Raw genomic sequence first — 72089 nt, forward strand, 5'->3', positions numbered from 1 at the left:
CTATTCACATATCCTTGGGTAGTCACAGTTCCCCCACCGAACCACACACAGATTCACTCTGCCATACAAATAATCAGTTAACTAACCAATAATTAATCTAGACTTTCACATAGCTAGTAACGAACTGGTGCAGCAGTTTACACAACAACTGACAAAATAATCCAGATATTTACACAGGTTAGTCACTATCCAATATATTTAGTGAGACACTATAAATTAGTCAAGTAAACAGTCATTCACACTGCTACTAAATCCTCCCTCAATATAGGTATATATTCACTGATTGTGAAATGCAGATTGATATATATATATATATATATATATATATATATATATATATATATATATATATATATATATATTCACTGAAAAAACCATAGGTTATAGACCATATATAGTTAGGAATTCGCATTTACAAAACCTTATTTTACTCACACAAAACCATTGAAATTCCATATATAGTTAGTTGCACTAACTATATATCGCGCACCCGCAATCCACTGCTGATGATGTCACATATTACATCATTCATGACATGGTCAGTGACATCACTGATGACATCACTGATGACATCTCAAATGACATCACTGATGACATCTCAAATGACATCACTGATGACATCACTGATGACATCTCATTTGACATTACTGATCACATCACTGATGATATCATTCATGTGATAATACGATGAACCTCTTCAGACTCTAATATAACCTTTAATACAATCAGTGTAAACAGACACTCACAGACTGTCACTCATCCATGGAGTTACTCACACACCTAGTCAGTCATGCAAAGAATCAATCACACCTCCATTTCCTCAACTATACAGTTATACAAACTTTACTTATTCAAACATATACTAACACATATTTACTCTCTTATACAATCCCTGATACAAGTTCACAATGATCCATACAGCCACTCACACATTCACTGGCTCTTATGCACAGTTATTTATATATGTCAACTCTCACATGTACTGTGTTTTACATATGTACTTACTTTGACATGTAGCACTGAGATATCCATTCACTCACCAATACACTCATGCACACAGTCAACCGCCCATACAGCTGTTTCCACATGCACTTTTGAAACCATACATCTAGTGAATCAACTGCTCACACATCTATGCACAGAGTCATACACCTCCCAGCCACCCACACACACACTCAGTCTCCCATACAAATACTTGGGCAACCAATCAATAACCCATATAGTTACTCATATAGCTACTTATCAACACATGCAACAGTTTACAGAACAACAGACATAATGATGCACAAATTAAGACAGTTTAGTCACTAACCCATGCACTCAGTGAGACACATTTAATCACTCACTCATACAGTCAGTCATGCACCTACTAAATCCTTCATCCAGACACTTATACATCCACTCATTCTTCAATATGTAAGACATATTTTAACTTTACAGAAACATACAGTCACTGGATGTTGTCATCAGTGATGTCATCAGTGATGTCATTTGAGATGTCATCAGTGATGTCATCAGTGATGTCACTGACCAAGTCATGAATGATGTAATATGTGACATCATCAGCAGTGGATTGCGGGTGCGCGATATATAGTTAGTGCAAATACCTATATATGGAATTTCAATGGTTTTGTGTGAGTAAAATAAGGTTTTGTAAATGCGAATTCCTAACTATATATGGTCTATAACCTATGGTTTTTTCAGTGAATTTTCAAGGTTTTGTAAATGCTAATTCCTAACTATATATGGTCTATAACCTATGGTTTTTTCAGTTTATATATATATATATATATATATATATCTATACATACATATATAAACATATATCATCTGTATATCTATATAAATACAAACATAAATGCATGCATACATATACTTATATGCATACAGATGCATGTTATTTACATGAAAGTTGAAAAAACACTAATAAAAGCAAAGCTAAAAAGCCACCTCATTACAAACAGAATGGCTTTAACTTAAACGAGGGCGAGATCTATTGCATTTTCAATGCTTGTTTACTTTGGTTCCATCAAGAAGGCATTCAGATGTGTCACACATTTGCCATAAATTCTGAATGTTAGCACTCTAGTTGCACATTAGATGACTGTAGTAAAGCTACTGCTCACCAGGGACGTCTGCTGCTGGTATTCAAAGTGCATGTTTCAGTCTGCATGTCACAATTTTTTTAATGAAATAGAAGAGGATTTGAGAAGTCACTCAAAATGATCCCTAATTTTTCTTTCTGAAGCACTAATCATACTTTCTATGGCAAAATTAACCCCCTCATGTTGTTCCTTTTTAAATTGAGTGTTTTCAGACTTACCACTTCATTCCAATCAAGATGGCTTCTGGTGTGCCATACTTTTGTCATAAGTAAGACTGTTAGCGCTCTAGTTGTTCTTTAGAACACTCTGGGACATTCTGTCATTGGGCTATACTTGGGGTACATCTGGGTGATATTTGGGCTACATTTAGGCTCTTTTGTCTCTGGTGGCCATCTTGGGAGACTGTATGTCAGAATTTTTTAATGAAATTGAAGAGGGTTTGAGAAGTCACTCAAAATGTGCCCTAATTTTTCTTTCTGCAGCACTAATCATAATTCATATGGCAAAATATACCCCCTCATTTTGTTCCTTTTTAAATTAAATGTTTTAAGAGTTACCACTTTATTCCAATCAAGATGGCTTCAGGTGTGCCATACCTTTGTAATAAGTAGGACTGTTAGCGCTCTAGTTGTTCTTTAGAACACTCTGGGACATTCTGTCATTGGGCTATACTTGGGCTACATCTGGGTGATATTTGGGCTACATTTGGGCTCTTTTGTCTCTGGTGGCCATTTTGGGAGACTGCATGTCAGAATTTTTTAATGAAATAGAAGAGGATTTGAAAAGTCACTCAAAATGTGCCCTAATTTTTCTTTCTGCAGCACTAATAATACCTTCTATTGCATAATATACCCCCTCATTTTGTTCCTTTTTAAATTAAATGTTTTAAGAGTTACCACTTTATTCCCATCACGATGGCTCCAGGTGTGCTATACCTTTGTAATAAGTAGGACTGTTAGCGCTCTAGTTGTTCTTTAGAACACTCTGGGGCATTCTGTCATTGGGCTATACTTGGGCTACATCTGGGTGATATTTGGGCTACATTTGGGCTCTTTTGTCTCTGGTGGCCATTTTGGGAGACTGCATGTCAGAATGTTTTAATGAAATAGAAAAGGATTTGAGAAGTCACTCAAAATGTGCCCTAATTTTTCATTCTGCAGCACTAATCATACTTTCTATGGCAAAATATACCCCCTCATGTTGTTTCTTTTTAAATTAAATGTTTTAAGAGTTACCACTTTATTCCAATCAAGATGGTTTCAGGTGTGCCATACCTTTGTAATAAGTAGGACTGTTAGCGCTCTAGTTGTTCTTTAGAACACTCTAGGAGGCTGCAGTAGAACACAAAGGAATCAACTGACAGTCTCTCTCCTTGTTGGATGTACATGTTTTACTGAGAATGTCAGACTTCATTTTCACATGACTGAGAAAGATAATGTGAATTTACAGAAAATATGCTTTCAGTTTAGCTTATAGATCCCCTTCCAAACCACTGTGGGAAAATCATGAGATATTAGTTTTCTTTCAAACAATATTCATGATATCACAGCAGAAGGTTTTTTCACATGGTAAAATCACCTTAGAACCCACCACAATTCCTAAAACGAGTATGGTACCATCAACAAATGATTTATAATGTAACTAAAGTCCTAAAACCCTCTATTAACTACAATGCTTTTTAATGAGGTGCTATCATGTATATTGGTCCCAAGATGGCTGCCAACACTTCTTGGATGAAGTGCTGACAGCCAATCAGATCAGATGTGTGGTTTGGCTCCGCCCAGATATATATCTTTTTTTGAACCTAAATTACTCAAAATCCACTGGAGCACATATATTGAGACCTAGCAAAGGCACATCGGGCTAACAGTCCCTACAATTTTGCCAAGTTTCGTGCAAATCCATTCAGCCGTTCGAGCTAAAAGTGAGGCCAACCGCCCTATGGAAATTAACATGGGAAAAACGCGTTTTGGGACCCCCCTTTTTTCTCGGGCCCCCCCTTGATGAAACCCCCCCAAATTGTCAGGGGCTGCTCAGAAACAAAATGTTCCATTTTCCTGAAAATTTCAGCCAATTCCGTCCACAAACGCCAAAGTTATTAGACATAGAATTTTCAAAAATCCCATAGAGAAAAAATCCTAACTATATATACCTACTGGCGACCGCCAGTAGGTAATATATATATATTTATATATATTTATATATATATATATTTAAATAACAAACCAAACTACATTCACTGGATGATGTCATCAGTGATGTCATTTGAGATGTCATCAGTGATGTCACTGACCATGTCATGAATGATGTAATATGTGCTAGCATCACCAGTGGATTGCGGGCACGAGAGTAATTTAGTACAACTAACCATAACAGAGGAATTTCAATGGTTTTGTATGAGTGAAATGTCCAGCTAACTAGAACACCCCTGAAACCTATGGTTCTTTTCTATGAATTTATAATATATATATATACTGTCAAAGTGCAATAAAAATAAAGCTAATGACTGAAGCAGTCTGTTTGAATCCATAATAACATTCAACATGTCAACTATTTCAGACATTGGCTCTATTGCTCAGTGAGTGATGCCATTTTTCTTTTTTTTATTTCAATTTTTTTAAATTAAAATATAGATATACATATCAGAAGATACAAACAGTACAGAGTATGCAGGGGGGGAGGGGTACGTTTGGGATTGGGCATAGACTTGCCACCAGGTTGTGCGCTGTGCATGTTGAGATATCTTCTCGGCTTGACATTCCGTGTGCAGCAGTGCCCCCCCTCGGGAAGAGTAAGAGGAAGACCCACCTGAAAATAAGTGCACTTCAGCGCCAGGAGTGGTGTGTCGATCGTTCAGTTTTCCATGTTTCCTTTAATTTTCTTTCCGTCTCACCTTTTTATTTGAATTAATTTTAGAGCATGTTACAGTTCCCAGACAATGATAACAGGCTGCTTGTTACCGTTTATTTAATTTTCAGTCAGTGCTTATTTGAGCTAGTGGTTTCCGGTGCTCAGCACAGGCACTTAATCATCAACACCTGCGCTTTTCATGAACACCAGTTAAGGACACATTAATTTATGGTAGGCACAGGGCGATTGAGTGATTTGCCCAGAATCACAGGATGTTAAGCCCACGCGAGAGGCGAACCTGGTTTCCCAGCTCCGAAATAAGCTGCTCTGGACATTACACCACATCCTCTATCCACTTTCATGGTTAGTAGTTGGTTCTGTTTTAGGCAGCGCTAACAGGAGAAATGGGCTGGTGCAAGCTGACTCCTGATGAGAGCCCCAGCACACATTTTTTTAAAACAAATTAACCACTGTCTTCAGTCTGCACCGTCCTACAAGACTTCAAGACCAGGCCACCATCTTAGAATGGCATTGTCCATTGTCTCATTGCTTTACCATCCTCAGATGGCCAACCCATTTGTGCTAAAGGTGGCGGCCGGGCTGCAACTTCACAACAGCGAAGCATCGAGTATAAAAGAATCGCAAAGTGGTCACCTACTACTATATTACATTGTATTTCTTATTGCAAGCATATGTGCGCCATATTTAGGTGGCAGCATGTTTTTTTTTTTTTACATTTATTAGTTCAATGTATCCTGCATACCTTGTTGTGTTTGTGTGTGTTTATTGTGATCATGTAAAATGCAAGAATAAGTCGGTGGATGGATGGATGAATGGCTGCATGATTGCTAAGAAGAGTGTCAAAGTGCGTGCACAATGACTTATTGAATGCCTTAACCCATCACTGACCGAGGAGGCACTTTCATTTAAAAAGCCAGGGCTACTGGCATTGCCAAAGCTTCTTGTATAAGCTAGTTTTTGTGCAGCATGCCTGCTTTGTCAGCACTTGGCAGAGTGAAATATCCATCAAGGGATATGAAATATTTAGAACTGGTCTTTGAAGTCACTAAGGATGAAATGGGAAAGGAAGCCTAAAGCAGCTGACAAACGTCATTTGTCATTAAGCGTTACCAGCTGGAGATAAAGTGACAGTTTAGAGGTGCGGCTTGCCACAGGTCGCCCGTGATGTACCCGCCGTCTACCATTACAACAACACTGAGTGATTTAACGGTTTGTCTGGCTGACCCCTGGGTCACATGTGTTGAGCTGTCATGTTAGGAAGACACTGAGAGAGCGGCCTCTTTAGCAGGGACTGCTCCAGTGTACATTTCAGTTCGTATTGTCATATTTTTACTCTCAAACGTCCCGTTACTTTCCTGTGGGGTCTGTTTATAATGCTTGGTTTTTATATGCCCCTGAGACTTCTCAGGGAAACTGGTGTGTGGGTCTGTGATCAAACATCCGGTGCATGCCGTGATTTCTGTCTGACATCAGCTTCCGGAAGTACTATCTCTGGCCTACTTAAGGTTCCTACAAAGAGCCTTGGCGGTTCTAAGGCATCATCTTGCTTGTGAAACGGTTTCTTTCTGCAGTGATGTCACAGTCTGACGCCTAGGTCCTGGAGTTTGGTCATTTTATAAGGTCAGATTCACGTAGTGATGTCACACTCTGCCCTCAGGTTTCAAATGAAATCATAGTCTCAACTCCGGCCCTGGAGTCATGTGACAGTCAGAACACAGGTCCTTAGGGCTGTGTCACATTCTGACATCTGGACTGATGCTAGCAAAAAGTTTTTTTTTAATCTTCAAATGTATCGTTAAACTTCTCATTATACCAAAGATACTGGGGGGGGCAATTGTGACGAGAATACGAATGGCCTACACAGACCCCTTAATAAAGGCTTCGGTTGTTACTAGCCAAGAAAGGCTATTTACGGAAGTTCTGTTTTTATAAAGCTTGGATTGATATTTTGACAAATTGCCTGGTGTTGGTATTATTCACTGGCCTCTTTCTGAAGGCTCATAGTATGTGTCAGTTAGACAGAAACATTACAGGAGGCCTTTGAATTGTGCAGCCTAGGATTCCCCTTTAATGGAGGCCTGGGATGTGTACAGATAGACTGGCCCTTTTAAAAAAGGCATGGCATGTTTATAACCTTGACTGGCCCTTTAATGAAGGTCTTGATGTGCATAGCTTCGCCTGACCCTTTAATGGAGGCCTGAGATTTGTCCAGGGTAGAGTGGTCCTTTAATAGAGTCCTTGGATGTGGATAGCCCGGACTGTCCCTTAAATTGTGCTCTGGGATGTGCAAAGCCTAGAATGGTTCTTTAATAGCCTAGATAGCTTCGACTGGCCCTCTTAGCCCGGGAGGTGTACCGACTAGCCTTTAAAAGCAGTCCGTCATATGAACAGACTAGGCTGGCGCTTTCATGAAGCCGGGGTGTGTACAGGCTCTGCTTTAATGAAGGCTGGGAAGGGAGCTCCCAAGAATGTTCTATTTCCGGCTCGCGCTGACTCTCTGGAAACGCTCGTGGGGAGGCTCAGGCAGGAGCCGCGGCGTCCCTCCCTGGACACGCAGTCATCTGGGGAATGCACAGCAAACACCGTGCCCCCAAAAATACACACACTGGGAGGGGCACAGTGCTGAACGCGCCCCAGGCTGTGGCTTCCCGGAGGCACTGTTTGTTGTGGGTCTGTGTGCTCGTTTTGTTTGTGTTGCCTGCCTTGTTTCTTCTTTCTGCCCTCTTTATTTTTTTTGCAGTTTTATATACCCGAAGGTATTGGATCACTTTACATGGGCACCAGTTAGGTTGCACAAGGACACATTCATTTTTGGTAGGCGCTGAGAAATGAGGTAATTTGCTCAGAATCACAGGATGGTGACCCAACGCCCAGACTCCAACCTGGTTCCGCAGCTCCAAAGCCGGCAGCTCTGGCTGTTACGCCACACCCTAGCCACCTGCATATGTGCGTTTTAGTCCAGTGCTTCATTTGCAAAAAGATGAGTGCAGCGTGTGCCTAAAGCGATGCTCAGAAGCCCGTGGCTGGCACTATTAGCGTGCTGAATGCCAAATCTGCTTGGCCTTAAATCCACCTTTATTCCATTGCCAGGCACTCCCTGCCCGGTTATCTTCCTGCTTTCTCTCTGTAACGAGTTTTCTGTCTTTTTTCCTCCTCCTTTCCCCTTTGTGTGTTTTTCTCTCTTTCTCTTAAAAAATAATAAATAAGGACACATAATTTCCTGTGACCCCATCTGCAACCACCTGCTCAAAGTAAGCACTGCTTACACACGCATGTGGTATTTATAGTTGTCACTATCAGTCCTGATGCCTGAGTGAGGTTAGCGCCAGACGTGATTCCGCGCCTCGATCTTTCAGTCAATATGCAGTGCATGAAATTAAGGGGATCTGGGCTGGACCCAGGGAAATTAATGGCATTTGTCCTGGTGTATTTTGCAGGCGCTGGGGACACATCAACCTCATTTGGAAGAGCAATTTGCAGGCAGTAAGGAGGATATCTATTTTTACTTTCAGCTGGGCCCAAAACAAAGGCCTCACTTATAAGGCCATCAGCTGACCAGTGTTGGACTTTATTGTCCACTGGGCCATTTTTTACTGTTTATTTCTCTGATATTAAAACAAACATTCCCTGCAGCATGCTCGGATCCATGCAGTCTTCCCTACCTCACAAAACACTTAAACCGTGTGTCTTTACAGTCACAAAAATGCCCCAATTTGCTATACTTTTTCAGCTGTTTTATTCACTAATGGGGACCACTTTTGTTTTGGTGCCCAGGCCTACTTCTGTCTGGAAACTACCTGAAGAGTAACACCTAGGCAGTGCCAGGGCAGGAAATAGGCACACACAGCTTGTTATCACTGCACAAGTACATAAGAGAAATAATGATCTGGACTGGAGGCAGGTTTTTGACTTTGTTCAACCCTTGTAGGTAAGAGATATGATACTCTATAAGAATGTCTGTATAAGTAATTATGCAAATAGTGATTTAAGTAGTACTTATTAATTCATTTTATAATTGAATTCTTTTATGGTGCTACTCATCCCAAGTAGGGCATCGGTGCCGATGAATTATACAAGTGTGTACGTCAATGTACAGGAAATGTTACATGAGACATTGGAATTACAAGGTGTAGGAGTCGTATGAGTCTGATACGAATTATATGTTAAGAGTGCATGAGCGGGAGAAACACAAAAGTCAGGATTTAGAACATAATACAGCATTACTAGCCAAATGAAACTCTTTGAGCAACCTTACAATAATGTTAGATTAGGAAGCAAATAAGGTTCTAAACCCCATGTCTTGCAGCTTGCAAGCAGTTCATTTGTGTCGGTTCATAGCTCAATGTGATACCTTAGAAGGATTGCAGCAGCAGCAGTTCCTCGGGGAGAGGAGTTGGCCTAACGGTTAGGGCAGTCGACCTTGTATCTGGGGAACTGAGTTTGTGTCTTGGCAATGACGCTGAACATCCTGTGATGCTGGGCAAATCACGTAATCTCCCCGTGCCTAACAAAAATTAATGTGTCCTCATGTAATGCAACTGGTGTTGCCCGATTCAGGTCAAGTTCACGTTATATAAAAACTGGAAAAAAAAGGTGGAGGACATTTCCCCACAGGAAAAAAAAAGGATCCTAATGTTATCATTTGATTTTTCACTATTGGCTCTGTAAAGGTGCGGGCGGCCGGGCTGTGCTGCCCACAGAGCAGGGGAATGAGTGGTGGGCACTCTCTTAAGTGCGCATGACTGTTTGACTGTCCGTCTTGGGCCGGCCAAACCGTCATGCCCACTTAGCATGTTCTCCACCTGCTGTATTGCATAGCCTGGGTGGAGAACATGCACAGCCTCCCACTCCCTGTCTGAGCACCAATCCATTACGTTCAGACCAATCACAACACTGCTGTCATGCTGATGACAGCAGCGTTAAGATTGGCTAGGAGAACCTGGGAGCTTCCAGCTTCATCGACTGAAGAGGACGGAGGAGAGGCAGCCACCGGGAAGGTGAGTGAAATTTTCTTTCTTTTTTAAACCCCCACCCCACCACTACTGCCTGGTAGCAGGCACTACTGGTTTGCAGCTAATTAACTAAAAGCAGTTCTTTAAATGGGCCACTACTCACAGGTACTAAGAACCGGCACTTCTAAATTTTCGGCCCTTGAGTACCGGAACTTTTCCTTGTACAAAGCCGATAAAGATAAAGGAGGGAGGTAGTGATAGACAGTGATGCTGTAGACGGTGGGAATCAAGGCTTAGTAATGTGGGCAGACTCTCTTTATCGGACTCCAAACAAATGCTGCTGTATTCTGCTATGCCAGCAGGAGGGGAGATTAGAACTCGATCATAGTGCTTCACGAAAACTGACCAACTCGTTAGCTGTGTCGCGCTTCTTTCTTGTATATGCTCATTTTCACTCAATTTGGAAAAGCAAAACCTTTGGCAGGCACAATTGCTAGTTGATATTATTTATTGAATAGTGCTCAAACTCTGATGGACCGCGCGGTACAGAAGGGGGTGGTGATGGACGGAGCATCTGAATCAATCAAACACTCACACCCAGTCAACAGATCTGGGTTTAATCTATCACCGTTCTTTAGCCCACTCTGCCACCCCAGTTCAGACATGGTTATATGCAAATCAGCCTTGACCCTGTGCCTCATGGGAACAGTCCAGCCTGAACTGCCAAGCCATGTCTTCCCTGGACCGGAAACAAGCTTCCTAGGACCGGTTTCTGGCATTATAGCCGTCTTCAGCCAGGCTTGTTTGAATCCAGTGGCAAAGTGAGCAAGGGACTCACGTCTGAGCATACCCTGCCAACTTATGGCGAACAAAGCGGTACAAAAGGGGGTGGTGATGGACGGAGCATCTGAACCAATCAAACACTCACACCAAGTCAACAGATCTGGGTTTAAATCATCACCGTTCTTTAGCCCACTCTGCCACCCCAGTTCAGACATGGCCATATGCAAATCAGTCTGACCCTGTGCCTCAGGGGAACAGTCCAGCCCGAACTGCCAAGCCATGCCTTTCCTGGACCGGAAACAAGATTCCTAGGACAGGTTTCTGGCATTACAGCCGTCTTCAGCCAGGCTTGCTTGAATCCAGTGGCAAAGTGAGCAATGGACTCACGTCTGAGCATACCCTGCCAACTTATGGCGAACTAAGCGGTACAAAAGGGGGTGGTGATGGACGGAGCATCTGAACCAATCAAACACTCACACCCAGTCAACAGATCTGGGTTTAATCTATCACCGTTCTTTAGCCCAATCTGCCACCCCAGTTCAGACATGGCCATATGCAAATCAGTCTGACCCTGTGCCTCAGGGGAACAGTCCAGCCTGAACTGCCAAGCCATGCCTTCCCTGGACCGGAAACAAGCTTCCTAGGACCGGTTTCTGGCATTACAGCCGTCTTCAGCCAGGCTTGCTTGAATCCAGTGGCAAAGTGAGCAAGGGACTCACGTCTGAGCATACCCTGCCAACTTATGGTGAACAAAGCGGTACAAAAGGGGGTGGTGATGGATGGAGCATCTGAACCAATCAAACACTCACACCCAGTCAACAGATCTGGGTTTAATCTATCACCGTTCTTTAGCCCACTCTGCCACCCCAGTTCAGACATGGCCATATGCAAATCAGTCTGACCCTGTGCCTCAGGGGAACAGTCCAGCCTGAACTGCCAAGCCATGCCTTCCCTGGACCGGAAACAAGCTTCCTAGGACCGGTTTCTGGCATTACAGCCGTCTTCAGCCAGGCTTGCTTGAATCCAGTGGCAAAGTGAGCAAGGGACTCTCGTCTGAGCATACCCTGCCAACTTATGGCGAACTAAGCGGTACAAAAGGGGGTGGTGATGGACGGAGCATCTGAACCAATCAAACACTCACACCCAGTCAACAGATCTGGGTTTAATCCATCACCGTTCTTTAGCCCACTCTGCCACCCCAGTTCAGACATGGCCATATGCAAATCAGTCTGACCCGGTGCCTCAGGAGAACATTCCAGCCCGAACTGCCAAGCCATGCCTTCCCTGGACTGGAAACAAGCTTCCTAGGACCGGTTTCTGGCATTACAGCCGTCTTCAGCCAGGCTTGCTTGAATCCAGTGGCAAAGTGAGCAAGGGACTCACGTCTGAGCATAACCTGCCAACTTATGGCCAACAAAGCGGTACAAAAGGGGGTGGTGATGGACGGAGCATCTGAACCAATCAAACACTCACACCCAGTCAACAGATCTGGGTTTAATCCATCACCGTTCTTTAGCCCACTCTGCCACCCCAGTTCAGACATGGCCATATGCAAATCAGTCTGACCCTGTGCTTCAGGGTAACAGTCCAGCCCGAACTGCCAAGCCATGCCTTCCCTGGACCAGAAACAAGCTTCCTAGGACAGGTTTCTGGCATTACAGCCGTCTTCAGCCAGGCTTGCTTGAATCCAGTGGCAAAGTGAGCAAGGGACTCACGTCTGAGCATACCCTGCCAACTTATGGCGAACAAAGCGGTACAAAAGGGGGTGGTGATGGAGTAAAGACATGGCTTGGCAGTTCGGACTGGACTGTTCCCATGAGGCACAGGGTCAAGGCTGATTTGCATATGGCCATGTCTGAACTGGGGTAGTGTGGAGTGTCAGGTTCCTGCAGCACTGCGCCTACCCAATCTTTAGGGAACTACATCTACCATGATCCTTGTAGGGAGGAAGTATAAGGGAGGTGTTTCCAGGAAGAGAGTTGCTCGTAATTTTGTGTCCTTTCTTTGTGTTTTCGAGTTCCTGGGAGAAGACGGCGTCTATCGAGCTGCTTCAGCGTTTTGTGAAGTGAGAGCGCTGATCACGATTTCCCGGCATTGAGGTATTGCAACATTGTATCAGCTGGGAGCCCTGTCCGGGCGCTTGCCGGCTTTGTAACATTGTATCAGCTGGGAGCCCTGTCCGGGCGCTTGCCGGCATTGTAACATTGTATCAGCTGGGAGCCCTGTTCACGGGCGCTTGCCAGCATTGTGAGAATTGCTACTTTGTTTCCTTGGCTAAGGAAAGCACTGTCTTGTGTGTGCCATTTCCAAACCCGGCTCTACTGGGTTTTCTGTTCCCGGAGCTTGGCGGCGGCTGCTGCAAGTTACCGTGGAAGGATCATTTCTTGTCCTGCAATGTCCGGAGTAGAGTGGTATTCCACTACCTACTGCCGGCTAGTTGTTTTTGTTTGATCTGAATCAGATTCTAATAGCGGAGCGTGGTGGTGGTCGCAACCACACACTGCCGTTATATGGTTTAAAAGACTCTTGTTACTACATAAGTGTACACCAACGTATCGCATCTTTTGGGCTTAAAGATATCATATGCGAATTCAAGGGACAGTACTGTGCTTAATGGAGTGACAACGTGGGGGATTATACCACAAACTCTTTTAGAATAAATCCGGATGATAGACTTGTGCATTATCTCAAAGACTAATTTAGAGGAACAAGTCATTTTACCCGGGGGGGTCTATTACAAAGGTTCTTTCTCCGCATAACACGGTGTGTATTACAAAGGGTACACTGCTGCTAGATCTTACACCTGTGTGTTATATGTTATGATAACCATTGTGTTTCCTTTCAGGAAGTTGAACTGATATCTCATTTAAACTTGTTGGAGGAAAGTGCACAGCCCTGCAAGGTATTCAGAGTTTGAGAGAGTATTACTGAGAGTAGCCTTGATATTTGATTGGTGTTATAAACGTATGCTCTGTCGTTTCAGATCCCTTGTCCCTGCTGACCCCTTCCCGTCCCCGGTCTCTTTTCATTATTTATCCCTCGCCTGATGGTTCGAACCCCCTGTGTACACATTCAGGGTGTTGGTAACATCAGGAGGTGGACCCCTTTGTTCATCAATCGGATTCTGCGGAGCAGGCCCTGACAGAATTACGAGCCCACGATATATGCTCCGCCTGATACGATTGGTGAACAAACATGGCTACCCTAGAGGAAGTGTTGCAAGCGCTTGTTATAGTCCAACAAGAGTTAGTGGCCTCTAGAGCTGAGGCTACCGCCTTGAGAGAAAGGGTGGATAGGTTAGTAGGTAACCCTTTTGATGCTGCTACGCTCAATCCCCGTATCCAAGTAACGGTACCCCCCCCTATACCGTTGGCAAGTCCTGAGAGGTATTCGGGGGATTCATCCAAGACGCAGATATTTCTTACACAAATCATGATGCACTTTTCTTGCAAACCCGCGTCCTTTCCCAACCACCATTCTAGAGTAGCGTTCGCCATCTCCTACATGATAGGGGATGCAGCAAGCTGGGCTGTCCCACTGGTAAGGAGAGATGATGCTATTCTTTCAGATTGGGGGGCCTTTAGGACCGAGTTTGAGAGGGTGTTCGATAGACGGGCCACCACATTCAGGGCTGACAGGGAATTGATGGAGTTAAGACAGGGACGTAATGAATTGATTACATACTTAACGTCATTTAACAGATTGGTGGCAGAGTCTTCCTGGCCTGAAGAGAAACAGATGTCCATTTATTATCAAGGGCTACGGGATGGGATGAAAGATGTCATAGCGCAAATAGATCCCCAACCGACTACCTGTGCCGGTATGATCAATCTTTCCTTACGACTCGATGGTAGAATGTCAGAAAGATCAGGGGATAGGAGAAAATGGGACAGAGGTTCCCCTAGGCCAGAGTATTTCAGCAAGAAGGGGCCATCATCAATAGGGGAGAGCCATGAACCCATGGAGATAGGAGCAGTGAGAGCTCCCTTAACTAGAGAAGAAAAGGAAACCCGTAGAACTCAGGGGCTGTGCATGTATTGCGGAAGAAAGGGACATTATGTGAGAGAATGTCCCTCCAAGCCAAAGACTACAGGGAGTTGGGTTAAGAAAAGGTTAGCCATATCTAGCACCGAGTCATATGACAAAGATAATGAAGGAAGGGGTGATCAGACTCCCTTAAAGCTACCTTCTTTGGTTTGTGAGGTTCTTCAGGATTCGGTATCCCACATCGTGTTGTCCATGTGTCTGGTGAGTCAGTTAGGGGGTCATCAAGTTCTGGTGATGATTGACTCTGGGGCCACGGGCAACTTCATAGACAGCGGACTAGTAACATCTTTGAACTTGAGACGCATACCCCGGATGCACCCAGAAGAAGTGTGGGCGGTGGATGGGAAACCCTTAAAGTCTGGGAAGATCACTGAACAAACAGAAGAAGTGTTGTTGGTGATAGACTTACCCGAAGGGGAACACCAGGACAGGTTAACCCTCAACATAATCGAGGCTCCACAATATGAGGTGATTCTGGGCATGCCCTGGCTATCCTACCATAACCCAGATATTGATTGGAAAGAGAAGAAATTGAGGTTTCTTTCACCTGTATGTCAGGAACATATGTCAGCACATCCGGTTACTCAGGCTAGAGAGCTGTCTATTCCTTTTCAGGTGGCTACTGCGGCCGAAAAGGAGGTTTCATTACCTAGTGCATATCAGTCGTTTGCGGATGTATTTAGCGAACAGTTGGCTAATGAACTACCACCCCATCGTTCATACGACTGTTGCATTGATATGGTGGAAGGAGCCCTGATGCCCTCCTGTCGTGTGTATGCTTTATCTGTGCCCGAAACTACTCACCTCAAAGAGTATCTAACTCATTATCAAGCTATAGGTTTCATCCGCCCTTCCAAGTCCCCTGCAGCCTCTCCTTTATTTTTCATAGCGAAAGCTAACGGTGAATTGAGGGCTTGTGTTGATTACAGAATGCTGAACAAAAACACTGTCCGTAACCGGTACCCTCTTCCCCTTATTCCGGTGCTGTTAGATCAAGTAAGGAAGGCCTGCATTTACACAAAGTTAGATCTTCGGGGGGCGTATCACCTTGTGAGAATGAGGGAGGGCGATGAATGGAAGACGGCCTTTAAAACATGCTATGGGTTGTTCGAATATACTGTTATGCCATTTGGATTGTGTAACGCCCCGGCCGCTTTCCAATACTTCCTGAATGATGTTTTGAGGGATCTGGTAGACATCAGTGTGGTTGTTTACATTGATGATATCTTGATATATTCTTGTAATGTAGGGATTCATCACGACCATGTGTCACAGGTCCTACAGAGATTGAGAGAGAACAATCTGTTCTGCAAGCTTAGTAAATGTGAGTTTGGAGTAACCACTGTGGAGTTCCTGGGGGTCATGCTATGTCCAGAGGGGTTGCAAATGGCAGAGAGAAAGGTGCAAGCAGTACAATCCTGGCCCACACCGAAAACAGTGAAAGAAGTCCAATGTTTCCTGGGTTTTGCGAACTATTACAGGAGGTTTATTGATGGCTTTTCGCGCATTGCTGCACCTCTTTCTCGATTACTAAGAAAAGGGGTGGTGTACGGTTGGTCGCAAGAAGCAGAGCATGCTTTCACTCATCTCAAGAGGGCGTTTGTCACCGCGCCCATTTTGGCTCATCCACAACCTGAATTGCCGTATATTGTGGAGGCTGATGCCTCGGATGAGGCAGTTGGGGCTATTTTGTCTCAGAGACATGTGCAAACAGGTCAACTCCATCCAGTAGCGTACCTCTCCAAAAAACTGAGCCAAGCCGAGAAAAACTACACCATAGCAGAAAAAGAACTACTTGCTATTAAAAAGGCCTTCCAGGAGTGGCGACAGTATTTATGGGGGGCCATACATCCAGTGACTGTGTTCTCGGACCACCGTAATCTGCAATACATGCGAACAGCTAGACATCTGTCGCAGAGACAGATGCGGTGGATGCTGTTTTTTGCGGAGTACAATTTTTTGATAACCTTCCGCCCAGGTGCCGAAAACAGGAAGGCGGATACTCTGTCACGCTTGGGTGATACATTGGAGGTAAAGGCCGATCCTCCAATGGATGCCATCATTGAACCTAGTAAAGTGATCTGTGTTCTTAATGCTGATGTCTTCCTAGAGACAATCAAGGGACAAAAGACCGAGGCTGCCTGGAGGTCATGGAGTAGCAAAGACACCAGACGATCCCTCGTCCGTGGTCTGCCCTTCGTAGAAAACAAACTATTTTTGCCTACCATGGAAAGCAGGAAAAAGGCTTTTGAGTGGTGTCACTCTTCACCAATGTCAGGTCATCAAGGCATAAAGAAATCAGTGCTCTTGGTTCAAAGACAGTTCTGGTGGGATACCTTGTCCAGAGACGTAACACTTTGGGTGGGTCAGTGTGAGGAGTGTGCACGGGCCAAGACATTGCAGAGTCAGAGCAAGGGAAAACTTATGCCATTGCCCACCCCAAAGAAACCATGGCAGAGTATCAGTATGGACTTTATCACAGGGTTGCCTTCTGATCATGGACATACAGCTGTGCTAGTGGTGGTAGACAGCCACACGAAAATGGGACATTTTATACCATGTAGGAACCTCCCCACGGCTGGTCAAACAGCACAGCTGCTATTGTCTAATGTCTTCCGTTTCCATGGGATTCCTGAAGTCATCATTTCAGACAGGGGACCTCAGTTCATTGCGAGCTTTTGGAAGTCGTGGTGTTTGGCGTTGAAGATCAAAGCCTCTTTGTCAACCAGTTTCCATCCCCAGACAGATGGTCAGACTGAAAGGCTCAATCAGACATTGAAGAAATATCTACGATGCTATGCTACTGAGGCTCATGATTCCTGGGTGTCCCTGTTGTGGCTAGCTGAATTTGCCTATAATAATGCTTGGCATAGTTCGTTGGGGGTGTCCCCTTTCTATGCTAATTATGGATTCGATGCCCGGGCCTTGCCTATCACCATTCCTGAAGAAGTGGGTAATCAACCTTCGGTGTTGGGTTCGGTCCAACGTTTGCATGCGGTCCAAAAGAAAGTGTCCAAACATTTGGTTCGAGCCAAACAAGAGTACAAGAAATGGGCTGATAAGCATCGAGGTGTGGGTCCTGTTTACCAGGTGGGGGACAGGGTGTGGTTGTCCACCAAAAACATCAGGTTCAAACTCCGTTCGGTGTTCCATCCTAAATATATTGGTCCGTACGTTGTTGTGAAACAGGTGAACCCTGTGGCGTATAAACTGAAACTTCCAGCCTCGCTTCGAATCCACCCGGTTTTTCACTGTAGTTTGTTGAAACCGGCCTTGTCTGCTCGACGGAGGGCTCCTCCTCCAGTGCTGTGCAACGATGGACTGGAGTATGTGGTACGCTGCATAAAAGACTCTAAACGTCGCAGAGGCACATTGTGGTACTTGGTGGCCTGGAAGGGTTACTCGGCTGAGGACGACTCCTGGGAGCCATCTACGAATGTGCATGCTCCTGTTGCTGTTAGGTCATTTCACCGAAGACATCCTGCCAAGCCGGGGCCTAGGAGGCGCTAGGAGGGAGGGCATACTGTCAGGTTCCTGCAGCACCGCGCCTACCCAATCTTTAGGGAACTACATCTACCATGATCCTTGTAGGAAAGAAGTATAAGGGAGGTGTTTCCAGGAAGAGAGTTGCTCGTAATTTTGTGTCCTTTCTTTGTGTTTTCGAGTTCCTGGGAGAAGACGGCGTCTATCGAGCTGCTTCAGCGTTTTGTGAAGTGAGAGCGCTGATCACGATTTCCCGGCATTGAGGTATTGCAACATTGTATCAGCTGGGAGCCCTGTCCGGGCGCTTGCCGGCTTTGTAACATTGTATCAGCTGGGAGCCCTGTCCGGGCGCTTGCCGGCATTGTAACATTGTATCAGCTGGGAGCCCTGTTCACGGGCGCTTGCCAGCATTGTGAGAATTGCTACTTTGTTTCCTTGGCTAAGGAAAGCACTGTCTTGTGTGTGCCATTTCCAAACCCGGCTCTACTGGGTTTTCTGTTCCCGGAGCTTGGCGGCGGCTGCTGCAAGTTACCGTGGAAGGATCATTTCTTGTCCTGCAATGTCCGGAGTAGAGTGGTATTCCACTACCTACTGCCGGCTAGTTGTTTTTGTTTGATCTGAATCAGATTCTAATAGCGGAGCGTGGTGGTGGTCGCAACCACACACTGCCGTTATATGGTTTAAAAGACTCTTGTTACTACATAAGTGTACACCAACGTATCGCATCTTTTGGGCTTAAAGATATCATATGCGAATTCAAGGGACAGTACTGTGCTTAATGGAGTGACAACGTGGGGGATTATACCACAAACTCTTTTAGAATAAATCCGGATGATAGACTTGTGCATTATCTCAAAGACTAATTTAGAGGAACAAGTCATTTTACCCGGGGGGGGTCTATTACAAAGGTTCTTTCTCCGCATAACACGGTGTGTATTACAAAGGGTACACTGCTGCTAGATCTTACACCTGTGTGTTATATGTTATGATAACCATTGTGTTTCCTTTCAGGAAGTTGAACTGATATCTCATTTAAACTTGTTGGAGGAAAGTGCACAGCCCTGCAAGGTATTCAGAGTTTGAGAGAGTATTACTGAGAGTAGCCTTGATATTTGATTGGTGTTATAAACGTATGCTCTGTCGTTTCAGATCCCTTGTCCCTGCTGACCCCTTCCCGTCCCCGGTCTCTTTTCATTATTTATCCCTCGCCTGATGGTTCGAACCCCCTGTGTACACATTCAGGGTGTTGGTAACATCAGGAGGTGGACCCCTTTGTTCATCAATCGGATTCTGCGGAACAGGCCCTGACATGGAGTGCAAAAAACGATGGATTTAGGCCCAGATCTCAGTACTGGGGTTAATGTATGACATTGTTCTGCATTCTATCCATCAACTGTTGTTTTTGCATTTGTCACCCTGAGTGGGATGGGTATGCTCAGACGTGAGTCCCATGCTCTCCACACCACTGGAGTCAAGCTATCCTGGCTGAAGACGGCTGATAGCCAGAAACCGGTCCTAGGATGCTTGATTCCGGTCCAGTAAAGACATGGCTTGGCAGTTCGGACTGGACTGTTCCCATGAGGCACAGGGTCAAGGCTGATTTGCATATGGCCATGTCGGAACTGGGGTGGTGTGGAGTTCAAAAAAACGATGGATTTAGTCCCAGATCTCTGTACTGGGGTGAATGTATGACATTGTTCTGCATTCTGTCCATCAACTGTTGTTTTTGCATTAAACTCTGATGGAGGCACGTCATCGATAAGAATGATGTGCGAGCGGCCCCAGCCTAGGATGCAGCTCTCTGTTACCCCTTCTGCTACCTACACTGTGAGGATTTCCTGCTCCCCCAGTACGCTGATATAGAATCAACCACGAAGAGCTTATGAAGAGAAATTCCCAAAATGCAAGTCCCCGGAGAGTCGTGGCACATTTGTCTTTTGTCATGCCCGTTGGATGTGAAGGGTGCAGGGGGTATTACAACCAGAAGCAACATTTTTCTTTTTCTGTAAGAAATGCTCTGAGCTGAAATTAAGAGTGAAGTTTGCTTTGTGGGAAAAGAGGTTGTGTTCAGAAGTACAGCAATAATTCTCTGTGAGAGAACCAGCAAATAGGTTTGCTTCATTTGTGTGTCAAGAGTGTTGCCTAAAGCACATGTTTTGTTATTTGTTGGGTAATTAATCGTAAGGTCTAATGTTCTAGTTGAAGAGAAACTAACCACTTGACCTCAATAATGATCAAACCCTACTACAGAGCACTTTGTGAATTGTTTTTACCTCAATAATGATCAAACCCTACTACAGAGCACTTTGTGAATAGTTTTTATCCGACCACGGAATATCCTAAGTTCTCTAAGACCATGAGTTGACAGTCTGTGCCTAAAAGCTCTTGAAATCACAAGGCCACCTGATCTAGGAAAGAACCTAGCATTTTAAACCAAAGCAAAGTCCTTTCGATTTTCTCAACTAGTATTTTATTTGCCTAAATTCTGTACTTCATTTCTGTGACCTTTTTCAGTACAAGAATCTTCATTGATATTTTGGCCAAGCTGGTGCATCTCTTTGGTCCCCAAAATTCCCCTTTGACTTGCACAGAGATGGTGAAAACAGAGTGCTGTAGTCCAACAGTATTATTTTTGGCACCCACTCTTTTTCATTCTGAGAAGGCCGAGACACTGCAGTCTAAGGGGCGACCCTGTAATAGGACAATTACTCCGATTTAATCTGCTTTCCTCACTTTTTGATGGGTTTTGTGAGTAGAATTAGCTGCTGTGAAGATTGTTGGTCTATTTAGTGAAGCGTAATCAAATTGTTCCCAGGCTAGATTAGAAGCAAATTTGCATTGAGTGGCTCAGCTGAATGTATGTTTTGCATCTCAGTAGAATTCTGCACATCTGCGCATCAATTGAATCTCACTCAAATTAAATGTGTGCCTCTGGCCGGGTCCCTTAGTATTTCCAGTAGCCCCGCCCCATAGCCCACCCCAAACCCCGCCCCCTAGTCCACATCTCAATTTGGTGAGTACCTGCACTTATTTTTTTCAATTTAAAGCACTGACTAAACGAAACAAAGGGATTTCAGTGTTGAAAGCAGTAACCCACTTACATATCTACTTAAAATGCAAAGATTTAATCTGTATGCTACACTAAGTGTTTTGCAGCAGCAACCTTAACCCTCTATGCCACTTGAAACTGAACCTAGACAAAACACAGATCTTTCCAGCAAGTGCATTAACCACCAGAGTTATCTCACTGTTATTATTATCTACAGAAAATTGCTGTGCACAGAAGGATATCTGCAGGAGGCGTCATAACCCTGTGAGATATTTAAAAATGCAGCCTCTTTGTGGCAAATTCAATAAACCAGAACACATTTACTGTCACAATTGACCTTGTTGACAGTTTCTTTGCTGCAGAGTTAAAAAGAAAATGTATCATTTGGCTATCTCTGCTCCTCGTGAATCCGCTCAGTCCCTCTGCCACACCTTGACCCCCAATGTATGGGTTCCTGGAGTAAGTTCTTCCATTTCCAGACCTGTCTCTGTTAATCTCTTAACCTCATCGCTGCGGCGCATATTTTTGCGCTACGCGGCTTTTTAAAAAAAAGCTGCGTTAGATGACGAACTCAGCTCGTCATCCGCACACGCCCCCCGTGGTTGATGACGAGCTGAGCTCGTCATCAGCATTGAAGGGGCTAAACACACTTGTTACTGTTGTGTGATATGTATTCATGCTTAAGTTAGTTAGCTTGCTGCCTGTTTTTGTGTATTACAGTCTTGACGCGCGTGACTGGATGTTGGTCTGTGTGTCACTGACTTTGTGTTTCACCGCCTTTATATGTACGCTTGTCACTGCCATGCTGCATATGTTTGTAGGCAGGGCACACTTCCTAAAGTTGGAGGGACTAAACAAGTTAGGGAGCATGCCAGTGCCATCATGGTGAGTGATATTGCATGTGACATCACAGGAAGCGGCATCATGGCACATGACCTCACAGGAAGTGACATCACAAGAAGTGATACAAGATCTGAAGACCTGCAACATATGCGTAGCAGATCTATCATGAGTGCATTAAGAGATTTGACAAATGAAGGCTCATCAGTACTTAAGTCTGTGACTTGAGTTCCCCGCCTGAAGGAATAACAGCTCGAATTTGGAGAACGTTTGGTGACTAACTAACTACAGTAGACAAGTCACTTAGTGCTACACGCTAATCATACTAAACGTGGCACCAAGAACAAAGCTCAGTTTGTGCAATGCATTAAAAATGGTACAAACTATAATTGTGCATATCAAACTCTAAAATGTAATAACCTACCTGGCATACCACCATTGTATACACTGACCATTTTAGCACACTTTGACCATTCTCAAAAAAATGCAAGTTGAACACTGCATTTGGTATTCCAGTCCACTCCGCCAGGTATACGATTCCATCCATTTAAGCCATATATAGGGTGCACATGACAATTGCCGGGCATGTAGTTTCCGCCTGCCACCCATGCTCCACCCTCATGCGCCAAGAATTAAAGACAAAGCATTACCCTTTAATGTAAAACAGGAGAAATAAAAATATTTCACAACTCATAAAGTAGCAGAGAAAGTTAATATGTAATCTGCAAAGCAAATCCTGTAAAATACAGACGTGAGATTTTTATTTTATGTAGCTAGGTAAGTGCTTTTAACACTGAAATCCTTTTGTTACTTGCAGATCATGAATTGCAGTCTAAATATAGCGCCATGAGCTATGAGGCGGCCTCAAGGACCTGCATAACAACTGCCAAGCATGGGTTTAGCCAGGGCCAGTGGATTTGTGTGATTCCCCGCTGCAGCTTTTTCCACATAATTATGGATTTGCCACACTTTCCAAGTAATCCATTATCTGCAGATTTATCAAGAAAACTGTTTCTAGTTGAGCCAGATCAAAGGTTACTACAAGCATGGTGACATGTGTCCTTGCGCAGTGGAAGGCACTTTGCAATGGTTGACAGGTCATCTTTCAGTTGTTTATTGCTGTATTTGGGTATTAAGCTGCTACTAATAAGGTGAAATATTTTGACAATGCTAGCAGTGTAAAACTGACAAAATAATCAAGGAATGCTATCACAAAATGTGGTGCATTACTCTGCATAATTTACTTTTCTGGCTGCATAATTTAGTCAACCCTTCTGTATGATTAAGACCTCCGCTGCGGCGTAATTCCAGTGATCTTGGTTTGGGCCTTATGGACAGAGCGCCCACCCCCGCGTGGAGATTGTGCAGCACTTAGGACACGGGGCCTCCGTGGACTGGGCCCCTCGCGATCCGGCTAAGTGCCAGCCAAGGGCGTTCAGGCCGGTTCTTTGGCTTCCGGTTGCCGCGCCTCACAATAGGTGGGGCGGGCCTCATAGGCGCGTCACAGCACATCCCTTCCACGTGTTGTTTCCGAGGTGGTCAAGAGGAGTAAAAAAGCCCTTTGGCCTTGCCTCTTTTCCTGACCTGGCCATTGCAACGGTGACACGCGGTTCGGCTGCAATTCTCCTCCCACCCAAGCCCTATCTTTAGGTGTGGGGTCCAGAATCCTAAAGTCACCTCTAGTTAGTGGGGATCCTCCAAAATAAGTACCCCCTAGTACAGCACTAAGTGGTAAGGTTCTGCAGTCCTGAGCCAACCAGAGGATGTACACCAGCATGTGGGCTAGGGCGCACAGAGAGATCACTCAGGGTGGGCACGGGTTTGCTGCTCCTACCCACCTAGTTGCAACCCCTGGGGAGCTTGGTGATCAGTGGCAGTGCCTTTCTCCACGGTTTCAAGACTGTTATGTATTCCAAGTGTATTTTCACAATGAAGTTTTATGAACTTTTCACAGGTGTGATATGCCAATTCTGAATAAACTGATCCACAAAACGAAACTTTTTCTGTAGTTCTGTTGGTGCCTCGTTTGGGTGGTCTGGGCTAGACTGGGGGTATCCGGGTCCTATAGTTTTTTCTCAATCTATTGTTATTATAAGGCTGCTAAAAAAGAATTGTTTGGGTAGTAATAAAGTCTTATATGCAGGGACTACCCGAAGCACTGCGTTACATTTGAAATCCTGACTTTGTTTCTCCTGGCCATGCACTCTTCACACGTAATTCATACTGGTAAGGGCGGTATGCAACTCCTACAGCTTGTAACAGTCATTGCCTTATGTAACGCATCCTGTACATTAATTTACACACTTGTATGATTTATTTGCAATGCATAATGTGTGTATGATTTATTGGCAATGCATAATGTGTGTGTGTGTGTGATGTAAAGCGTTCCGATACCCTCAACGCTTAGCACTATAAAATAATAACATTACAAAAATAGTGGTATTAAAATTTGTATTTGTGTGAATACTCCTACAGACCGATACATCTGACATTCTCACAGTGCATGCATATCAGTTGTATACAGAGGCTGAATACAAAAGGAAAAACATGCCTCCAGATGTAGTTTCTCTTAAGTACTTGTAAAGTTTACAAGTACTTAAGAGAAATGTAAAGGGATATGTTGTGTGCCTTTCTTTCTCCTCCATTGCATAGGCATCTAGGTGTTAGGCCCCAGACAGGTTCCTACTGGAACAAAAGGAGTGCTGATAGCCCCTTAAACTGGGTCTTTGTTATGGGCCCAGATTAGGGTGATCAGAATTTTCAAAAATAGAAGGACTACAATTTTACTTCAACCCAGTGCATAGAATGACAGGGCTCCTTTACACAGTCAGTAAGAACATAACTAAAATGCAATTTTTAAAGCCAGTAGCATGCCTGTTAATTAAAATGCTTTCTTATGACCAAGGCAAAAGTCCCAAAAAAAGAAGTGGGGGAACGCTGACGTCATGACAGGAAGTGATGTCACGGAAGGTGGCTTTCACCATCCGACTCATTGCCTCCCCTCGCTCACCTCTTAGATGCGATTGCATCAGAGAAGACAGCGCGTGAAATACAGCTGAGGCACTTCATGCATACTGCAGGCTGACCAACACGTCCCCGCAGGGGACCCTCCTAAGAGGGCGGCCCCTTTAGTGCTACAAGATGGCTCACTGGACAGCCTAGTGTCCGGGATCCCCTTCAGGGTCCGGTTCATCATGTCTGGGCCGTGGTGGCATCAAAAAGTAGTCTTGTCTGCTTATTTATGTGACATGTATGTTGCTGCTGGAGGGCTGGGAGTGTGGCCGATATTAGGACTATGTATTTTACAGATCAAAGGAGATGTCACTACGGCCGTGAACAAGAACGCACATTAGACTCTGGCAGTAGTTTGTTATCGAGCACCCGGTAAAATAAGTGGGTGGACGCCATCCACCTGCGTGGTACCCCGACTCGAGCCCTGCTTATAACAGCTGCTACCAATCCCTGCTTTGGAAAAAAAAAAGATACCCCCCACCGTTTTCAGCCGACCCTCTCTAAATACCGGGACATGAGCTTAATATCTTGAAATCTACCAGGGACAGCTGGAGAAAACCCGGGACTGTCCGGGCAAATGCGGGACGCCTGGTCACCTTAGCCGGGTGTCACGGCCTGCCTGCCTCTCATCTCTCGCTGACGTCTGTGCTCATTTCTCTCATTGATGCGATCTGCGTGTGTGTTTGTGTCTCGCAGTCGTGGTATGTCCGTGTGTGTTTGCCTCCGCCTGGAGCGGGCGCCTCTCTTGCCCCCATCGATGTTTACTTCTCGGTCTTCACCTGCTCCTCTCGTTTCTCTGTTTGCTGCAATTGTTCTTTGTGTTTCTTTCTTACAGCCGTTAAGGTCGCTCATCTCTTCCACCTTCGCGCCCCGTTTCCCGCCATCGCCATCAGGCTCGGCAGGCTCTCACTGGCGTCTGCTGATTTCTCGACTCTGTGCGTCTTAGCTTCAGGCGAAGTCTCCAAGTTTGTTTCACTGTATCCCGTCTGGCAACTTCGTTCCTTTTTCTGTTGCCCTGTGTTTGCCCCAGTTTCTGAAGGTTTGCGGCAAGCTCCATTTATTGCTGTAGGAGTCTCTTTTCCAATTTGTTTTATCTCCAACTCTCCCTCCTTTCCCGTCTCTCTCTCGTGCTCTCTCTCAGTCTCTGGGTGTTGGTGTTAATCAGCTAATGTGCTACTTACTCTCCCTTCTCATCTATGCCTATCACTGTCTTTATTCTTATTTCTGTTAGCAGGTATCACTCTCACATCCACTAACTCTGTTCTGTTTCACTTCTCTCTCTAGTGCTCTTTTTAGGTCTTGCAGTGAAAAGATCTATTGTCAGCTTACAGCGGCTTAGAACCCACCACCTATTGATCACTGTTTATTGTCACTATCATTTGCTTGCTTTTTAGGTGGAACCTACCAGACGGCTTCTGTCTGGCTGCAAAAGACATATTTTGGGTTTTTATCAAGTACATATAGCAGCTTGCAGCCCGCCCAGTGCTTACCATTGGTTGGCTTTACTGTCGCTCTCATTTGCTTGCAGTGGCAGCTGCCGGGAGGGAAATGTGGTGGGACAGCAAGGGGGGAAATAAATTGAAATGAAAAAAATACTTTCTCCCGATCACAGGCTCGCAGACTCCCCTGCGCCAATCCAGACGCATAATGGTAACTTTTTTTACCTAGCATGAGAGAATCACTGAGATTGGGCAGAGCGGGCTGCTTTCACGCTCCCAGAGGGATTGGGAGTTGGTGCCTGCTGTTCTCCAGCAATAGCCTGGAGGCATCGAAGTGCTATTGCTGGAGACATAGTGCACATGACGACTTGGCCGTCCTAAGACAGCCCGCCAAATCGTAATGCGTACTTGCAGTGCTCACCACAGACCGTGCCCTCCATTTTTGCCTTGGCCCACCTCGAAGACTCTGCTCGGGTTATGAAAAACATAATGATAAAACTGCTTTAATATTTTATTTTACATGTTTTTATGCTGCCGAGGCATTGGGGCGACGTTCCTCCGGCTTAACGTAGGAGCCCCCGCTGTTTGCCTGCTTCTTGTTCAATGGATTTTTGTGCCCCAGCATGTCATTCTCGTGCTTGTCCCTCCCATTTACCATCTCTCAGGACATGGGTTTTCCATGGGTTTTCCTTGTGTGCTTTTCTCCCCTGTCAACCGCCACTTTGCTCTTTCGGGCCCATGTGCTTCTCTACCCTAACCCATGTTGCTCTCTCTCGTCTGTATGCTCCCCCTTGCTCCACATTGCTCTGGTTCACCTGTGTGTTTGCTGTACTTTTTTTTTTTATTTACCGAATAATCTTGGAATGGTAAGTATAAAGAAAAAAAATGATGCCTGTGGGATTTTGCATATAAAAAAGAGATGGATGAAATGCTTGATTTAATCAGTCATTGGTTATTTCTCGGGGCTCTATCTCAGTCCAACATTATTTTGCACACCATGCCACCTTACTTCGCCCTAATTAGAATGGGTATGCCGAGACGTGGGTCCTGTGCACACTGTGCCACTGAAACCAAGCTACACCCGACTGATGAGCCCTAATCAAGGTGAAACCGGTCCTGTGTTACTTGTCTTTCAGTTCAGGGAGTACCTGGCCTGACATTTTGGGCTTCGACTTTTACCATTGGAGCAGGGCCCAGACTGATTTGCATATGGCTGGATCCAAACTGAGCTGGCATGGTGTGCAATATAGCGATCGACCGGGATGCGGCCTTGAGTAATTACTAGTGTCTGAGATTAATTCAAGCATTCCATCCATTACTTGTTGGTACGCTTCAATGTGTAATTTTGTAGGCAAGCGCATATGTGTTGTACGCAGGAATGCAACTACAAAATGATGCAGTGGCCACATCAGCATGGCTAAAAAACATTGGCAAAGCCAATAGGTCTCACAGGCGAAACCTATCGGGTTTACCAGTGCTTGTTATCAGTTGTGTTTAAACAGAGAGAGACCCATTGTCCGCAACCAAGGGAGTAAAGTACTATCAGTACAAAAAACTAATCATCCCTTGATTCACTCAATCAACAAGAACCCCCTATCAATAATGGAATTCTTAATTCATATAAAACACATAAATACATTTAAAAAGATCTCACTCAAAGTCCCTGAAACACTTCAACAATGATACTACTATAACATGCAGTGCAAACAAGTGAATTTATTTCTTAAGTACATGTGAATATTATTAAAACACAAATATTATAAAAACACCTATAATAAAATACAATGTATCATTTCAGCATAATTAAAAACAATACAATTAATCAAATCAGGACATAACCTAACATCTTATGACACTTTTACCACAGAGAACGCTAAAAAATAGGGAGGACGAATAATGATAGACAGTATTCTTTGTCTTTTAACTCAGCAATTCCCTGGGAAAAATCTTAGCAAGGTTAGCCTGGATACATATACTCTATTTTGTATCTAGAGGTCCAACTTGTCCTTCGGATAATGTATAGCGTTTCGATGGGTATCTGGTTATTCCATCTTTATCAAGACAGTCATTATGTTCACTTTTCTTTCTGGTATATTTGATTGTTATACCCTGTATAGACAAGTATATAAAGAAATATGTATTTAAAAACCTTAAAATAATTCTACTATACATGAAATTTACAATGACCTTCTACTAACACAACTCATAATTCTATAATTAGTTTTATACATGCTAACATGTTACAGCTCAATTTAATCTCCTTATACGATATGCCCATGTTATTTACATCAAATTTGCGATTGCCAACTAGCTCATCGCAAATTAGCTAATACAAAACCAATTGCACCTATGGACCTTTAACCTCTTCCGTGCTCGTGATGGAACCACTCCGTCACCAGCCACGGACGTGCTGTGCAGGTGACGGAGTGGTTCCGTCACGAGCATGACGGAATTACCGTCGTGGCCAAGGGGTTAAGCCCATAGCAACAAATGTAGTAGTATTACCTAATAGCAATTCGCTATTTACTGAATAGCTATTAGGTAATAAGAAATTGCTAAATCTTTGGCGATTCCTACATACATAGAATTTTGCGATTAACAAATAGCGATTCAGTAAAAATTACTATTTGAGAATCACAAAATGTTCTTTTGATACATCTGGCCCTACATGCCCTGTTAGTTGGCTCATAGACTTGTAAAACGCATGACTGGAGCCAGAAGTATTTACAGTGACAATTAATGCACCCTCTCAAGAGTAAAAAATGAAGGTAATTTAAGTGTAATTATGCTTTTCTAATTCACAGTGTACAACACATTGCAATTAACCACGATAAACCAGGTCAGGAATTGATACAGATCAGATAAGGCAATGAATTAAAGCAGAGCTCCTGGCATACATATAAAGAACAAAACAGTTGCAGTTGACCTGATGGTGGCCAGCACCTGCAAGCATGTGGTTGAAAGCCGCTGACCTAACATAAATAGACCTACTAAGAGATATCAGTCTGCAAATAAATAAAAATCTAAATTTTAACATGCACCAATAAAAAGAAAAAATTAATATAATCTTTCATCTTAGATTATCCCAGCATAACCTGGACGACTACCACGAATAATAGTGGTTTAAGTATTGTTGAAAACATCATAAAGGAAAAGAAATTGTCATGAAAATTGTGAAGCATCATTCACAAATCTGTATCCTTGAAGTTTAGATGGTCCTGCACTTTTAGAAACGGTAGTAGTAGTGGAGTGGGTAAGTAGCAGGGCACAGAGGAAAGTGACACCTGCACTTAGGTTACATTAAACAAAAATAATGTCCCTGTTTTTAGGTCCCCTAGAGCCATAGATGGTCAGACATATCTCATGGAGTCATGTTTTTATTCTGAGGTTGTTGTACTCACTTCGAGAATGTAATAAATAAAAGGATTGTGTGACATACACAAAGCTGATGTGATAACTTGAGTGGTCAGGAGATGTGGGACAGAAACTGTGGTGGGTGGTGACCCTCAACACTAGGAGGGCATTGAGGGGACCGTGAGCCAAACCCAGTGGGGCCAAAAAGATTGTATTTACAAAAAAAATGTACTTATCCACGGTCTCCTCCGTGTTTCACTCTCCTCTGTGTTTTCTTCTTTCTTCTAGGATGGCGGAGCATGATGGAACCTCAGGCAACCCCTTCTTCAAATCCTGACGCTGCTTTCATACTGCAGATGAGCAGTATGAGAGCAGAACAAGGATTGGTTGAAGCGGGCTGCATCGACGCTCCAGCAGGCACAGGAGGGCTGTGCCTGTTCTCCACCCAGCTGTCTGAGACAGCTAGCTGGAGAGGTTTGCACTGAGCATGTCAGGCTGGCCGTCGCAAGACAGCCCGTCAAAGTGACATGCACAGGGTAAACTGGAGTGAGCAACACTCCCCTGCTGCCAGTCAGCAACAATACCGTGCACCCATTTACTGCTCGGGCTCGGAGCAGTGAAAAATAAAAGGGTAATTTATTTTATTACCATTTTATTTTTCACTTTTGCTTCACTGGCAGCAGGGGAGCGGTGCTCCTCTGCCCAAATTGAGGAGGGGGGGGGGGGGCTCTGGACAGAAAGGCACTGGGAGAACAGAGTGCAGTGCAATGCATATCGGCATTCTGGCTTGTCACTGCTGGACACTAACTTCTGTAGGTCACAGGGGTGGATATCTAAAAGTAATAGCAGATATTTCATTAATGTACCATGATGGTTCTGACTCTAACCTTAACAGTGGCCAAGACAAATATATATCTATTTAAACAACTCTCTTTGTTCTGGCATGAAGTTGATATTCCTGAAACTGAAGCATAACAATTTTGTGTAACTTGATGTATGTTCATCAAACCTCTTCTTCTATTGACATGGTAATTATTGCTTGAAATGTAAAAATGCATTAATATTGATTAACCTGGTTTCTAACAAGTCGTTTGTGCAACTGGAAAATAATTAGCAGTCATTATTATTCTGTGATTTCAGATATTCATGATATGTGTTCACTGAAAAAACGAATTTTAAAAGTGACGCTATTGATAGGCGAAAATGACAATTTAAACATACTGTTTCAAACTAACAAAACCACTGAAATTCACCACTTACAGGTAGCTCAAGCAGTGGATAATTTGTATAGAATGAGTGCCAGTTGCCAAAGCTCTGCTCAAAAGCTGCGGCCGGCACAATCAAACGTCAGTGTGCCAATAACCAAAGCTGCATAGACTTCAAACCACTTACCTATGTTTGTCCCCAGCACTGACGAGTCAGAACGAAAATATGTATTGTCTGTTCCCTCTCTAATCCTAGTGCCTTTCTGTCTCTCCCACATTTCCTGACAACTCAAGCAATCAGGTATCAGATTTGTGAAGGTCACACAATCTTTTTATTTTGTACATTCTGATGTGTTAATTTTTGCTATGCCATTAAAAACAAGGGACATGAAGGACCTTATTACGTGCTTGGTGGTCCTCCTGCAGCACCATTGCGCTGCCAGGAGGACCGCCAAGCCTGTGGTGCACCCGCCCGCCTGATTCTGACTTGAATCCAGGTGAGGCAGGCGGGGGTTGCTGCAGCAGTCTCACAGCAGCACCTGTGTTAGGCTCACATGAGAGCCTTAACAGACCTGCATGGTGTGGCATACAGCATGTAGTGCATGCCACACGTGCAGGAATGGAATTGCAATACCGGAGGGGACACATTTGAATTTGAATTTAAAGGAATTTGTAGAGCGCACATACACTATGCAGTTCCTTGGCGCTAGGGGTTGTTTTACTGGGCAAGAAAGGCACTACGGGATAGGAGCTGAACGCTTGCTGAAACAAAAAAGTTTTAAGGGCCTTGCGAAACTCCATATAGGAGGATGAAAGTCTAACAGGGGACAGAAGTGCGTTCCAAAAAGTAGGAGCAAGGACCGAAAATTTCGGACCTCCCGATCTTTGTTTCTTAAAACGAGGGATTACCAAAAGAGATTTGTGCCCCCCCTGCATGCACCTCCACATCCAGAAGCACCCTTACTTGGATGTCCACCACCCTTTTCATGGTGGGCTCATCGCCGTGAAATGGGCAGTGGAATTGCAACTCAGAATATGCTCAGCAGTGCTGGCTTCGGCACCTCCAGCATAATCCTACTGCTGTCAGACCACTGCCCCAGCGGGATCATTGAGCCCGGTGGCAGTCTCATGGCGGTCCCACTGCCATAATCCTAATTTGGTGGTCACACTGCCAGGGTCGTGGCAGTTGGGCCACCACCACTAGTACGGCCTTCCAGAGGGCATCAGTACTTGGAATTAGGCCCTTAGGATCACAAAGCACAGAATGAAATCATGACTCCATGAGATATGCCGAACCGTCTATGGCTCGAGTGTTCATTTATATTTTCTCAGAGGGACATTATTTTTGTTTAATGTAACCTAAGAGCAGGTGTCACTTTGCTCTGTGCCCTGTTACGTGCCCACTCCTCTACATCTACTGTTTCTGAAAGTACAGGACCACCTAGACTTTAAGGATACACATTTGTGAATGATTCTTCACCATTTTCATAACAATTTTATTTCTTCATGACGTTTTCAACAATACTTACACCACTATTACTCTTGGTAGCCATGCAGGTTATGCTGAAATAATCTAAGAAGAAAGAATATTTGAATTTTGTCTTTTTATTGGCGCATGTTAAAACTTGGAATTTTTATCTATTGGCAGTCTGATCTCTCATAGTAGGTCAGAGCCTTTCGGCCACATGCTTGCAGGTGCTGGCCACACATCAGGTCAACTGCAACTGTTTTGTTCTTCATATGTATGCCAGGAGCTCTGCTTTAATTCATTGCATGATCTGATCTGTATCAACTCCTGACCTAGTTTACGGTGGTTAATTGAAATGTGTTGTGCACTGTGAATTAAAAAAGCATAATTACTCTTAAATGACCTTAATTTTTTCTCTTGAGATGGTGCATTAATTGTCACTGTAAATACTTATGGCTCCTGTCATCTTTTACAAATCCATGAGCCAGCTAAGTTTATGCAGTGTGTTATCTGGGCGTGTGCTAATTCTACAGCGTATGACCACTGGCAGCACCATCTGATAACACTGAACTTGGTGAGCTACTCACTCCTGACATGAGATTGTCTGATCTCTATGGACTGGGTGAAACACACTCACTCACACTAATACAACAGTTTTAGTGTTGTGGTTGTGCCTCACAGGCTCAAGGATCATGCTATGTGAACATGATGTCTGCAAGCCAAGCACTTGCACCAAGTGTTTTGCACATGTAGCGTCTATGAGGCACCACAGCCAGCAAATATAAACATTTTAAATGCCCTAGAGCATTATGGGTCACTGCTTCCCAGAACAGTGAATAATAAATGACCGGAGAGTGCCCTTCATTTATTATTCGTTTTTTTACAGGTTTTTTTTTTGTGAGTGCCTCGAGCCACCCAGAGTATTTTTTTAATGTTGGGGCCTGTGAGAGGAGCCCCGTCCATGCCAGCTCCAAAGCCAGCACTCAATGTGGATTTTGGCAATTTTTTAAGCGGGTGCCACACTCCCCCTATTTTCAAGCGGGCCCTGGGGGGAGTCTCCAGTCCCCCAATGGCTCTTCTGATGGAAGCCGGCCACTTGCATTGTAGGTGGGTGTGTCGGTGCCCAATCGGGGCACCCACAATAACGCCCCTGATTGGAGGCCAAGGGGTAGCCCCAATGCCTACCTCTGCTCCTGTCAGCAACCATTACATTGCTCCCCCTGGGCAGGAGCAGTATTTTTCCCTGATCAGCAATAGCATAGTTGTGTTCCTTGCCTAGGAGATTGTGGGTAGTGTATGCTCACACTCTCCTGATCAGGGAACTAGTGTCCCGAGAGATGGGGTCCCCAAGATATCTTGATCGAGCTCTAGAGGATGATATCCACAGGGCCACTTTGAAGCTTGTGGAGGGGGCCGTGAGTCCTCCTCCCCTTATTATAATGAAACTGCCCATGCCTTCATTGAGGCTTTGGAGAGAGGCAGCGTGTCCTTTTGGACCCAGAAATGAACTGAGATTTTACAAAACAGAACTGTGGTGTCCGCAAGACTGAGTGATTCTACCATCATGTGAAATATCTTCAAGTGCAAAAACTTTATAGTACCTGAGCACGCCATGTATGAGGAGTCTGTAGAATTACTGGAAGATGGTTGGAGAGTTTGACTCTTACATCCAGTGTTAACCTCACCTGGATTTTCCAGGGGGGCGAGATGCATGTTCTGATACTAAGTCCCAACTTCTCTCACCCACCTCGATGCTCAACTAAGTTGAAAGCAAAGAAAGGTGTAATGGTGGAAGAGGGGAAAACAAGGGAAGAGAAAATTCCTGTCCAAGGCAAGGCCTGCGAGGATACAAAAACTTCTGATACTTCCTATGTGTGACTATATAAATATAAAAGAATATATGTATCGGCGTTGGAAAGGAACAAAATGTAATTCAGTGGTAACGTGATTTAGATAAATATATATATACCTAGGCAATTAAAAGAGAGCAATCAGGTGTTATGTACTTAGAGCAGTATAGATGTATGTGATAGAAAACTGTGGCAAGTACTAACTTATGTTTTGAAAACACATCTAATCAATAAAGTGCCCCAAAATCAGATATCAAAAATATATGGACCAACCAAATAAAACATCTTTATCAGAAGGCAATCGGGTGTTGGCACAGAAAGGTGCGGGCTAAAAATAAAGACAAGTTCCTTAACTTCGGGGACTAGCTAAGTCCTTTAATTATTTGCCTTTTGGCAGACAGATGTATGGGGAATGTAGATCTGCAGTACTTCTGGAACAAGAAAATCATATGTATTATCCCCATTCAAAAAATAAATAAATAGTTAGCGTTAACACCTGATTGTAAATTCTTTAAATATATGGTTCTTTCTTTTTTCATAGGTTCATGCAGTGGTGAGAAGCATGCCCGTTGGGACAGAAATGTCTCGGTGCGACATTGTAACAGGGAGCTAGAGCCAGCGTTGTAGCAGGGAGCGGGAACCGGCATTCTGCAAACCCGGCGAGGAAACTCCGGATGTGCAAGACTGTGACCCGGAAGCAGGTGAGTGAAGGGGGGAGACGTCAGCTAGAATGCCTGTGTCGGCAACTCGATCCGGAGCAGAGCAGTCTCGACACCCGAACACACTCTACTTTTTTTTCCAGATTTATTTTTGTTGTTTATCAGCAACAACAATGAAGACATTATGAAGCATATAGGGCATAGTCAAACACGTTCTGTGTACATATCTTATATTATGTCATAATAACATTAGAAAAAAACATCCAATCAGGTACAAAAGACCAACAATAAAGAAAAAAATCTCAGAGCTGTAAGGGTGGAGAGAACTGTATAAACTTAAGGTTGTGGGGTCTTCAGAGCACAATAGAGGAGCAATGAATAGTCAGTGATCTGGACATTAGGACCTGTGATTATATCGGCCCTAGCATTGTGTCTGTAGGCAACCACAAAGGGGAGAATGGGGTCTACCATGAAATAAAGGAATGTGATAAGCATGCTGTTGTGGATCTAACTCCTCGTGAGACCAGGATGACTCTGGGTTATCTCTTTTAGGGTGGGTGGGTGTCATTCTTGGCTTAAATATTTGCAATGTAGGTATCCCGTTTCCCCTCCCCCACACTGCCTGCTCTCTGAGCATGCAGTGAGTATAGTGTGTTGGCCTCTGCATGTGCCCACTGCAATAGCGTGAGCAGCCACTTCTGTGTATCAGGGACAGAGGGCCCCTTCCACGTCATTGCAATTTGCTGCTTAAAGTGTACAAATGCAAGGTTTATAATTAGGTTGTGGGGTTTTAGGTTTGAATGTATAATAACTGATAAAACCTCACTGAAAGAGAAATAGCCCTCACCAGTGAAAACATATAAACACTGAAAAAACACCTGCACAACCACAAACTAAATGCCATTCAAAGAAAGGGAAAAGTGAGTGAAAGAGTCATTTTATTTCTTCCTGAAGGGGCCAATACTATGTAACTTTGTTATACAAACTAGCATTAAGAAAGACTGGGCTAACATTATTCTGCTTGAATTTTGTTGTTTAGGGATGCCACCAAAATATGGTTTCTTCTTCCTTTTGTTTTTTTCAGTTTTGTGGTCTTTGGTCTAAAGATGTAGGGTTTAGAAGCATGTTTAGGTCTCGTTTAATTATTTTATAAACTGTAGAGAATCAGAAAATATCAAAATCATATTTGATATTTTGGCTGCATTTGATTCTTTCACTGATAGGTAAAATGGCTGGTTCGTTAAGAATCTTTACTAATATGTGTCATCACATTTACCCACAGAGAATGGGTAAAATCCCTTAATACATCAGCCCACAGTTTCTAGTGGGTCAGTATTGATAGGTGAATTGCCAACGCCTCAGGCTTTAAACATTTAATGCAAGGTATAGTGACAAGTATATGTATAAAGAGCGCAATCACCAAGCATCTGGGATAGTGGTGAAACAATGACACCAGACTTTGGGAAAACATGGAATGCAGTGTCACTTTGAATGCTCTGCAAAAAAGGTTCTTTCCAAGTTCAACAAAGATTGGAGTTATATTGTTTGTATTTGCAGTGATTCAGCTACGTATATAAAAACGTTGTGTGATGACCTGTGACAATTGATACCCGAGCTGAAGTGATTCCCTGTAGGAGATCCTTGCCACTTGTTAGATGGTATGCTGAAAACATCTTTACAATCTTCAGAGTTAATGAGGGATGCTATTGACTTTTTAGTCCATTCTTGTGCACTGTTTTCTTATGCACAGGAACTAAAACGCAAATATTTATCATTCCGTGCCTTGTGTGGCATCAAAGAAAGAGTCATCCCAACTGTGTCCCAGAGTTGATCGTTCTCAGTGCAAGGGGCTATGAATAGTATATTATCCATGTGCGAACCGTTTACAGAATTTTTGTTGAGTGATGATGCCAAAGGCAAGACATGTGAGGATCTTTGGTCGCATATTGATAGTGAAGTGAAAAAAGTACACTATACTGCATTATTAGATTTTTACAGGAATACATAACTGCTGTAGTGCACATAATAAAAAAACTAGAGTCTGAAAAAAACCTTGTCTGCCAAGTGTTGGTGTAGATGTGAAACATCTCCTTGAGAGTAGGCGGGGTGATACCTTTAGTAACTTTGGCACTGCAACATGTTCCATGTTAGAGTGCTTGCCACTTGGTAAGCAAAGAAATGTTGAAGAGCAATTCAGGAACGTTTATTTGACAATGTATGAGAAATTGCTTGCAATGATGCATAGAAATGTCCCTTCACCACCAATGGCATTTGAAGTCAATGAAACCTCACTGTGGTACTCTGTACAAGTTCTAGATCCCTGATTTGCATATGGTCATGCCTGAACTGGGGTGGTGTGGAGTGCAAAAAAACGACGGATTTAGGCCCAGATGTCTGTACTGGGGTGAATGTATGACATTGTTCTGTATTCTGTCCATCAATTGTTGGTTTTGCATCTGTCACCCCGAGTGGGATGGGTATGCTCAGACATGAGTCCCATGCTCTCCACACCACTGGAGTCAAGCTATCTTGGCTGAAGACGGCTGATAGCCAGAAATCGGTCCTAGGATGCTTGATTCTGGTCCAGAAAAAACATGGCTTGGCAGTTCGGGCTGGACTGTTCCCATGAGGCACAGGGTCAAGGCTGATTTGCATATGGCCATGTCTGAACTGGGGTGGTGTGGAGTGCAAAAACACGATGGAATTAGGCCCGGATATCTGTACTGGGGTGAATGTATGACATTGTTCTGCATTCTGTCCATCAATTGTTGTTTTTGCATTTGTCACCCCGAGTGGGATGGGTATGCTCAGACGTCGGTCCCATGCTCTCCACACCACTGAAGTTAAGCTATCCTGGCTGAAGACGGCTGATAGCCAGAAACCGGTCCTAGGATGCTTGATTCCGGTCCAGGAGAGACATGGCTTGGCAGTTCGGGCTGGACTTTTCCCATGAGGCACAGGGTCAAGGCTGATTTGCATATGGCCATGTCTGAACTGGGGTGGTGTGGAGTGCAAAACAACGATGGATTTAGGCCCAGATCTCTGTACTGGGGTGAATGTATGACATTGTTCTGCATTCTGTCCATCAATTGTTGGTTTTGCACAAGTTCTAGATCCCTTCAGTAAAGGGGAATTTCCTCCATAGTTTCAAAAGTGCTACTTCATTTTTGACCGCTTCAATAACTCTGAGGGCATAAGCGCCCAGCTCAATGCAAATGTTGCAAAACCTGGCCTGAGAATCGCAATCTTCAAGTGCACCAGTATTTGCATGGAAAGCTATGTCAGTGGCCAGAGTTTACAAATTGTATACTGGCTCTTTTGGCGTTGCCCGTCTCAAGTGCCAATGTTGAGAGGGCCTTTTCACAGACGTTTACATGGGAAGGAAAGAGCGAGGGCACATGACCAAAGACTCACTGAAGAAGTATTGTATGGTGTACTACAATAAGTTTAATATGCAAAAATCTATTTGGACCTCATATACACAATGCGTACACTGTCTATATACCATGATATGTTCTATCAGTGCAGACAGCAAGCAATAATACAAGCAAAACGTTCCATAAAGACAGGAAAAACACTTTTACTTTTGTTTTTAGTGGCGCGAAAATGAATAACCACTGATAACTGTTTTTTTAAGGTATTGAAATCACTTGGAAAAAAACCACCAGAATTTACCAAAATTAAAAAATGAAAACAGGCAAGGCTATTTATAATCCTATGTAAATGTTTGTCCCCCTTGGCTTTGGGGCAAAGGCCCATGAGACAGGACTTGTGGGTTAGCAGCAAGGTGTGTCCTACCAGTACCGCTGTGGTTGCTGTTACCTCCACCCATGTCTGTTGTAACGGTGGACACTCGTATACCATCTGGTAAAAACCGGCCTCTTGGAGGGAAAGATCTGTGTGGTGTGTGCAATGAAATTATGTAAAACAGAATCTGGGATTCCTAGATGCCTCCTTCACGTGCTGAAGCACTTGTGCCCAAGCCTTATCCATCAGTGGTTGTGTGAGGGCACTGTTCCACCTAGTCAGCACCCGCCCGCGTACTCTAGTGTGCCAGACGTAAGTGCTAAATATACAGCGAAGATAGCTCGTCGCATACCACAATGCATTAGGAGAGCATGTAGTATGGGCGATGGAGACAGTTCCACCTCCCCAGCCTCCCAAATGGGCCAAACTATTTACTGCATGGCACGGTACACCAAGAAGGAAGTGATCTGCACCCATGATATGTGTGTCTTTTGTTTCAAAATCTTTTTATTGAAAATATTTGGAGCATCACAGTAAGAAATACATGGCAGGGACGATCATACAAGAAACAGGTCAAATGATATAGAAATTTCATAAGACAACACAGCTTGTGAATAAGGATTCGACCCAATACACATTTATGCTTCTACACCCCTGCCTATTTCCACTACTTGCAATAGCAAATCCTCTGAATAGTGACCCAGTTAAAGTGGTTCTCGGTGGGAATGTGAGTGCTTACTGTCCGTACTAAATTCTCCCTTAAGAAAAACATGAACTAGTGAAAGAAAGAAGGAAGAGAACAAAGAAAGAAAAACAATATAAACATGATATCATGATGTGGAGTGGTATGTCGTGTGTGGTGGGCAGTGGGTCGAGTCCAAAAGCATTGCAACAATGGAAAATGTCCTCCTCTGGGGACTCCCTACTTCGTCAGATATGGAAGAGGTGAAGAGCACTCAGTCGGGGGCTACATGCAAATAAGGGAAGACCCTCCGAGAGGTATGTCACTAACGGGAGCCAAATGTAGTCGAAGCTTTTCCTAGTGTCCTCCATGATGTCCATCAGGTATTCGAGTGCCAGCACTCGCCATAGTTTCGCATGCCACTGTGAGATGGAAGGGGCCTCTGTCATTTTCCAAGCTGCTGCAACCGCCATCTTAGCTGCGCCTAGGCATAGCCACATAATGGCTTGGTCACTGTTTGTTTGTCGCTTCAATAGAGGATATCCTCTGCCCAGTAGAGTGTGTTCAATGGTTTCCAGTATGGGACACCCTAAAATCAGTTTTATTTGCAATAGAATTTCCTTCTAAAATGGTTTAATGGAAGGACAGTCCCACCAGATGTGTCTTAAATCTCCCACCAAGCCACAGCCCCTCCAGCATCTATCAGAAGTGTTAGGGAAAATTTTATGCAGTTTCTGCGGGTACATGTACCAATTATACATTGTTTTGAAATGAGCTTCTCGAAGGTACATTGAGCGATTATGTTTTGTTATATCTTTATAAAGGCGGGTCCACTGTCTCTCCTCTACTGGTGTAGGCAAGATGGCTTCCCAGAAAGCTCTGTGCTTCGGTCTCTCCAGAGGGCCCAATGACTGAATAAGGGCATACAAAAAAGATATATTGCCCTTAGTGGAGGGTCCTGACTGTGCAAATTTCTCTATGGGGAGCAAGTCCCCGGTAGCGGCCAGCCACTCCTGTGGTTGCTGCACTCAGTGCTTGAGTTGTGCTTAACCCGTTCCGTGCTGCTGACGGAACCTCTCCGTCACGAGCCTCGGGTGGGCTGTGCTGGTGACGGAGCGGTTCCGTCACGGCCCGCTCGCCGCGCCTGCGCGGCGCGTTCTATTGAGCGGGCGGGGCCGTGACGGAACCGCTCCGTCACAAGCACAGCCCACCCGAGGCTCGTGACGGAGCGGTTCTATCACGAGTACGGGAGCGCCGCGCGGTCCCCCCTCCCCCCTAGCGCTGCGGCGGAATAGCCGCCGCAGCTAAGGGATTAAAGGAAATCCTCATGTGCTTCTAATTGGAATTCTTCGGCGCATTCCTCAAACGTCATTAGGATCCACATCTTATGTAGGTGGGAGATCATTAGGCAGCCTCCCTGTTTCTACTGTGTAAAATGCCCCTCCTGCATGGCCGGCGGGAAGTTGGGATTAAAATGGATGGGGAGAAAGGCGAGGGAAAAGTGGATAGAGAAAGCGTTTTAGTATGCAGATCCCAAACTCTCAGGGTAGTGGCCGTAGGGGTACTGATGTAGGCGTTTGGTGATCTGTGCTGTTTTTTTAACCACAAAAGATCCCAAATAGTCCTTTCCGTTATCTGGTGGTCTATATGTAACCAGTGTTTTTCTGAATCCCCGGGCGACCATTCCGTGATGACCCAGAGCTGTGCCGCTCGATAATAACTTCTAAAATCTGGGAGCGCCAGACCTCCTCCTGATCTGGGTCTAGCCAGAATCCTGTGCGAGAGACAGGGCCCTTTGATCCTGCCAAATACATTTGGTGACTGCTTTTTTGAGATCAGCAAAGAGCTCCCTGTCCACAGAAATAGGGAGACCTTGAAATAACTAGAGTAGTCTAGGGAGAATATTAATTTTCACCGCGTTTATTCGACCAATCCAGGAAGTGTAGGCCGCTCTCCACCCTTTGAGGTCATCCTTAATTTGCCGTAGTAGTGGCCTGTAATTGGCTTTGTATAGGCCTGAGAGTTTGGGAGAAAGCTTGAACCCTATGTAAGTGAGATGTTTGTTAGTGCAACAAAAAGGCATGGTCTCCTTTAGCCGCTCCCAGACACCAGTAGGGAGAGTCGGGCTTAAGAGGAACAATTTGGGGATATTCACACCAAAATCCTGCCACTCGTTTGAAGCTCTCCAGCTCCATTAGAAGTGCTGGAAGCGTGGTCTGTGGGTCAGTTATGGGTAGGAGAATGTCAACGGCAAAGAGAGTGATCTTGTGAGTATCAGGGCCGGAATGCACCCCTGTGATGTCTCGGTTGGCACTTATCCTTTCTGCCAGGGGCTCAATACTGAGCGCGAACAACAATGGGGACAGAGGGCACCCCTGTCTCGTCCCCCTTGTGAGCGTGAAAGCGTCAGACACCGCTCCATTAACCAGAACTCTTGAAGTGGGAGAGTGGTAGTTGGCCTGTATCATAGCTATAAACCCCTCACAAAAGCCGAATCGTTGCAAGGTTCTGGCTAGGAAGTCCCAATCGACACAATCAAAGGCCTTCTCCGCATCCAGCGAAAGGAGTGCCGCAGGGATGTTTTTCCTCTGTACCTTTTCAATAATATGTGCCATTCTGAGGAGGTTGTCATGGGTCTGACGTACCTTGACAAACCCCGATTGATCAGGATCTACCAATGCCGGGAAAGGTTTTCTAGGCGCGTAGCTAACATTTTTTGTAGACTTTAGCATCCTGGTTGAGAAGAGCAATTGGCCTGTAAGAGGCACACATTGTGTGATCCTTACCTGGTTTAGGGATGACAAACCAGGGCCTCCCCTATGGTGTCCGTGACCTGGCGCGCCTTTGTTATTTCGTTAAATAGGTTATTAAATGGGGGTCACGTCGGGTGCAAATGTACGATAGAAGTGGGCACTAAACCCATCCGGGCCCGGTGCCTTCTGTAGTTTTAAAGCATGTATTGCCTTTTGGACCTCCTCGTTAGTAAACCGCCTACTCAATTCCTCATTGGTGTGAGCCGAGACCTGGGGCAGGGAGAGGGACTGCAAGTATTGTTCCTGGGCTTGGGTGTCTACTGGGTCTACGGCGTACAAAGCTTTATAAAATTGGCCAAGGGCATTTGCTTTGTCCTCTTCCGTGGTGTGAGAGATGCCTGCATCATCCACTGTCTGTCTAATGTATGCTTTTTCTTGCTTTGCTCTAAGTTGGCCCGCTAGGAGTGAACCTATCTTGTTGCCACTTTCATACCCCCTGGCCTGCAGCCTTAGTAGTGTATATGTGTGTCTTTTATATCCACAAAAAAGTCATAAGGGCTTCCTCGTGATAGAGATAACCTATTCTGTCAATCCCTGCCTCCCTCCACAGTGACAAATCATATCTCCCAGCCAGTTCCCATTTGTTCGGCAATTGCTTCAGTACTCTGGATGGCAATTGAGGAATACGTGGGCTCTTGCCGTGCACAAACCATTGCCAGCACACCCGTTTCGGGGCCATCTGGCTCGATCCCCGTTGTGGCCGACAATCTTGATACATCAACCGAAGAATAGATACTCATCCCACCCAGTATCTTCCAGAGGGCTGCCCACTTGGGACAAGGAGTCACGAGTAGCCAGTGCAGCAGCCATTGAAGCTGGGCTGCTGTGTAATACATTTTAAAGTTTGGTTCACCAAGCCCTTTTTCAAGCAGGAGGTCTTTGTGAAATGGCGAGAGACACCTGATGGCATCCTACTCCCACCCCGATATCTGTTCCAGCAGCAGACCACTCAACTCCTGAAAAAACACTTGAGGAGCATGTGTGGAAGTGCTGCAAAAAACAGTCTGGGCAGCATGAGCATCTTAGCAATTGTCACTCGCCCTAGAAGGGAGAGGGTGAGAACGAACACCAAAAGGAGAGGGATCACGGACTTGACTGTAGTGCCCTACCCACGTTGCCCTCCCTAAAGGCCCGGTCGGCTTAATATAATGAGCGCCCAGATATTTAAATGTATTGTGGCACCATTTGAGCAGGTTTTCCAGTGAAGTACCTCTATGAGGCACAGGAGTTGAAGCAAAAGGGCACAGGCATGTTTTGAGCCAATTGACCCTGAGCTCGGAGATAACTCCTAATTCCTCTAACAAACGTATCAGGTCCAGAGGGGAGGGCTTGAAGACCAGGGAATCATCCGCAAAAAGTGACACGATGTGGTGGATGTCCAGCTCTAGGATCCCCCAGTACTGTGCTCGCATGCATAAGTGGAACGCTAGTGGCTCTATGACTATTGCGATAAGTAATGGTGATAACGGAACCCCTGTCTCGTGCCCCTTTGGATGGGAAAGCTGTCTGAGATCAGATGGCCCATCTCAATTCTGGCTGTTAGGTTCAAATACAGCGTGCAAATCCAGCCCAGAAACTCTGGCCCAAATCGCATGCTCTCTAGGGTCGTCAACAAAAATTCCCAACTCAGGGTATCAAAAGCATTTTCAATGTCAAGGGACATTGCCACTCTGCTGTGTGCCTCTAGTGGGATATTGTGGATGAGCTGTGTTAGAACTGGCTATTTCTGGTAGGCTAAGGCTGACGCCAAAGCCAGGCAGAAACCACTATTCTAGTCAGGGCAAGGAAGTCACACGCCATTATAACCCCTGCTCACCCCCTTGGTAGCTTGGCACAAGCAGTATGGCTAAACTCGGAGGCAATGTGTAAAGCATTTGCGCCAGCACACAACAGCAACAACATCCTAGGCACACCACAAAAGGAACTCCACACAAGGTTATTTATAAAATAACTTTCGTATTGTAAAAACACATCAGATAGAAATCACACATGTACATTGTGCCAACTGGCACGGGCAATATTCATAAGGGATTATATACAAGACAGGGCCACATGGGCCACTGTCAGAATCAGCACTTAGTAGCAATGAAATACTGTAAGAAATTAGAATAAAAGAATATAAAATCACTGTAGCACAAAGTAACAGTTATAAATCACAACCAGTATCTACTGGTAACAGGTAAGTACCACCTACGCGACCCTAACCACCTTAGGAGAATGTCACGCAGGGGACCAGGACCTCACTAGGACCACCTGTACTGGAAAGAACAACCACCTAAGAATAAAATACTTTTAGGGGTATAAACAAGAACACATTACCCATGATGCATGAAACACATTCAGAGGAGTAGTAAAGGGAAACACATGATGCCTAAAACATTCAGAGGTGTAAGGACAACCACCTAAGTATCACACAGCATTTAGGAGTCTAGGAAAGAACACATTACCCATGATGCATAAATATACATTCAGAGGAGTAGTAAGGACAACCACCTAAGTATCACACAGCGTTTAGGGGTCTGAGAACAACACATTACACATGATGCATGAAATCGCATTCAGCTGTGTAGTAAAGGGAAACACATGATGCCTAAAAACATTCAGAGGTGTAAGAACAAAGGAAACACATGATGCATAACCTACACATTTAGCGGTGTTCAGAACAGAGCACATGATGCAATAAAATACATTCAGGGGTGCAGCGCAAGAAGACACATGATGCCTAAAACATTCAGAGGTGAAGCGCAGGGAAAAGGAAGACACATGATGCCTAAAAACATTCAGAGGTGCCAGAACAACACAATAGCGCAAAAACACACAGTAGGCAATTACCATCCTAAACATAGCAGGTAACCACATTGCGCACAACTTACATAAGCCACCACCTGTGGCAGTCCCTAGGCCAACTGGCCTTGTTGGGGCAAAGATGCCCTGGGTCCAAATGTCAGGGCGCGCTGCCATGCAGCGCCAGTCTCAAGAAAAGAAAGCCTAAACGTAGCAGCTGGCACTAAGTGCTGCGCAGCTGTAAAGGCCTGGCACCACTGTGCCCTCTCTGTCACACACAGGGACTCTCTCCTTAAATTGCGCCTAAACGGTGCAGCTGCCCACTAATTGCTGGGCAGCTGGAGAATCATAAAAACTGTGGCAGGGCCTTCAGTAGCCCCTCTGGCGAATTGCGCCACAAATGGTGGAGCCACACAGGCTCTTAAACACATATGCCCACGAGCCTCTCTGGGCTCTCCAAACACATCGAAAGCAATGGTGCCCCCGGGGAGCCTTTCCGGCTTGACAACAACTGTGCCCCGGGAGCCTCTCGGGGCTCTCAAGAAATGCCCCCAGAGCCTTCGCGGCTCTAACAGAGATCACTCGTGCCACGTGGGAGTCCCTCGCAGGGGGACTCGAATTAGAAAAATGCCCGCAAGAGCCTCTCTGGGCTCGGAATTGCACATGCCCTCGTGGCTTCTCCACAACGAGCGCAAAATTGCGCTACCTGGGGGGGGCGGACACCGACAATGTGTCCCGGCGCCCCTCCCTTCTCCTCGGCTGCCACACACTCACCGGGTCTGGCGGCTGATCTCCTCTCTCTCCCTGGGGCTCCCTCAGCACACAGGAGCCCCAGCAGCAGGCCACGCTTCCTCTTTTCTTCTCTCGGGGATCCCTCTCGGGCATGGGAGCCCCGCAGTGGCCATCACCACTCTTCGCCTCTCGGCCCGGGCTTCCTCATGACGCAGCAGCTTCTTCCCGGGGACCCGCCAATCAGAGCGCGGCTCCCCAGGACCAGCCCCTCTCGATGGCCCAATCCCCTCGCGGCCTCACAGGGCGAGCCTCCCAGGCCCGTCAATCGCAGCGCGGCATTCCTCGTGGCTCGGCCCATCAGGTCGCGGCCTCTTCGTTTCTCGGCGATCTCAAGCCCCGGGCAGCGGCAGTGAATGGGAATCCAATGCCGGGTGGGCTCCGGCTCCAAATAATTAAATCAGAACGGGGTGGTACCCGTAAATTAATTAAATACACTAAAATAAAAGCGCTACTAAGCGCTTGGGGGCAAAAATAAAGCGCACTCAGTGCTATAAACGAAATGCAGCACTCTCAGGCGCTATAAGCAGGAAAAAGGCCTCTTGAAGGAAAATGCAGCTTCTCCATGCTGCCAATCGTCCCAGAAATTTCAAGGGGGCAAAGCAATGTCCCCCCCCATCAGCCCAGGCAAGGCAGAGGGGTCCCCCAGCAGTCCTCCAGGCATCCAGGGGCTGGGCAGCACCCGCCCCTGGTAGATTCAAGTCAGAAACAAGAACAAATTGGAAGGGGACAAAGCCCCTTCTTATACACAGAAAAGTCTTTGAAGTCTTTGTGTAGGCAGTGTGAGAACCAGCTAGAACTGGTTATAGGGAAGTCCTGTCAGTATCAGGGACAGAGGTGACAGTCGCCCAGCGGGGGGGTGGAGCCAGCATTGTGGTTTGGCAGGCACAGCCCTTCACTATCAGGTGCCATCTCCTCCCACTTCCCTGGCAGCAGATGCTGCCTTTCATCCATGGGCTGACTCAGACAATCTCCTGGGCTCTCCAGCCCCTGTCACCCTCAAACCAGACAGTCAATCCACAAGCAGGCCCAGGCACTCCTGACCCAGGCTCACCAGCCAATCACACGCCAGACACAAATTACACAAATATGCCAACCTCTAAAAGTGGCACTTCTTGACTAGACACAGTCATGCCGCATATATCATTTCGCAGCATTCAATCTCACAAGTTCGTACATATCAAACTCGACCCTGCACTCCCCACACATCAGGAACTACCATGGGCATAGATATTCCCCATTCATTCCTATGGGAGGGCAGGTCACTCACCACACATACACAGAGAGCTTAAGCACTTTACACTGTACCACAGTGAAAAAGTGCGCAGAGGCCTAAAATCACCAACACCAGGTCACAGAAACAGGCTAGGACAAAGCAAAAAGTCTCGGGGTGAACCTGCCTAAAGGGCCGGGTCCAACACAACCCCCTTCCAGCCAAAACGCAGGGTAGACCAATCACTCCACTGATGGGCTTCCTTGCTTTGGGCGACAAAACACGGACACGGACCCGCACGGCAGGGACACCCTCCGGTTTTTCGCCACTCTGAACCTACATGGTTTCCTCCAAACAAGAACTCTCTGACACAACTAGGATACCCCACTGGTACTCCCTAGTCATCCACGGCCAGGACCAGGCCCTAGGCCATCTAAATATTACAGGTCCTAACCAATCCACAGAGTGGGGGGCAGTAACCCTTGGCACACAATAGCCACGCTCCACTCTCTCTCTCAGTGTAGCTACAACTACCACTGATCCTTCAACCTAGGGACCACACCCTCAGGCTGACCAGAGGTCACGGGCAAGAATGCCCCACCCTACCTCTACTTCTGGGTTTCCGCACCCTCACAGAGAAGCACTCACCAGAACACAATTCTCATACCAGATCAGGACCTCACTCCATCACTGGTCTATCACCTGGAAACTATTTCACTTCTGAGGTACAAAGCACACAGCACAGTTCCTCTTCAAGCAGATGGGGGGACACAGCACAAAGCAAAGTCCCCTTTCCTCTACCTTAGTGGGAACAACAAACTGCAGGTGAGCCCCAGAACACACAGCAAGGGCAGCCCCCTCAGTCTCTTCAGCTGATCCACTTTGGCAGAGATTCCTCTTGACCTAGAAGTTTCCTAATCTCCCAACCTAAGATCTAAACCCTCAGGTTGCACCGGGGTCCGAAGTAAGGACACCGTCCCTCTGCACCCCCTTCCAGTTCCATGACTACAGGCCCAGTATGTCTCAGGCTAGACAGAGCACACGCCAGCGGCGTATCAGAGACACACTTTCCTTCAGTACTCCTTCCAGGTCAGGCCACAACCCCAACCTGGCTTCCCCCCCTCCTCGGGGAACGACCTCCAGAGGCCCCACAAATGGTCAAGCACTCTAGACGGTCAAATGCTCAGCGAGGCAGGACTTCTGCACCCTCCACTTAGGAGCGGTACTGCCCAACCCTAGGACCACCGGAGTTCTGGTTACAGACACTCCCCGTCCTCTAGACACAGGAAGATCCTCTTCAAATGACCTGTATGTACAGCCTAGGCCCCTGACCTGGCGCTCCCTTAGGGAACCCTCCAGGCCCTGAGATAGGGTTTCAGGCCAACGTGGGACACACCGTCCCACACTCACTCCGCCTCCACTGAGACCGGGCGTGAGCCCCTACACCCCTACCATACTACTGGGACCTAGCTGGGTTACACATGAACCTCTTCCCCTTCACAGGATCATCAGATACACAAGCCACTCCTTTTAGAATCACTCCCTAATGCCTCTGCAAGACATCTAGCACACCGCCAGACATCCACCTTCTTGTCCAGTGCCTCTGCAGGACCTCCTGCACACCACCAGAGGTACACCTCACGTGCAAGCTCCTTAAAAAAAACTCACACCAACTCCTCCAGTTCAAGACACCACTCATCCACACACTCCCCCTCCAGACTGGTGAGACAGTTCCTCACTGCCCCTGACTCTCAACCTGTACCCTCTTACTGAGCACCAGGCACCATACTCTGGGAACTGGGAATGGGACTTCACGCACTGGACACATTTAAGCTGCCACCACTGGATCCTACCATACTGTGGAATCCAGACACACACACTACACTCAGGTGATAACCACCCTCCTGAGCTAGTCATTTCTCCTCCACACTCCCTCTCTTCCATCTACCCACACAGGGACAGGAACAGGATTGGGCACTGCACCCAGCAAGGGATTCCTAATCTATGGAAACCTCCCCCTCTACTGGCGTCCCGCCCTGTCACTTTCTCTCATCTGCCACTAAACATAAAGCGCAGGAACACATTTGAAAATGACACTCTAGAGGAAAAACAAAATCAAAAACAATAATCCCAAACATGTGACTATCTAGAAAATGCAGAGTTTTGTAATGTAGCCAGTTGTCGCTGTGGCACTGCGCAAACACAAGTCCAAATCGCACCGCTGACCAACAATGTTAGAACTGGCTATTTCTGGTAGGCTAAGGCTGACGCCAAAGCCAGGCAGAAACCACCATTCTAGTCAGGGCAAGGAAGTCACACGCCAAAATAACCCGTGCTCACCGTCTTGGTAGCTTGGCACAAGCAGTAAGGCTAAACTCGGAGGCAATGTGTAAAGCATTTGCGCCAGCACACAACAGCAACAACATCCTAGGCACACCACAAAAGGAACTCCACACAAGGTTATTTATAAAATAACTTTCGTATTGTAAAAACACATCAGATAGAAATCACACATGTACATTGTGCCAACTGGCACGGGCAATATTCATAAGGGATTATATACAAGACAGGGCCACATGGGCCACTGTCAGAATCAGCACTTAGTAGCAATGAAATACTGTCAGAAATTAGAATAAAAGAATATAAAATCACTGTAGCACAAAGTAACAGTTATAAATCACAACCAATATCTACTGGTAACAGGTAAGTACCACCTACGCAACCCTAACCACCTTAGGAGAATGTCACACAGGGGACCAGGACCTCACTAGGACCACCTGTACTGGAAAGAACAACCACCTAAGAATAAAATACTTTTAGGGGTATAAACAAGAACACATTACCCATGATGCATGAAACACATTCAGAGGAGTAGTGAAGGGAAACACATGATGCCTAAAACATTCAGAGGTGTAAGGACAACCACCTAAGTATCACACAGCATTTAAGGGCCTAGGAAAGAACACATTACCCATGATGCATAAATATACATTCAGAGGAGTAGTAAGGACAACCACCTAAGTATCACACAGCGTTTAGGGGTCTGAGAACAACACATTACACATGATGCATGAAATCGCATTCAGCGGTGTAGTAAAGGGAAACACATGATGCCTAAAAACATTCAGAGGTGTAAGAACAAAGGAAACACATGATGCATAACCTACACATTTAGCGGTGTTCAGAACAGAGCACATGATGCAATAAAATACATTCAGGGGTGCAGCGCAAGAAGACACATGATGCCTAAAACATTCAGAGGTGAAGCTCAGGGAAAAGGAAGACACATGATGCCTAAAAACATTCAGAGGTGCCAGAACAACACAATAGCGCAAAAACAAACAGTAGGCAATTACCATCCTAAACATAGCAGGTAACCACATTGCGCACAACTTACATAAGCCACCACCTGTGGCAGTCCCTAGGCCAACTGGCCTTGTTGGGGCAAAGATGCCCTGGGTCCAAATGTCAGGGCGCGCTGCCATGCAGCGCCAGTCTCAAGAAAAGAAAGCCTAAACGTAGCAGCTGGCACTAAGTGCTGCGCAGCTGTGAAGGGCTGGCACCACTGTGCCTTCTCTGTCCCACACAGGGACTCTCTCCTTAAATTGCGCCTAAACGGTGCAGCTGCCCACTAATTGCTGGGCAGCTGGAGAATCCTAAAAACTGTGGCAGGGCCTTCAGTAGCCCCTCTGGCGAATTGCGCCACAAATGATGGAGCCACACAGGCTCTTAAACACATATGCGCACGAGCCTCTCTGGGCTCTCCAAACACATCGAAAGCAATGGTGCCCCCGGGGAGCCTTTCCGGCTTGACAACAAATGTGCCCCGGGAGCCTCTCGGGGCTCTCAAGAAATGCCCCCAGAGCCTTCGCGGCTCTAACAGAGATCACTCGTGCCACGTGGGAGTCCCTCGCAGGGGGACTCGAATTAGAAAAATGCCCGCAAGAGCCTCTCTGGGCTCGGAATTGCACATGCCCCCGGAGCCTCGGGGGCTCGACACAGAATGCGGGGCGGAGCCTCTCAGGGCTCTACACACGTTGGGGCGACCCACTGCCAATCGGGGCCGCCCTTGAAGCCCCCGTGGCTTCTCCACAACGAGCGCGAGATTGCGCTACCTGGGGGGGGGGGGGGGGGCGGACACCGACAATGTGTCCCGGCGCCCCTCCCTTCTCCTCGGCTGCCACACACTCACCGGGTCTGGCGGCTGATCTCCTCTCTCTCCCTGGGGCTCCCTCAGCACACAGGAGCCCCAGCAGCAGGCCACGTTTCCTCCTTTCTTCTCTCGGGGCCCCCTCTCATGCATGGGAGCCCCGCAGTGGCCATCACCACTCTTCGCCTCTCGGCCCGGGCTTCCTCGTGACGCAGCAGCTTCTTCCCGGGGACCCGCCAATCAGAGCGCGGCTCCCCAGGACCAGCCCCTCTCGATGGCCCAATCCCCTCACGGCCTCACAGGGCGAGCCTCCCAGGCCCGCCAATCGCAGCGCGGCATTCCTCGTGGCTCGGCCAATCAGGTCGCGGCCTCTTCGTTTCTCGGCGATCTCAAGCCCCGGGCAGCGGCGGTGAATGGGAATCCAATGCCGGGTGGGCTCCGGCTCCAAATAATTAAATCAAAACGGGGTGGCACCCGTAAATTAATTAAATAGACTAAAATAAAAGCGCTACTAAGCGCTAGGGGCAAAAATAAAGCGCACTCAGTGCTATAAACGAAATGCCGCACTCCCAGGCGCTATAAGCAGGAAAAAGGCCTCTTGAAGGAAAATGCAGCTTCTCCATGCTGCCAATGGTCCCAGAGATTTCAAGGGGGCAAAGCAATGTCCCCCCCATCAGCCCAGACAAGGCAGAGGGGTCCCCCAGCAGTCCTCCAGGCATCCAGGGGCTGGGCAGCGCCCGCCCCTGGTAGATTCAAGTCAGAAACAAGAACAAATTGGAAGGGGACACACCCCCTTCTTATACACAGAAAAGTCTTTGAAGTCTTTGTGTAGGCAGTGTGAGAACCAGCTAGAACTGGTTATAGGGAAGTCCTGTCAGTATCAGGGACAGAGGTGACAGTCGTCCAGCGGGGGGGGTGGAGCCAGCATTGTGGTTTGGCAGGCACAGCCCTTCACTATCAGGTGCCATCTCCTCCCACTTCCCTGGCAGCAGATGCTGCCTTTCATCCATGGGCTGACTCCGACAACCTCCTGGGCTCTCCAGCGCCCCTGTCACCCTCAAACCAGACAGTCAATCCACAAGCAGGCCCAGGCACTCCTGACCCAGGCTCACCAGCCAATCACACGCCAGACACAAATTACACAAATATGCCAACCTCTTAAAGTGGCACTTCTAGACTAGACACAGTCATGCCGCATATATCATTTCGCAGCATTCAATCTCACGAGTTCGTACATATCAAACTCGACCCTGCACTCCCCACACATCAGGAACTACCATGGGCATACTTATTCCCCATTCATTCCTACGGGAGGTCAGGTCACTCACCACACATACACAGAGAGCTCAAGCACTTTACACTGTACCACAGTGAAAAAGTGCGCAGAGGCCTAAAATCACCAACACCAGGTCACAGAAACAGGCTAGGAAAAAGCAAAAAGTCTCGGGTGAACCTGCCTAAAGGGCCGGGTCCAACAAGCTGCAAGAGCAGGAAGGTACTGCACCCAGGGATAAATCCTGATTGATTAACATGCAAAAAGTTGCCGACTATAGGAAGCAATCTGTTTGCGAGCACCTTCCCCAAGACTTCACAGGCAAGGTGGAGGAGGGATAGCGGATGGTATGAATGGAAATCTACAGGGTCGCATCCCAGTTTGGGGAGGATCACAGTCAGTACCACGCGCAGCGAATCTGGAAGCTAGCTGTTCAACTTGGCTTTATTAAACATGTCCAAGAGGTGCTGGCTACTCAGTGCTGAAAATGCGGCATAGTACTCAATTGGTAACTCATCTATGGCTGGTGTCTTGTTCCGGGCAATTTGAAAAATGGCTGTTTTTATTTCTTCCAACTGGATTGGCTCATCTAGTTCAGCCCTCTGGAGTTGGGACAGGCATGGCAGTGACAGCCCACCCAAGAATCTGCACATTAGAGCAGGAGAAGGGGCGTCCCTCACGTTGTACAAATTGTGATAATCATCCCGAAAGGCATCATTGATACCAGCCTCCTTAATTACTAATGAGCTATCCTCACATCTAACCAGCCATGCCAACAACCTGCCTGACTGGTCTCCCTCGGCATGCCACATGTTGAGGCGACGCTCATAGTCGTGCCTTCCCAATCGTATTTTCCTCTACATATACTGCTTGCGGAGTTGCCAGAGATGCTCAACCCTGTCTTGTGAGTAGCCACTTCCCTCTCCAAGGGGTGCAGCTCCCTCTCCCTCAATTCTTCCTGCAGTATTCAGCAGACCACCCACATGGCAGCAATGCAATGACTCCATACAACCACTTTGTGCACATCCCATTCCAGAGCCCTGGATGAGGTGGACCCCTTATTGAGGTCCAAATATTGAGTGATGCACTTTGAGATATCCTCCCTGAATGGGATATCAAGCAGCGCCTCAGTTTGTGATGGCCAAGTGGAAATTCTCGGGTGTGATCTGCCCCATTGCAGTACTATTTGCATTGGACAATAGAGTGCAGACGAGATACTCCGATCGGGTAACCTGCGCCCCCAACCGGTCTGTACATAAAATTAAATTGGGCCTGGTGTGGGTATTGGGAACCAGGGAATAAAACGAATAATTGTGGTTCACGCAGCGTATACTTGCCTTTGGTTCAGCCAGTTGTGAAAGTGTTGCATTGTTTTGATACATGTCGCATTGCACAAGGGGGGAGAAAGGGATCACAGTGCGCATCTGGATCACAGTTAAAATCCCCACCCCAAAGGCTTAGAACATAGGGGTCCCGGAGAAGTGCAGTGGGAAGTGTGCCAAAGAAATCAGCCTAATTGAAGTTACATGCATAGACCTCTACTAGTGTCATCTGGGCCCCGTCCAGGTGTCCCTATATTATCACATATCTGCCCCCGATGTCCACAGTATGATTATCCACCACGTAGGGAACTCCTGGGGAAACACATATAAGCACTCCCCTGGCATATGCCCACAAGTATGTACCATAGACCGGCCCCTGCCACTTTATGCAGTTCTTTTGGAGTTCTGTGAGTGTTAGTTGCGTTTCCTGCAGCATGGCAATATGTGGATGACAATGCTTGAAGTAGGCATGAATTCTATATTGTTTAGCAGGAGTTGCCATACCACGCACATTCCATGTTATCACATTGTACTGTGAGCTGAGACTATCTGCGCATGTACCCATGACATGTAATGGTAATGGTGTTCCAGCCAATGAAAGGTTGCCTCAAGTCCTCATGTACCCCATGTTCAACATTGTTCACACTTGCGCATCACAACCCTCCCCACTGTAGGATAAACACACCAAATATGTCCCATTGCTTTTAAAAGCTCTCCAAAAAACCCATAAAACAACAAAACCAACATAACAAATCAGATCAGGTGACCCTCAATGCCACGGCATTTACCCTTTACAGATAACCAAGAACTAAGTAAGCTGTTGAATGGGCGAAACATGCCACTCCCATGGTGTGTAACCAGATGCACACATCCTCTGGAGAAGAAAAGACAGTGCCATCTAGCCATCAACTACCTTGAGTTTCGCTGGGAATAAAAGGGCATATTTAGGATTCAAGTCTCAGAGGCATTGCTTGATCCTCACATAGATTTCATGGAGATTTTGTGGGTATGCCGTGATCACAGCGTTCTCATACTGCCAGGGCCTTTTCACCCGTAACTGCTGCAGCACCAAATCATGGTCCGGAAAATTGAGGAGTCAGGCAATGATGGGCCACGGTGGGGCTCCCAGGGGTGGGGTGGTTTAGGAGGAGTTCGGCCTGCCTGGCATCCGGTGTACTCTATCCAAAGAGAAAAGTTTATGCACTCTGCCTGCTAGCACCATGTCCATCAACCAGGTTTCAATAAAGAGCTCTATGCTGGGGCCCTCTGATCGTTCAGGTAATCCCAGTAGGTGGACATTATTGTATTTAGAGCACCCTTCTGCATCTTCTACGGTGCAGAGAGGCTACCTTCTCGCTCATCGATGATCGGCTTGTAACAAATTTACATTTAGGCAAATCGTGTCAATCTTGGTCTCCAACAATGTTATAGTGGCCAGGATTGCTAGAAGAACTTTCTCACATTGGGTAGAGTGTACATGAAGAGCTTTGAGGTGACTTAGAGTGTCCAGGGCCCGGTCTGCAGGAATAGAGGGTGGCGCAGAGCCACTGAGGTCCAGCGACAGAGGATTAGTTGACTTTGGTTTCACCATCATTATATCCTTAAGCTTGGCCCCCTCAGGTGGATGGAGAAAGCAGCCGGTATGCAGACCCCTCACAGCAGCATGTACCCAAGATCATAGACAGGAGAGCAGAAAGCAGTCCCTCATCCCCAGTGCACAGCACACAGGCCCAGGACACATGCCTCCTCTGGTAAAGCTGCAACGCCACATCCCGCAGCAGATAACGGGCACTCATACCTGAGGAAGCTGATCGGCAGGCCACTGGCCTATACCAATGTCAATGTAAAGGGCCCCTAATGTTATGTGCAATGTGACAGGGGTAATCCTAAGGTATGGTGGCCTTTTCGAGGCAATCTTTCTTCATCAAGTTGTCAGCACTGTCCTAGGCACCACAGAGGCTCTCACAGTTAATAAAAGGAGTATGCACCTGCGGTGAGGGGCAGCAGAGCCAGGAGTCATGCATGCAAACTGTTCAACAAGCAAAGGTCTGGATGATCAGGCACTTTAAGGGAAAGGAGTGTCTTAGTAAACAGCAGCCCTCTGTGCTGCATGCAGGTTATGCAGGATGCCACTGGCCGCCACCCCCAGCATGCCTCCGTTCATTCCCAATCAGCCAAGGCCTTTGAGGAAAACAGAACTGGGGAAGCCCAGCGGCGTAGCTTGGGTTACCAGTGCTTGGGGGCAAGGCAAGCATCCTTCCCATTTTCTTTGAAAATTTTATTTCCCTAAGAATGCCCCTAAGAATTTTGCACCGAGGGCAACCTCCCCAGTGGCCCCACGCACACTGTGCTACTGGGGAGGCCTCCTAACCACATCGCCCCCGTAAGGTCCAAGTCCAGGCAGGTAAACAGCAGGCCAGTTACAGGGCACGTAGTGGTCCACTGTGGAAGGAGGAATTCTCAGGGGGCCAGAAGCGGAAAATATCCTAGCAAAGAGCTCACCGCAGGACCCCAGGCAGACACACACCAGAGATGCGCATCTTCTTGCCTCCTCTCTGGACCAGTTGTGTTCTGCGGCCCACGAGGGGCTTAATGAAAATATCCCATGGAATTCAGTGCTACCGAAATGAAGTGGTAGCCAGCTGGAAGACCCATGGGCTCACACCTACTGTAAACTTGTATGGAGATGACTATGGGTACACCACAGAGAATAGCACATCCCTTTATCTTACTCTAAAGATTAATATCGCAGTTAGTACGATTGATCCCGCTGTGTCTGATGACCCCTGTAGTCGCTACTCATCATTCACATAATTATGGGCTGCGAGATAACTAGGTCTATGTTTTTTATATACATCACATAGAATTAAGTCATTACTAGTTCTTTATAGAAGTACATGTAATACTGTAACTATATATTTTTCTATAATATCCATCTACCCCATGGATTATTAGCTTTCAATTAAATACTAAGCACCACTGTGACCCTCTGTGCGCGAGCAGTCAGCGCGTTAAATCAGGGAACCTTATGCTCTGCTAGTCATGTAATTCTATGTCAGTCCACGGAGGCTCAGATTATGCTTCTTTTTGCTTTACTGCAAAAATACAGCAGCCAATGAAAACACTTTTAAACAGCATACCACTGGAAGTACAACCCCCTCAATGGTATGCACCAATCACCATCAGTCCAATACTGTATATAGTCCTTGAAGAACATATCACTTCCTCTTTCTTTGCTGCTGCATCAGCGAGTTAAGTGTTATTTACTCTCTCTTTACTGTGTTTATTGTGAATTATGCGCAACTGTTATTTTATGATTAGTGCTCCGGCGCTTTGTTTGTTTAACGAGCACGACGCTTAATTGGTTTAGCGCGTGGGGCGATTTGAGTGTTTAGCGCGTTCGGCGAACGTTTGTTGCATTCCATTGTGGTCGAGGAACTGGTTTTGCTACCGCTATGTTGAGGCGCTTTGGCAGTTTTAACCGCGGGCGCGTCCTGTTTGACTCTGTTCCTTTGTTTTTCCAGAGTTGAGGGCAACGTTTACCCGTGGAGTGGGAGCGGGACAGACCCGCTCTGCGGGCTTGAGGGGGCAGTCCGCTTTCGGTTGCTACGCGGTCCGCGCATGCGCGAAATCCCGCATCGGGCTTTTCATTGCCGATCGGGTTTTCGCGCCTCGCAGACCGCTCCTTGCCTCTACACTCAGTCCCTTTGAACGTCCGACGGGGCGCAAAAGCGGTAGCAAGGCTCTGCCTTAGGGGAAATAGGGGTGGCTCCCTCCACATTTAATTGACATACACTGCAGCAAGTGGTTTGTTGGGACTGTTAGTTACTCTGTTGGTGTTCTGCTGTCAGACCAACACATAATTGAGATACGTAGGTCGTAACTCCCCTTCCAGTATCTCACCTCCATTTTAATATTGTCCAGTTGCTTTTTTATTAAAACTGTCATACAAAGTTATAAACCAGGACAATTTTTAACACTCTAACTTCTTTTGTTTGCATCCACACTTCACAACCTGCTCCACTGTAACTCAGGTGTCGAAGCACACCCAAGTGACGCTAGGCCACTTGGGTGGGCCCCGATGATGAAGCAAGTCACCACTAGGTGGTGAGTGAGGGGTTTATTAACAAGGAACACTGACTCCTACGTTTGGAAAGCCTTCATCCCTCTCATCGGGTAATACTCCTTCATTTGTTCTTTACAGTTCTGCTGTCAGTGTCACCCCTGGGCTTTCCCCCCCTTAAATTCCTCCAACCTCCTGCATTACACAGATGGCGTACTACGCCGAGGAGGCAGATCAGTGGGCTGAATATGCTGATGATGTACAATATGAGGAGGTGCCCTCTGAGCATCACCTGGAGGAACAGCTGGTGGAATCCCTTAATTCCCACATCCAGGGTTCAGTAAATAAGGCATTGATTAATGCATTAAAGCCCTTCACGCAGCCGCTGCAGAATTATGGCAAACATAAGTTTAAGTCTCACCATGGTGGACCCTCATATCACCAGTCCTCTTAGGTGCTTGCCAAAATGGCTGTGAATGTCCTTAATGACCATGGAGGCTATGGGAGTTCTCGTCTGTCATCCAGTGTGTCTTTACAGTACCAGCAAAATGACGATGACACCTCCTCCTCACTCCCTGACACCTCTGATTCCGACCAGTCGGAGGCGTCTAAGAAGGCTCCGAAGAAGCACAGGTCGCAACCTGAGAGTTCCCACCCCCCCTAGCAAGAATGTATTGTTCAACCCCAATATTATAGTGCACCCCAGATCCACAGAGTGGGTACTGTGTGTGGAGGTGGCACACTACGTCCAAGACAATATACGTCAGGGGTTTGAGCACGATGTACCCTCTGTTTTGAGATCGGAATGCCCCCGGCCAGCCCTATTAGGCAAGGTGACAGAAACCCCGGAGCTGGACCCCAACATGGCCACGTTCCTTTAGAAATTTTCTAAGGAGCCAAAGAAAGGATTGGACCGGGCATGGAGGGGCTGTCAGGACAAGCTCCTTGACGTGTGTGGACCCCTCACGAAGATTTTGGACGCGGCGGTGCAGGCCAAAGAGTCCAACACGCCTCTGGATACGACGGAGATCTTGCAATGGGCGCAGAAGGCGCTATGCTTCCTGGGTAATGCCAATTGTGCCGTGTCTACGGAACGGCTGTGTTCTTTCCTCATGCGTATCGACCCACAACTGGCAGATATGGCCCCAACGGACGCTGGGATCATGGCAAATGGCTTGCTCTTTGGTGATAAGTTCGTAAAAGAACTTGGGAAATATGTCTCCACCTTTTCAGCTGTCGATAAGGTCCAGAGTAATATCAAAAAGTCTTTAACGCTGGCCTTTTTAGCAGGGCCAGTCACTCCAGGGGTCGAGCGCCCGGCCTTGGGTTCAATCAGGCCTCAAAAGGTTCAGAGCAACGTGGACATGGGGGCCCCATCGCTCCAACTTTTACCCCACCAGACATCGTGGGGGTAGAGGCAGAGGCCAGAAAGGAGGATATCGAGGTCACAACAATGACAGAGACACCTCTTACTCAGGTAAATTTATTTCAAGGGGGAGTAGTCAAAGTGGGGGGTCAGATTTCTGGTTTTGCCCACAGGTGGAGAACCCTGACGAACGACCCTTGGATATTGCAGTCAGTGCAAGGTTTTCAGATCGAGTTTTACAGCACTCCCAGACAGGCTCATGTTCCTCATCCGCTCCATTTTACCCATGTCGAGAGGTCTTTCATAGACGACGAGGTTGCAGCCTTGCTGCGGAAAGGGGCTATCGTGCGGACGACGCCACACGTCCATGGGTTTTTCAGTACTGTATTTCTCGTCCACAAAAAAATCAGGGTTACTGTCTGGTATAGAATCTAAAGGACTTCAATTCTTGGGTAGTGTATCGCCACTTCAAGATGGGGCCTACACTTACTCAGAGATTTACTTCTAGAAGGCGACTGGATGGTGCGCCTCGATCTAAAAGACGCCTATTTGACGGTTCCTATATTTCCGCCCCATAGGAGATTTCTGCAATTTCAGTGGGGAGGCGTTTGGTATGAGTACGCCGCACTGTCCTTCGGACTTTTGTCCGCCCCTTGGTGTTTCACCAAGCTCCTCAAACCTGTAGTGCAGTTTCTGAGGGAGCGGGGGTCAGGCTTATCATCTACTTGGACGATATCCTGATAATGGCCCAGAGTGCCACTACAGTTCCTCGTCATCTGGCCCTGACTACTCAACTCCTCCAGGAGTTGGGGTTCGTCCTCAATGCGGACAAGTCGGTCATGACGCCTTCCCAGTCAATGGAGTTCCTGGGGTTCCAGGTGAACTCAGTAACGGCTCAACTGTTACCTCTCAAGAAACGTAGAGCCATCAGAAAGGAGATGAGGAAAGCTTTGTCGGTGCAGACTATATCATTGAGGACATTGTCCAGGTTTGTGGGTCTTCTAGCCTCGTCCATCCAAGCTATTTTTCCGGGTCCCCTTCATTGCAGGGCACTCCAGAGGTTGAATATTCTGCATCTCCGCAAAGGCCTCAGTTATACGGAGCAGATACTGTTAATACAGGAGGCGAGGACGGAAATCTCATGCTGGTTATAGCACATGGATGCGTGGAATGGCAAGGCCATTTATGCGTCAGTCCCAGAATTAGTAATCAAATCGGATGCCAGCAGATGGGGCTGGGGAGCCCGGTGTGGGGCAGTAGAGACCGGGGGCCGTTGGTCCCTGGAAGAGCTGAAACTCCACATTAATTGTCTGGAACTCTTAGCGGGTTCTTTTGCATTTCGGACTTTGTCACCACACAAAGCGAGCTGTTGCATACTGCTTCAAATGGACAATGTCTCAGCAGTACGATATATCAATCGTCTGGGTGGCTTGAGGTCACGCTTACTGGTGGAAATAGCCAAGGATTTCTGGCATTATTGCCTTCAGAATCACATTTCGGTGACAGCGGAGTACATCCCAGGCTGCACCAACGTGGTGGCGGACTGGAACTCTCACTTCCTGAGGGATTCCAGCGATTGGCATCTCCATCCCAAGGTTTTCCAGCAAATCAATGCCAAATGGGGCTCTTGTACAGTGGACCTTTTTGCCTCCAGGCTCAATGCACAACTGCCCCAGTTCTACAGTTGGCGGCCGGACTCTCTAGCGAGCAACTCGGACGCCTTTCTTCAATCATGGACGACGGGTACGCGTTGAGAGTTTCCCCCGTTCGCCATGATTCAGAGAACGCTGGTGCAGATCCGCAGACAGAGTGCGGAGGTGGGTCTGGTATCCTCCTTTTGGAGAGCACAGCTGTGGTTCCCAGCAGCGCTGGCCATGTCATTCTGAGGTTCCGTGACGATTTGAACCCGTGTTTTCAACATTGTCGTAAACTCATAATTTTGGTACCAATGAACCGCAAATGATCCATTTAGCATATCCTGGTGTTTTCGCTATGTTACGAGCAAGAGCACTCCTGTTATAACCACATTTCTGATACACCGATGGCATCCATTTTAGATCATGGCATCCAGCTTGTTTCCTTGCCCTCACATAGTCAATGGACACGCAGTGACCTCTGATCAACCCATTTCGTTTAAGGACACGTAAGCTTTAGCTGGCGATTCACCTTGCTAGTGACACGTGCACTTTAGAACAGAAACGCTGTGGCCGCATGACTCGGTAAAAGCTGCCTCCCCAGCCTGAGGCCAGTCCTGCTATACTGGTTCTCGTGTTCGTTGGCCTGATCATGATTAGGCGGCCGAAGCTGGTAGCCTTGCCCATTTACAACCCACAAACATCTCTTATCCTGCTTTTCTATCTTCTGCACCTGGCTCTGCTCCTTTCCTTCTGGGCCTTTATTAGGGGGAGGTAACGAAATTTACGATGAGGCGGTCCGGCTCTTGAATGAAAAGTTGACATGGGATTATGATGGAACAGTGGGAACCCCTCGTTCGTAATGTTTTGACATCAGATATTGTTGACGATTCTTGTGTAACGCCAAATATTTATTGTTTAGGACATAAAGGTTTAGAAACATACCAACATGTGAAGAATTTTGCCCCTAGCTAAAAATTCTGTATTTAAGGAGCAACCCACCTGGTACAAATCGAACAGGCTCCTACAATCTGCCCGTGTGTAGTTTCTGTGACTTCTGTGTCCCTGCAGTAATAAACCTTTGGCCTTTGACGCCACCATCGAGAAGCCCGTGTTTCTGTTTATTTGTGCACCGAGACAGGTAGAACTCAGGGGTCTTCGGGTGTTGTCCCTGACACCTCTGGACAGTTCCAAAAAGTCCAGAACTCCAATTGGCGCCCAACGTGGAGCGACGTCATTCGGTACCGGTCCAAAAGCCTGAAGAGTTTGAGAAGCTTCGTGTGAAGATTCCAGAGGGAGGCGCCCCACTTCATCGATCCCGGCATATCGCAAAAGTGGCCCAACGTTCTCTTCCTCGAGGGTTCCCGTTCGGACAGCTGCAGTGGTCCGCTGCCTTGACTGTCGCCCTGTCTTGGACCCGAGGTGCAGACCTTAGTACGGCGAGACAAGACGGGTTTCTCCTTGGTGACGTCTTCAGTGCCTCAGTTAAGTATTAAGTGGTTGCTAGTTGTTTGGTTACTTCGTAAGGGTTTGCTCCTGTTTGGATAATCCTTTTAGTCCTTGGTTTGGTTTGGTTTCGTAAGATTATCACTGGTTGTTCTAGTTACGATAATCATTTGGTTTAGTTTGGGTATCGATACATTTGTTCGCTTTGGTAGGCCTAAGTTCTTGGTTCAAGTGCGCACCTTTGTTTGTGTCTGTTCTGTGTTCCGGATTATAAAATGGTAAGTCGGAAAAATTGTATGTTGTCGTGTTTTGGTTGCAACAGGGATTCCCGGTTGGAGGACTCATGTCTGGTTCCTCCGATTGGAACTCCTCTTTATGATCTTTATTGCAAGTTCGGTGTGGGCCCTATCTCTTATAACGAGGTATGGATCCGCTACACGGAAAAAGACGGTGTCCTTAGTTGGCCACTGCATGGTAGTTTTGAACCTGAAATTCTTGATAATTTAGAAATGAAATTGTTTAAGAAGAAAGCCCGGCCGGCAATGTTTGATTCTTTCCGTTATTGGCGAAAAGAATCCAAACAGAGAGAAACTAAAAAATTAAAGAAAGAACACAAAGAACAAGAGTTGACTTTAGAACAGTCTGCCAAGCAGCTGCAACTCAATGAATCTGAGAAAGCATGGAGGTGGCCAATAGAGAGCGTAATTTAGCGATAGACAAGTGCTATCCTGCCTTGCCATCAAGTACAGCTAAGATAGTAGAGGACCCTGAAAAGGATCCCCTATTGTCTTACTTGTTGAGGTCACCCCCACCATATGCACAGGGTGCTACAGCTCCACCCTTGCCTAATGTTCAATTACCGGTTGCTGGATAGCCTGGTATACCTGCTCCTGCACCCCCGAATCAAGCTCCTGTACTTCCTGTTGTTAATCTTAATTAACCCTGGGCGTAGTTCGCGGAGTCGGACTCCGCGGAGCTACGCGAAGACGTAGTTGCACTCCGCGAACTACGCGTAGCTCCGCAACCATGCGGAGTTGCTTGCTGGGCCCGTTCGCGCGCCGTTTTTCGTCTTCGGGAGCGCGGTGCGCGTGTTCGGGGCGTTGCCTGCATGCTCGGGATGGCTAGCGCGCACAGTCGCACGGGAGGGTTTACAAACATGGTGGCAGACGCGACCGGGAAAAAGCGAACGCAGAACCAAGGTAAGCCATTGCCGCGCACGCGATAATGTTATTTAGCGCGCGACAATGTTATTTAGCGCGCGACAACTACGCTCCGCACCGGATAGCGGAGTTATCGGCAGCTACGCGAACTCCGCGGAACGCGGAGTTGCCAAAACTCCGCAAACTCCGCAAACGGAGCGTAGTTCTTCGCCCAGGGTTAATCTTAATGTTCCTCCTCCGGCACCCCCTCTTCCAGGGTTGCCGGCTCCTCTGCCTATGCCTGTACCGCTGATTCCTGTTGTTTCACAAGCTACTTTGCCTGCTACCCCTACTGTTGCTGTTTCCTCTGTCCCGACTACTACTCTCCTCCAAACCTCTGCAAGCTATATGACTCGCTTTCTGTTCGTCGGAGAATCACTGATTCTGTCACTAATATTCTATCTCCCTTTTACAAAACTTTGATTAGGAGTCCTGTCTCTGATTCCGTTCAGGGACGTAGTCAGCTCCCTAGTAGTGAAGAACGTGGAATCTTAGACTCCACTGCCCTTAGGTGGATTTCGAAAGTTGGGAGGTATAACGTACGAGATGTATTAGATACATTCATGCAATGGAAGGAACCGACACAGCGCTATGTGTTTGATGTCATGTGTTCCCTTTTACGTGAAGAATGGGAAGAGAGCGAATCTGAACAGGTACCGGATGAATTAATCCAAGTTCAACAAAAATTCGTTGCGGGTATGATAGTTGGTCAAGAAATAAAAGAAGCAATGGATTTAATTTTAGATTCGATCCTTCCCTTCGTTCACCAAGAGATTTAGACAAGCGTAGTACGAAACAAGGTCGTCAATATCCTATGAGAGAAGTTCCTCCAATATGGCGCGGGGCTGTGCAAGCTGATGCAGTGCTTGGTATTGCAGCCGCTCCGGCTCAATTCCAAAGAGTGTGGATACATATTCCGTGGAAGCGAGCAGAAGTGTTAGCAGTAAAACAGGCTTTGCCAGATCCGCGTAAGAATCCAGCTGGATATTACAAAGAGTTGGCCCAAACAGTTGAAGCTTGCGTTATGAATTTAGCGGACATTGACATGTTATTTGGCAACGTAGTACCACAACCAATTTGGGCTAAAATTCGTAAAGAAAATCATCCAGTTGCCCTAGGTGGTGATTGGGCAGCTATAATAGCGGCAGATGGTCAACAAATAGGTGGTTCTAAACCCGAACCTCTAATTGCTGATCTACCTGGTAGAATAATCGAATTAATGAAAACTCTGATGCCAGCATTGTGTGTTAACTGGGACAAGTTGTCCGCATGCAGGCAAAAGAAGGACAAAAGTGTCTCCGACTTTTTCACAAGGTTTGAAGAAACTTTCGTAGATCACAGTGGTCAGGATATGAGCACGGAAGGAGGCCAGAGATTATTTGTTGATAAATTTGTGCACAATCTGTTACCAGAGCTCAGTAATAAATTAAAAGATTCTGAAAGTGCGTGGGCTGTCTCTACAACTGCACAGATACTTGCAACTGCTCAGTACTATGAAAATAGGGATAAGGAAGAAAAAGAAAAGTCAGATAAGAAAACAAAAGATTTAAAAACTAAAGTCCTTTTGCAACAAGCATATCCGCCTCGCACGAATCAGACAAATACCCAGCAAGGGCCATATCAGAGGACAGACTATAATTCTCAGAGACCACAATACCAATGGAATCAGTGTGCGTACTGCAAAAAGGAAGGTCATTATAAGAATGAGTGTCCAGTACTAGCACAAAACAATGCTGCAGCAGCTCAGAGAGGTCGTGGTGGTTCTATGCAAAATTCTAGAGGTCGAGGACGAGGTGCTATACCTCCACAAACGAATGATCGCCCTTCTAATTATTTTGATCAGCGAAACGGACAGTCTGCCCAACCTATTAGATCTCAACAGTATCATGTTGAAGACTACTGTGAAGTTAGTGAGGAATTTCAGCAAAATGAGTACTAGGACAGCCATGGACAAAGAGAGGGAGTAGTATCAGTTCCAGTAGATCAGAGTGGGCCTTATGTCGCAGTAGCCACATCAGGTGTAGTCGAACCGTTTCTGTTGGATACTGGTGCAGCAAAAAGTTCTATCATACATGCGAAACTCCCTGGCGCACCTTTGTCTGGCTTAACAAATATTTCAGTAGGTTTTTCAGGCGCCCCTGTTCACAACCCCGTATCTGGTCCTTTGTCTATTTCTGTTGGACCCCGTCAATTGAAAGCACCCCTGATTTTGACCACTGGTTGTAATGAAAATCTGCTTGGTTTAGACTTGTTAAAACGCCTGTATGCGACTTTGTACTGTTCTCCGGCAGGAGTACAGCTTACATTAGGTAAGAGAATCATCTCCCCGATGTATTTGTCAATGGATGCGCTCCCACTGGAGCTGCGTTCTCTCCCTGATACTCTTTGGGCGACTGGTCCTAACGATGTTGGTCTTTTAGAAATTCCACCATATGTAGTCACTTTGAAAGCAAATGTCAAATTTCCACGAATCCCAGAATACAAGATCTCTAGTGAAGGTGAACGTGCGCTTTTATTGATTGTGCAAGATTTGATCAAGAAAGACGTAATAGAGGAAACTAGAGGAAAAGTCTGTAACAGTCCTGTATTGCCTATTTTAAAACGCACAGATCCTTCAAAGCCTCCAGTCTATAGGTTTGTAATCGATCTTAGAGAGGTTAACAAAATTGTGATTCCACAGTTTCCTGTGGTTCCAGACATTACTGCATTGTTAACGTTGATTCCTGCTACAGCCACATGGTTCTCAGTTATCGACTTGAAGAATGCCTTTTTCAGCATTCCGATAGCCGAGGAAAGCAGAGATATTTTCGGCTTCTCTTTAGGAGGCCGAAGCTTCAGGTTTAAACGTGCTCCACCAGGCTATTGTGAAAGCCCATCCATTTACAGTCAGGCATTAAAAAGTCAGTTAGATTCCTTTGTACTTCCTTCTGGTTCTGCTTTAGTGCAATATGTCGATGATCTTCTAGTGGCTGCCGATGACAAGGAAACTTGCAAAGCAGCTACAATTTCCTTACTGCATCATTTGTCTAATTTAAATCACAAGGTGTCACCTTCCAAAATGCAATACTGTTGCCAAGAAGTGACCTACCTAGGTCATCTCTTGTCAAAGGAGGGAAGAAGGTTGACCCCAGAGAGAATAAAAGCAATTACGCAGATGAATGTTCCTAGTACACAGAGAGAAGTGCGTGCCTTTTTAGGTATTACTTCATACTGTAGGCAATGGATCCCAAATTTTTCTCTTTTGGCAAAACCATTGGTGGCCTTGACTGGAAAAGGTGTTCCGAGTCCGGTGCCATGGTCTGCCGAATGCCTGTAAAGTTTCTCTGAGTTACGAAATGCACTGCGTTCAGCTCCTGTATTGGGTACACCCGACTACAGTAAACCTTTTACTCTCTATGTCCACGAGAGAGAAGGTTGCGCGTTGAGTGTTCTGACGCAACGATTTGGTGATAAACAACGCCCTTGTGCGTATTTTTCATCAACATTAGATCCGGTAGCCAGAGCATTGCCTAGTTGCTTGAGAGCTACAGCAGCAGCTGCAGCGTCCATTCAACAATCTGCTGGTTTGGTCATGAACAACATGCTAGTGGTCATGGTTCCTCACGCCGTGGACACACTCATGAACCGAACCAAGACACAACACCTTACCAGCGCTAGATTATCAGGCTATGAGCTGACACTGTTAGCAAGTCATATTCAGATTAAAAGATGCAATGTATTGAATCCAGCAACATTGTTGCCGACTAGTCAGGAGTCGAGTAATTCTGAGCCTCACGACTGTTGTTTCAGAACCGAGGAAGAGACAAAGGGACGGATTGATCTCAAAGACACTCCATTATCAGAACCAGATGGCACGTTGTATGTTGACGGGTCTTGTTTTAAATTGGAGAATGGTGATGTAACAGCTGCCTACGCAGTAACGACTTTGAGTACGATTGTGGAGACTGCAAGAGTGAGTCAGAATTCTGCCCAAGCTGCAGAATTAATTGCATTGACAAGAGCGTGTGTTTTAGTTAAGGGAAAGAGAGTGAATGTGTTCACAGATAGTCAGTACGCGTTCGGCGTTGCCCATAGTTTTGGCCGTTTGTGGAAGGAAAGAGGTTTCATTACGTCCCATGGGACTAAGATCCAACATGGTCAGCTAGTCAATGACCTGTTGGAATCTCTAACCTTGCCGACTGAAGTTGCGATTGTGAAGTGCAGTGCTCATCGAGCAATCACGGATGATGTTGGGCGTGGAAATGCTTTTGCTGATGAGTAGAATGTATGTTGCAACGTCTGCAAGATGGATTACTGAATCAGGAATGTGTGAGGATACAGTGAAAAGTGTGAAAGCAATTCAGGAAGAAGCGACTGAAGAGGAAAAGCTTGCATGGAAAGAGAACATGGGTAAGTTGGACTCGAATGGGTGTTGGATTGATTTGTCGGAATAGCAGCGGTGGATGTTGCCTGATGCGTATGTGCTTGCGGTGGTAACGATGGCGCATGGAGCAGCGCACATCAGTTCTAAAGGGATTTGTAAGATGTTGGCTCCAGTCTGGAAGAATGATGGAATTAGTAAGTGTGCAGAAAGAGTGGTGAGAAATTGCATGATATGCCTGATGCATAATCCTGGCAAGGGAATCCCCACACCCGCTGGTCACTTCGCTCCTCCTTCTTGCCCCTTCGAAGTGATTCAGTTAGACTTCATTCACATGGATCGTTGCAACAACCTCAAGTACGTTCTAGTGGTAGTCTGTGCTTTTTCGAAGTGGATCGAAGCATATCCACTGAAAGACAATACTGCCCTGTCCACTGCCAAAATCCTTCTAAAAGAATATTTCCCCAGATATGGTATGCCACGGATTGTATGGTCAGATAACGGAAGTGAATTCGTAGGGAAAGTTATGCAGAGTGTGTGTGCAGGTTTAAATATTAAACAAAAATTTCACAGTGCGAATCACCCCCAGTCTGCTGGATTAGTGGAAGGCTACAATGGCAACCTCAAGCTAAAGCTGGCCAAGATACAAGCCTCCACGGGCTTGTCCTGGCCAGACGCACTACCTTTGGCTCTGTTATCCACAAGAGCGACTGTACATTCTCGAGTAGGGCTTAGCCCTTATGATATTGTGTTCAGTCGACCTGCAAACGTTTGTGGGGTACCTAGACCGAAAGAGTTTAAACAACTGGAATATCCAATGCTAATTGATTACCTTTTTGACTTGACTGCTAAATTGAGTCTCATTCACCAACAGGTTTTCGATGCATTGCCAAAGCCACCGGAAAGTCCAGGTCATCAGCTGAAACCCGGCGACCAAGTTGTCATCAGGAACTTTGGACGGACCAGAAATCTACAACCGAAGTTCGTCAGACCATTTCAAGTTCTTTTGGCGACAAGGACTGCTATACGTGTGGCTGGCAGAAAGAATTGGATCCACGCGACACATGCAAAGCGTGTATCCCTTCCACTTCCTTATGATAACTGGGTGAGAAAAGGAATTGGTGCCTCTGAAACAGAACCAGTTCCTAGATACATTCCTTTCAGCGATGCAGAATTAATTACTGATTCACCGAACTCTGACTCCCCTTCTGAAACTGTTCCTTTGAACACTGAACATTTGTCCTCTGCATCAAACGAACACTTGCCATCTGAGGACTCGAACATTGTAACCCCTGCTGAAAACAGTCTATTTCCGGACCAAACAACGCCAGGAAAACTGAGATACAACCTCCGTTCTCATTTTAAGGACAAATAAAGCAGGAAACTGCCTATTTTTCATATTTTAATTTGATACATTGCCTCCAGACAGGAAGTTTGATAATATTTTGTATTTCTCTAAGTATATTTTGTTGTTTTAATTACCTTGCCGTCTGGGTAGCCGTAGGGTCGTGGCTTTGTGCCTAGTTGAATCTGCGGGGGCCAGACACAAGGTCGGTCTTTCTGTTAGTTCTGGGAACTCCCAGGGCTGATAGAGGCATTTTCAACTACGTACATATCATCAGTGGTCGCGAGCGGTTGTAGAAGATGGAGCTTCCTGAGCTGCACTGAGAGAATGTAATTTATGTTCGCAGAAGTAGACTCTACAAGATTCTTCATAACAAATGTTTTCTGATGCAATGTGCAATTACGTTTTTGATTGTTTTAATAACGTTGGTGGGTGGAATCGTCTTTGGTGTACATTTAATTTTTGCACCGATAACAAGTACAGTACCTCCCCTTGATCTTGTTTCTTCTACTGTTGCTTCTTACCATTCTTTTCACCCGTTCCCTGAACATGAGCAAGCTCGACGCTCAGAATTCATAAATAACACTTTTGTACAACTCTTGCATCAACACCAACTGGTAGTTAACACAACAGACTGTTGGGTATGTGGATTGATACCACACACTATGGATAAAGGCATTCCCTATCTAGTCTTGCCTTTTAGCTATAATGGATCATTTCAGGCCTTTCAGACTATATTTGTCTATGCCCTTGAGACCTATCCCCCGCGTCCACCACATTCCACTAAATATAACTCCGCTAATAAAGCTCTAGTCAAGGGAATCATTGACATGATTAAAGACGTCAATAACACCCCATCTTATCCTAGGGATGAACTACGAGTATATCTGAGTTGGAATTCTACAGAGTATCGCATTAGTTTGGGTGAAAGCAAGCATAAGAGCTCCACTCCAGTTTGGGTCGTGCCTCACCGAGGTCAAGTCTGTTTGCAAGGTAATGGGAGAAATCCAAGAGCTCGGCTAGGGAAGAGTGACTGCGTTGAGACTTATGTGTATCCGTCTAACTCTTCCCCTGCCTTTCTCACTGCTAAGGGTACCTACTTCATCTGTCAGGATAGGGCATATACATGGTTGCCTGCTGACTTTTCAGGTTCATGCTATATTGCTCGACTATTGCCTCCGACGTACACTGCTTCCCCAGATTATCACAAGACCAGAGTAGCAAGAGGTGTTTTCAGCAAAGAAGATACCGCTGGTCAGGAAGCCGGAGACTTTTTCAAAGGTTTCCTTCCGTTTTGGGGGCCTATGGCCAATAGTAGAAATCTACGTCAGCTAACACGGGTAGTTGAATCTACTATTACAGAAACTGCTGGTGCCCTTAGTAACTTAACAGCTGAGCTCCAGGCGGATCATCTCATGACGTTACAGAATCGTATGGTCCTTGACGTAATACTTGCAGATCGAGGTGGGGTATGCAGAATGATCCAATCGAGCAGCTGTGTTTTTATCCCCAATAATGCTCCGACAGTATATGAAGCAATCTCCAAGCTACACAAGATTTCTGACTCTATTCACGTAGACAAGGGAAATTGGTCCTTAATGGAATGGCTCTGGACTCTAATATCAGCTTGGGGATGGAAGGTTCTGATGGTCGTTGGTATTATCCTAGTATTCCTACTCTCGTGCTGCCTTATTATCCAATGTGGTCCCGCTTTATGTAGCCTCTGTGCTGCAACCTGTTTCAGAAAACCACCTGTGTTTGGAGACAAGGTACGAGAAAGGATGATGATGCAACAACATATCACTGACCTAATGAACATCGAGATAGACTCTGACATAGACTGAGTAATTGCCTATGTAAGGGCAAAAGGAGGGTCTGAGGTTCCGTGACGATTTGAACCCGTGTTTTCAACATTGTCGTAAACTCATAATTTTGGTACCAATGAACCGCAAATGATCCATTTAGCATATCCTGGTGTTTTCGCTATGTTACGAGCAAGAGCACTCCTGTTATAACCACATTTCTGATACACCGATGGCATCCATTTTAGATCATGGCATCCATCTTGTTTCCTTGCCCTCACATAGTCAATGGACACGCAGTGACCTCTGATCAACCCATTTCGTTTAAGGACACGTAAGCTTTAGCTGGCGATTCACCTTGTTAGTGACACGAGCACTTTAGAACAGAAACGCTGTGGCCGCATGACTCGGCAAAAGCTGCCTCCCCAGCCTGAGGCCAGTCCTGCTATACTGGTTCTCGTGTTCGTTGGCCTGATCATGATTAGGCGGCCGAAGCTGGTAGCCTTGCCCATTTACAACCCACAAACATCTCTTATCCTGCTTTTCTATCTTTTGCACCTGGCTCTGCTCCTTTCCTTCTGGGCCTTTATTAGGGGGAGGTAACGAAATTTACGATGAGGCGGTCCGGCTCTTGAATGAAAAGTTGACATGGGATTATGATGGAACGGTGGGAACCCCTCGTTCGTAATGTATTGACATCAGATATTGTTGACGATTCTTGTGTAACGCCAAATATTTATTGTTTAGGACATAAAGGTTTAGAAACATACCAACATGTGAAGAATTTTGCCCCTAGCTAAAAATTCTGTATTTAAGGAGCAACCCACTTGGTACAAATCGAACAGGCTCCTAGAATCTGCCCGTGTGTAGTTTCTGTGACTTCTGTGTCCCTGCAGTAATAAACCTTTGGTCTTTGACGCCACCATCGAGAAGCCCGTGTTTCTGTTTATTTGTGCACCGAGACAGGTAGAACTCAGGGGTCTT

This window comes from Lissotriton vulgaris, chromosome 1_1 (assembly GCF_964263255.1).
Source record: "Lissotriton vulgaris chromosome 1_1, aLisVul1.2, whole genome shotgun sequence".
NCBI classification, from domain to species: Eukaryota; Metazoa; Chordata; class Amphibia; order Caudata; family Salamandridae; genus Lissotriton; species Lissotriton vulgaris.